Source organism: Cryptotermes secundus, unplaced genomic scaffold (genome assembly GCF_002891405.2).
Source record: "Cryptotermes secundus unplaced genomic scaffold, Csec_1.0 scaffold560, whole genome shotgun sequence".
Classification (NCBI taxonomy): domain Eukaryota; kingdom Metazoa; phylum Arthropoda; class Insecta; order Blattodea; family Kalotermitidae; genus Cryptotermes; species Cryptotermes secundus.
Window position 1 is genome coordinate 1,675,365 of NW_019729218.1, and position 72,089 is coordinate 1,747,453.

At 40.6% G+C, this 72,089-nt stretch overlaps 1 long non-coding RNA gene across 2 annotated transcripts; it reads right to left on the reverse strand.

The window, feature by feature from the left end:
* Positions 1 to 10,854: 10,854 nt before the first annotated feature.
* Positions 10,855 to 39,381, reverse strand: LOC117282407. Of its 2 annotated transcripts, XR_004513139.1 has the most exons (5): positions 39,252 to 39,381; positions 26,510 to 26,583; positions 25,155 to 25,311; positions 15,143 to 15,310; positions 10,855 to 11,050 (listed from the first exon to the last, which is right to left on the reverse strand). It is a non-coding gene; the product is annotated as an uncharacterized LOC117282407 (long non-coding RNA). The 2 variants fall into 2 exon arrangements; XR_004513138.1 differs by lacking the exons at positions 10,855 to 11,050; positions 15,143 to 15,310 and adding an exon at positions 16,830 to 16,870.
* Positions 39,382 to 72,089: the final 32,708 nt, after the last annotated feature.

Genomic DNA, 72,089 nt, shown 5'->3' on the forward strand with positions numbered 1-72,089 from the left:
CGTCTCTGTGCCTTCCCCAGAACGGTTTGTTTAAACTTGTGTAGAGGCTTTCTTTTCAACGTGAGATAATGCAACACCAGAACTGCCATGTTGGTCAAAGTTTTACTCAAGACTCTACGTTCTGTAGCTTTGTCAATGCGCAGGCCGTGCTCAAAAGGGGACCACCTGTCATTTGTCTCAGATCACAATAGTTCAAATATTTTCCCCTCTGGATGCATCAACCCCGGTTCCTGTAGATTAGAAGACTAGCACCCACATATAATGTTACGTAGGAGGAAATATATGACTGAAGAATATACTTCATAATAGTTCATGATGTGCTAGCAGAGACAACATGCGTTAGTGCAATGAAATTTACGTTGTTGGTTGGTTATTTGTTTCAGGGACGCATTCTATTGTAAACATATTGATGAACTAAATACAACGCATACTCATGCTAATTACTGATGCTGCAAAACGGCTGGTAAGACAAAAAAACAGTGTGAGAAATGAAAAATGAAAGAGCAGAGTGTCTATTTATTGACTATTATTGGAAAAAGTAGGTAAAGCTAACCCTACAACAGGCCGTGAAGATCCATAGGGTTGTGAGACGTCGAGGGTACAACATTTTTCTAGACAATCGGCTGAAAGATGGTGGTAAGGTTGTCAGCCTTACGCTCCGGCCGCCCTTTACCATCCCAGGAAGATTCCTGATATTCTTTTCTGTTAGAGGTTGAGTCGATCTCAGGACCATAGTGCTGCTGAAAGGATTAGGCCAATTTAAAAATACAGCGACCGTACCGGGACTCAAATCCAAGACGTTCTTACGGCGAGCAGACATTGAATATCGTTTTTTCGCTGAAATACGGAACAAAACATAGAAATTATCCCAAATCGAAAGCGCATTTTGAATTGTAAACAATGTTATTTTTTGTCATAAAATAATCTGATCCGATCATATCAATTATACGTGTTATTTAATAATTATATTACGGTATTTAGTTGAATAATAAGTAATATGTTGTCAAATATTGGCGCACGCGGTAGCGTAGTTGGTTGAGGCACTATGCTACAAGCCGGGACGTCGAGGGATCGAATCTCGATGAGGTCATTGGATTTTTTTCAATTTACCAAATCCTTCCAGTCGCACTATTGCCCTGGTGTCGACTCAGCCTCTAACAGAAATGAGTACCAGGGATATTCTTGGAATATTCTTGGTGGTAAAGGGCGGCCAGCGCGTAAGGCTGGCAACATTACCGCCATCTATGAGCCGATTATCTACAAAATGTGGGAACCTCAACATCCGACAACCCTATGGGCCTCCAAAGTCTGTTATAGGGATACCTTTCCTTTATTTTACTTTACTTTTATATTGTCAAATATTTTAGGGGTCTGTGACTATATACGGGGTATGGATTGGTGAATGGATTTTTTGATAAATTATATTCACAACTGGGAACTACAAGTAATTACAGCACCACTGCAAATATCCACAATTCCCAGATCACCACAGCACCAGTTAAGCCTTTTCCAGCCTGCTCTGTCTTCACCAGCCGTTCCCTAGCATTCTAACAGTGGAGCTTCCTCAGCTTCCGCCCTCAGATCCTCTTGTCACAGGCGCCCATGCAGAACTCAGCTCTCAACTGGCAACTCAGCTAACTGTGTCCCAGGCTGGCGGCCATTTCCCACCAACCCCTTAGTCCTCTCTTCACAGACCGACTTTCAACTGAACAGCAGCTACTGCATGTCATTTCACTCAAGTGAACTGCTGACAACTCCAACTCCGGTACTCGACGGATCCTGCTTACAACATTTCGGCACGAACCACACAGAAAACACTGTTTCCATTTTTATAGTCGATCGTTGCACAGAAACATGTGTTTGCCTACCTACCTATTGCATAACAACGGCTGTATTCTTTACAATACAATATTAGTTAAGATAAGTAAGAGGATAATAACTACATTTTTCAGTAGCCTAATAAAATGTTGCAGCTAAATGTTCATATTATAAAAAGGATATAAAACCTACAATTTGGAAAAAAACATGAGACGTTATTTTTGCAATTTCATTTGGACTGTATTTGCTTTCCAGAATTGTACTTTAATTCTGATGTTATGGAGTCAAGTATTGGAATTTCTATTGGTAACTGCGTTATTATGAAATTAGTATGGAGATATTAATAACTTCTCTTGCGGATATTGGGGTCCATTGCTGGTAAAGTTGGCTTGCGTACCTAGTGTTATCTTAACCGCGTAATTAGCATCAGTGGCTTCACACAACGCGGGTAGCCATATCGATGCAAAATATTTACAATAATCATCTGCACTATTCAAACTATAGCAGATCGCGTTAACTTCCAAGCGGATGTTAGTATACAATTTCTTGTTACATTATTCAATGATTATCTCTCTCTCACCCCTTCACGTGTAACCAACAGCTTCCACCGCCAATGCATTACAAACTAACGCTCGGGGCTTTCGGTTGCTTGGTCATCAGAATGGTTGCAAGAGTTGAGTTTGGCTTTAGAGTGGGACAGTACCTGAGAGCACTCAGACTAATTAAGCACGTATATTGTGCTCACCGATCCGTCTATTAACTGAAGTTTCTTTTTCAATTATTGTAATTGAATCAGTTACTTGGAAAAGAGAACACGTTTAATTAAGAAATGCAGACATGTCTCCTTTTCGCATCTAATCCAAGGATGACTAAACATTGGTCTATTACCGACACAGATAACAGCTGTCACTGGTTCAGAATCTGAGGTTCTCACAGCGGCGGTTAAGAAATGTTCTGCCCTTTTGGATATAAAGCTGTGTAATGCGTTCAAACACGCCGCCTCCATCTTCAAGGTTAAGGAATAAACCAAGCAGAGCTTGCTTGCCGAATGATTTCATACTGGTTTCTTGACTGGCTTATCTTTCGACCGTGAAGGTGGAGGCGACATGTTCCTCCGAAAAGCTGGTTGACTTTCAACGGGCTATACTACGTTATATCTCAGAATGAATAACTCTTCAATTATAACAGCTGGTTGCAAGGTTTGTTTGTATCAGCATCTGGAGCATGCGCATAATTCAATATTTGAGCCATAACACTTCGTAAGCCAGAATTTTGTCTTTAGTCTGTGTATACTCTGGGAAGTATTGTTATCCAGAGAAAGATACCTATAACATAACCCCCTTTTTCTTCTCGATTGTTCTGAATCGTCAAATACAAACTGTTAACTTTAGGATTCCGCAATGGGTGTAGTTTGTGTCTTTCTCAGAACAACATACAAACTGAGAATTGGAGAATTGTCTAGCAGATGTGCAGTAGAGGACATATCCGCAGGGACAAATAACAGTAATTCCTTTTGGTAAGTAACTTCTTGTGTATGACACAAGGCAGAAAATTAATCAGTCTAATAGGTGTATATTCGGTGCCTGGAATCGAGCATAACGACGGGCTAGGGGCTGGATGGCCGTGGTTCAAATCTCGCCAGAGGCAAGAGATTTTTCTATTCCATAGCGCCAGACCGACTGTGGGGTCCACCCAGTTTTCTATCCGGTGGATACTGGAGAATGTTTCCACTGTGGTAAAGCAGGCGGAGCGTGGAGCTGACCACAAAATAAAGTCGAGGTCAAGAAAGGCGGAGCTATGCTTCCTCTCCCCCACAAGTATTAATGGCGTGCTTCTTGACAAATTTGTCTTGTACATACATAAGTCGAAAGTTTGCGGGTTCGATTCCTAATGAGGTCACTGGATTTTTCGATGGACCTCATTCTTTCAGCTTCATTATGCTCCTGAGGTCAACTCAGCCTCTAATAGAAATGAGTACCAGGAATCCTCCTGGGTAAGAAAGGGCGGCCGGTGTGTAAGGCTGACAACTTCACCTCCGTCTGTGAGTCGAGTGTCTAGAGAATTTGGAAGCCTCGACGTCTCACAACCCTATGGGCCTCCAAGGTCTCTTAGAGGGATAGCATTACCTCGGGATATCTCAGTCGGTATAGCGACTGGTTACGGGCTGGACGACCGAGGGGTCGGACTTCCGAGTCCCAGTGGGGGCAAGAATTTTCACTTCTTCATGTCGTCGAGACCGGCTCTGGGGTCCACCTAATATCAGACATAAAGAAAATGTGGATCTATACATCCATCCACCATATGTCTTCATGGCGTAGTATTTAATTAGTTATGCACAGGAAAACTTTACCTTTTATGGAGCATATATATATATATATATACACGTATATATGAGGTTTGGATAAGGACTATTTCTGTTTGATATTGTGAATCGGAGGACTAGCGGTTGAAATTGAGTATGATCATATTTTTCTTGCTAAAATAATAATAATAATAATAATAATAATAATAATAATAATAATAATAAGAAGAAGAAGAAGAAGAAGAAGAAGAAGAAGAAGAAGAAAGTTTCTCGGAATACTGAACGAAAATAGAAGAGCGAAATCTCCTTGTGGATTTCTAAACTGTGCCAAACTGACAAATCTGTTTATGGTAAACATCTTCAGGGAAGAGGGCTCTGTAGTCTGACATCACTAACATTCTGGAGAAATCTTCTGCCTCCATCTTCAGGGTAGAACTTATATGCCACAACATGATAACGACGCATCCCAGAACGTGCTTTAGACGCAGTGTGCCGGGTTAAAACAGCAAATAAGATTTGAGAATCAGATTTCCGCTAACACAGTATTTCTGATTGAGGCCGACCTCAGAAAGAAGCTTGCGAAGTACTGAGACACGCTCAGGGTGTTTGGGAACAAGGTTCTGAAGAGATTATTTCTACCCAAGAAGAATGAAATAACAGAAAGCTGCAGAATATTGGAGAATTCTGAGCTTCGTAATTTGTACACTTCACCAAATGTATTTATAATAATCAAGCCAGGCAGGATTAAATGGGAGGGGGATGTAGCAGGCGTGGGGCCCTAGAGGAATGCGCATAGGGTTTCAGTGGGAAAGCCAGAAGGAAGAAGACAAATAGGAAGAGCTGGACGTTGGTTGGAGGATAATATTAAAATGGATCCTAGAAAGATAGGATGAGGTGGTATAAACTTGATGGATCTGACTCAAGATAGGGACTAGTGGAGGGCTCTTGTGAATACGGTAATAAATATTTAGGTTCGATAAAGTTTTGTGAAATTCTTGAGTATCTTTTCAACTGGCAGCTTCATGGAGGTAGTTAGTATTGATACGAGGGTAAAGTAATTTGCAACAAAAACCGACAGAAGAAAATTCATCTCAATAACTCGCTACTCCTAGCTCATCCAAAACTTTGATAGAATATACACTACATAAAGTACATAATTCCACTAGCAGCAAGCAATTATGTTCCATAGGCCTATCTCTCTTTAGTACTTCACTGGCATTATGGGTCCAATTGTAATTACTCTCTACAACTTTCCGCCAGAAGTTTAATCCAGGAAATTTCTAAATAAAATTTCAACACATATTGTAGTTTCTGTAGCAAAGAAATAAAAGAAAGAAAAACTTTCATTTCTCTAGGAAATTAAAGATCAAGTTTCTTTCTTTCTCGTACTGTAACCTTCCCAATAACCATCTACACAAAAATTTCTTTTTCTACCCATCCTCTTGCCATCATTTTTAGGGTGCAATGAAATTATGCAAGAAGTGACGCATGAATAATGCATAAGCTCTCCCCCCCTAGAAGGAACTGTCTTATTCTGAACCATCCAGCCTATATCAAGTCACTATCCTCTCTTTCCGTCTTTCCGTTTTTTCTTATTTTCTGTTTTATCTTCTTCCTTATTCCCCCTGTTGCTTGTCATCTGCTCCCCCACTTTACGTCAGACACTGCTTGTACGTTTTATGACGCCCCTACCGACACACCCAGTCCCTGAATGATGTTCAGAATTAGGGACTGCGAGGGCAGGGGGAACAGATACTTTCTAGTGAAGGGTTAGACAGTTTGACACTAATTTGGATTTGGGCGAGGCGGTATAAGGAAAACTGGAGAAGACCTACTGAAATTACCAAGTAGACCCCATGGAAAACGCATTCCAGGATATTGATCAGAGTCTGAAGACAAGTTCGCTTGTAACACAAGTTACGTAGAAATTGTCAGGAATATCCTCTATTGAATTTCCTACCCTACCGGCAAATTTGGATTCCATTAAAATACATGGCCGGAATCTGCCAACTTTTTAACATAATAAACCTTGTCAGGTGAACGTTGATAGGTGAGCGTGAGATGTTCGTTAGAACAGTGTTTCTGAAACGTTGTCCTGTTTCATCAAGCTAGAATCCTGTTTTATGCCTCAAGTCATACTGAAACGGACCGCATCTGTGGTCTAGTGATCAGAGTTCCTGGCTACAGATCCAGAGGTCCGGGTTCGATTCCTTGTGCTACAAGATTTTTCTGAGAAGTAGTGGGTCTGGAACGGGGTCCACTCAGCCTCGTGAGGATAATTGAGGAGCTATTTCAAGGAAATGGCGGCTCCGGTCTAGAAAACCGAAATTGACTGCCGTTGGGATTCGTTGCGCTGACCTAACAACACCCTCTATCCGCTAAAGTTGACCCTAACTTCGTCGACAATCGGCGGTCGCTCGGTCGGTACAATTCGCTTGAGAACTATAATTACGGAGTTTGTTTTGTTTGTTTGTTTGTTTGTTTGTCATACTGAAAGATGTACGTATTGTCGCAAAGTGTCATGTGAGTATTTCTGTATGTATATACGTAATATTTATGAATGATTAAATGAGTTAGAGAAAGTATTCATTACCACCACGCAAGCACTTTACATTAATAAAGATAAACCGTATTCACAACTTAGCTTAGTTCTTTAAGTAACATTATTCGCTTTTCTTCACTTATGTGTTATTTCCAAAAGTAACAGAATAATTCCAAAAGGATGGTCCACTCAAGAGCTGAAGTAAATTTTTAATTAAGATATAAAAGTTTGTGACGATTGTACATAGTCCAAATATTAGGTGCTTGAATATTATCCGTCGTTCTGACTTTATCTAAAAAACACCGTCCTATTAATTTTTCAAAACACAATGTTTCGGAGACTGGATTTTGTCTCCGTCTTCAGGTTGTTGGGCACAATTGATAGAGGTAGCCCCTACCTCCGGACTTTCGTTTTACCATAAGTTTTAATTTTGTTATACAGTATTGTCGCCTGACGGAGTGACTATAGATGGGGTTTGGATTGGTAAGTGTATTTATTGAACACTTGTAGATCGTAACTATAGTGCTATCGCTAGTTCACACACTCAGCAGTTCACTATAGCAAGCACTATGACTGCTCAGTCTGCTGCGTCTTCACAAATCGTTGTCTGGTAACGGCTTCCAATACCTTAGATCCATCAACTTTCGTGTTCACGTCCTTACTGCTCAGCTACTGTTTCACAACTAACTAAACTCTAGAATTCTCCTCCTTAAAACACCTCTACCGACACCTCTTCTATTGCTGCGTCGCGTAGCTATCGCAAGGACCGCGTAGAGAACCATTGGTACGTGTTACGAATCTGTCGCTGCCGTTTCCTAGCAATGGCTGTTGTTTACAGAGTCATTACTTAAGAACGGGTCTACATGCTACAGTATCATTCACTGGTCCTTAAGGGTATGTTTTTTCATCTTATGTAAATTGCCATCGTTCCAAAAGGAAAGAAAAAAATGCTGAACAATTAGTGAAAGATTTAAATGGACAAATTTCTGGAGAACTCTGCAATATACGAGGTCTCGAAGGAATGCAGGATAATTTTCCTTATAATATATTCAACCCTCACGGCATTAACAGCTCCAGATATTCACTATAATTTATGTTCTTCGCTCGGAGTTAGAAAAGATTTCATTTTATAACGAAACAAAAGAAATAACAATAACACTAGAGACCTGATTTTTATAAGTGTTTCTGAATTTTGTGGCTCCTGGGTTCGTGTGTATGCAAGTAATTATATATATGACTGATATTCTGACACTCATAACCAGGAATGGAGCCCATGTAATAGATGTTTTAATTGTTATCTGTAATAAGAATTATTTAGTGATGAATCAAAACTGTTTTAATAAGTTTCATTTTCAATAAGCCTTGCTTACATATAACATTTAAGTAAGTTTGTGAAATAATTTCGTTTTATGATTAACGTAATTTAATTTGGGTTTTAGGGGCTTTTAGGGACACGTGGTAACGTAGTTGGTTTAATCACTATGCTACAAGCCGGAAGAACGCGGATTCAATTCGCGATTAGGTCACTGGATATTTCAATTTACCTAATACTTCCAGCCGCACTATGGCCCTGGGTTCGATTCAGCCTCTAACAGAAATGAGTATTAGGAATCTTCATGTGAGTAAAGGGCAGCTGGCTCGTAAGACTGACATCACCGCCATCTGTTTAGAAAATATGGGAGCATCGACGTCTCACAACCCTTTGGGCCTCCACGTCCTGTTACAGATAGAGACTTATTTATTTATTTATTTATTTTGCCTGTTTTTAAAGCATCTCCACTGTTCCTCTTAAACATCAAATAAATGTCAATCAGTAGCAAAATATCCCGAAAGTCTCACGGTGGGATAACACAATCTTAATATAGAATTTAGGGGGGGGGGGGGAGAAAGATTGGAACAGCTCTCTCTATTAATACTCGAAGTTTCGTAGTCAAATAATCCGGGATCGTCGAACTTAAACTTTTCCGTGGGAAACCTTTAAAGTCCCTACAAAGTCTACTTAAAAATATAACATTTTCACGACCGTCTGTTATTCAGTGTTTGCGAATTGTAAGTCTAATTGGTCTCCTATTCTGTATTTTTCGTACCATACCATAAAACATACAGAACTATAGTTGAAGAGATATAACTATCTCTGTCTTTCCATTACTGCGAAAAGTTTAAATTAGTTTCACGTTGAACCGCAAGTTGCGCTGATTACCCGGGTGCACCATGACTTCTCTCCTACCTCTATACTCTCTCACTTTTCCTTCCTCTGCTCTTCACCACGTCACATCATTCCCATCCATTTATTGTCTAGAGGAATGTCTTGCCCTTACTTTCCATTTGCACTGGATTAAAAGTAATAACAACAATGATAAACTAAAATCTACCACAGCAGAAACTTACCGAATGTGGTGTATAGTGTCATTTGTTGAGACGTGACGCTCAGTGCAGAACAGTCTCCGAGTCTGTAAGCAGCACAATGATAAAGTTTACGTACGTTGCGGCTGAAACTTGTTAAGGAAATCCGATGCGTCTCCCTTGTAAGCTACCTGAGCCTGCTGTGGTGTCAAGTTCCTCTAGCGTTTCATTTTGGAAGCATAAAATGCATTCTAATATGATTATATTGAAATTCAAATAAAGTAATATGATACTCTTGTTGCAGTTCAATAAGGATTGCAGATCTTCAAACGAAGTTCAATTTTATCTCCAATAGCTGTAGCTTTACATACTTAATTAAGTAGTCGAGAATAATTTTGTGACGTTCTTAATAATTTCGAGAAATGTTTACTGCGTGTATCTTTCTTTAATTTTTTAATTCTCTTAGTGGGGGTTGGAGTCCAGTTGGGCCCACTCGGCACGGTGGCCACTGATTGGCCTATTGTAGCCTGCCCCGGGTGTTTATGATGATGGAGAATTTGGTGGGATGAAGATTGGCAGGGGAAATCGAAGCACTAGGAGAAAACCCGCCCCAACGCCACTTTGTCCACCACAAATCCCACTTAACCAGACCCGGGATCGAACCCGAGCCGTGTGTATCTTACTTACTTATGGAGCTTAGCCCTTCTGGAGGAGCCTCCAATTCTGAGGTTACTCAAGAATTTCCCCGCATTTTATGGAATCCGAAGGTTCATTACCGTGTTCACAAGAACCCTACACTGGTTCCTATCCTGAGCCAGATCAATCCAATCCATACCATCCCATCCTGTCTCTCTAAGATCCATTTTAATATTGTCCACCCATCTACGCCTTAGTCTACCCAGTGGTGTATCACTTACTGTATTAGTAAACAACTCAGTATCTTCCTCACACAGTGTATATATAAATATATATATATATATATATATATGTGAGTCTTGTGATTCCTACAATAAACAGCGATTTCTTCCCTCGACACGCGTTTCTCATACTCGTTTGAGAGGAACCTTCACATGATTCAGAGTCATTTTATGCGCTAAAGCGAAGAGCAAATTCTTGTCCCTACCTGGTATCGGGGGTACGCGATAGCGTAGTTGATTGCTGCACAATGCTACAAGCCGTAAACACGTGGGTTCGATTTCAGATCAGGTCATTGAATTTTTACAATTGACCTAATTCTTCCAAACCCACTTTGGTCCTGTGGTCGATTTTGAGTACCAGGAATGTTACTCGGGCCACAGGACGGCCGGCGCGTAAGGCTAACCATCTCACCGTCATCTGCAAACCGATTATCTAGAAAATGTGGTAACCTCGACGTCTAACAAATCTATCGGCCTCCACGGCCAGTTACAGGGATACCTTTACCTTGTGAATTGCATTTTCTAAAACGTTTATTGTTATTAGACTACTTCACGACGTCTGTCGTCCATTTCTGACTGAACGAAAGTGACGCATTTGAATATACAGTGGTCTTGATTGTAGGAAAACAATTGTATAAAACTATTTATGTTACTAATTTCTACAAGACAAGAATAACATAAAAACTGCTAACATTCATATTCCAGTGACTGTGATATGCAAAAGTAGGTATTGTGTTCTTAGGAGTGGTATTAATTTTTAGAAAAGTTACAAAAATATCTGCTTCGTCTGCTACGGAATTCTGGCTTCGATATGAACCCCGAGCTTCAAGCGGCCGTGAACATGAAGATTACAATCTTGTGGCATGTGACGCCGTGCATTTTGGTGACTATGTACAACGTTTTTGAAAAAAAAAATATGCTGCCTCATTTTTTTCCTGAAGACAGATCCCGCAGGGGCGCTTCGATAAAGTTAATGAAGGTATCTTCTTCTTCCTCTTCTTCTATTCCTGTTGCTTCCACTTGGAGCATAAGACATCCGTGTAACTTTTAGTTTCAATTCAGTTTCCTACTCTAAGACACTCGCTAGGTCTCCTTGGATGAGAGATGAGCCCGTCGCAAATCCGCCACCTAATACAAACACAGAATAAACAAAGACATCAATGACTTGAATGGGTTTCGAACCCACGATCTCAGTATTCCAGCGGGAGAAGACATTTCATGCCTTAGAACGCGTGGCCACTGTGATCGGTAAATGAAGTTATTAGTCCATAAAATTACACGGTGACATATCCTAGAAGACACGTCTCTCTCTATAGGTTGATTCTCTTCCAGTTCAGTTCAGAGATAGAGAGAAAGATCATTAATTTGAAAGAATTGACATCCACAGGAGTAAAAGTATTTATGATAAAAAAGATATATATATTTTATCGAGAGTGTAGTTATTAGTATACATAGTAAATGTATTCCACGCAAGCGCAGAACAAACAAAGAGATGTGGGTATTAATTTGAGAGTTCATACATGCATAACTTGAAAGGCACAAAGAACAATATCCCTGCTTTTTTATGGAGAACATCATGATGTGAATGTTGTTACTCGCAGATCAGAGCTATTGTGCCCCTGTCCCCATCTTTTGTGTCACTTACACACTTATTACGCACTGCGCCGAGTGACAGCCATATCGTGTGGCTGAAGGACCTCATGGTTCATGAAGAGTACAGGGAGTCACTGCAGTTTGAGAGGCATGAAATGAACGGTTAGATAGAAATCGGGATCCTACAGTTATCTTTGCACCAACGACGATTCGGAATCTCATTCAATACATTCAGTAAAATAAATACTTAAATAAATATTCTTGTACGTAGAAACATGGACTACACATGTAGATTTTCATGTAAGGTGTAAGTTATTTTTGTGCGATTTTAACCAAAATTGTGAGTGACAGATTTTTAGTAAAACTCCCAAATACCAAATTTTATAAAAATCCGCTGGGATATTCTCGACTTGTTATAAGCGGAGTCAAGGAAAGAAAGACAAATAGCAAAGGTAATAGGTACACAGAAACATATATATACATTTCCGTTGCGAATGTACCAAAGATTAGAGTTCTTTTAAGTGTATTTCTAAACTGACACCGAGGTTAGTAAGGTTCCCCGTTGGCAGTGTTTAAGAAGAATATTATGACTCTATGTTCAGGGTGGAAGAATATTCTACCCTAAAACTGGATGTTGCACCCTCCTCCGAAAAGCGAGTAACCAATCACCAAACTGTGCAGTCACATTACAAAATACTCATTATAACTCTCCCATATTAAGAAATAAATTCAACAATAGAAGTTTCTAACAATACAAATTCCACCATCAACGAAACTATAATTTATTAACTTATGTTCCACCACATGTTTCGGTCCTTATAGGGTCATCTTCAGGTATTCTGATTTAAACATTTTCATTATTAAATTCTAAAGCGTGTATTCTTGTTTACATACATAAGCTTAAAACAACCACTTTCTATTTAAGATAACGCTATCCCTGTAACGGGCTTTGGAGGCCCATAGGTTTGTGAGACGTCGAGGATCCCACATCTTCTAGATAATCGGCTCACAGATGGCGGTGAATTCAGCCTTACTCGCCGGCCGCCCTTTACCCTCCAAGAAGATTCCTGGTACTCATTTCTGTTAGAGGCCGAGTCGATCCCAGGGCCATAGTGCGACTGGAAGGATTAGGTAAATTGGAAAAATCCATTGGCTTCATCGGGAATGAAACCTGTGACCTTTCGGCTTGTAGGATAGTGCCTCAACCAACTACGCAACAGCGTGCCCCCCATAATGCAGCGATACCTGTAATTAAATATCCATAATTGAGATGGCAGTAAACTCATTTTCAGAATTACAAGCCCCAAAAAAAAGGTCTCCCTTCTCTTCTGAATGTGGCTGCAGCCAGTCCAATTCATCACTGTCAAGTACATCTTGGCTGTTCGGATTCTGTTTGAGCTGTCACTCCATTTGTCAAATGGGACGCCAAATCTGCGAGTTGCTGCCGAAATTGCTGTAGCGGCTTCCGCTCTCGACATATCGCTATAACATTCGCCACTTAACGTCTGTGTGTGTTTTTTTAATAACAATAAAACTTTCAGTTCTGGCACTACAGCCCACCGCAGCACTTGACTTCTTACGGAGGTGCATCTCAAACCTTCGGCACGAGATGGAGGTTAATGACGAACGTCACGCCTCGGGCCCTCTGTCTCTGTAGATGGAGCCACTTTTGTGCCACGTCGACCTGGATGCTGTGACGGAAAGAAGTCTTCACCTCTGCCGCAAATTGAACCCCATTTCCAGGTTTCCATCCCGCAGCCTAATAGGAGAATGTTTAGACAGAAGAGAAATGAAGTGACAGGAGGTTGGAGAAAACTGCATAATGAGGAGCTTCATAACTTGTACTCTTCTCCAAGTATAATTAGAATGATCAAGTCAAGGAGGATAAGGAGGGCAGGGCATGTAGTACGAATAGAGGAGACGAGGAATACATATAGGATATTGGTGGGAAAACCAGAAGGAAGAAGACAACTATGAAGACAAATACGTAGGTGGGTGGATAATATTAAAACGGATCTTAGAGAAATGGGTTGCAGTGATATGGACTAGACAGATCTGGCTCAGGATAGAGAAATTAGAGGGCTCTTGTGGACACAGCAATGAACCTTCGGATTGCATAAAATTTTGAGAAGTTCTTGCGCAGTTACATAATTTGCGGCTTCTCAAGAAGTGCTCAGCTCCATGAAGTCAGCTAGTCACTGTATTGACTGAGTTACCCGGTTCTTATTCATAAGTATACCCGGTCCATGGTAGAGCCAAGAAGGTGGTGAGTTGTCTCACTGATATATCAGGAGCTATCGTTTTGCATTCCGTACTTTGCTTCCTCTATACTTCTTAATTTTAATGTGAGATTTGAAATTTTAATATCTGTGACCATAAATATGACTGTATTCTCGAAAGTGACGGCGCCCAATTCAGTAGAAAGGTGCCAATCTTTGAGAGATACTGCCCCCTCCACTTTCAAGTTGGAAAAATTCTTCCCTGAAGGCCGAGGCAGAAGATCACTCAGATACTTTGGTACATATCTACCAAACTACACCAAGTCACGTCCCTAAAGACTGTAACTTCATTGAGCAGTATGCACACCGCATTATACAACATGAAAACACCATATCAAATTGTAATCCTGAAATAATACAAATATAAATAAGTTTATAAGAGAGTTCTTCCTTGAAGATGGAGGCATCAAGTTTCTCTGAAAATTTGGTATATATCTATAAATTGCACGGCGATAAATTTCATAAATCGTTAGTAACATTCATAGTAACTGTATGAAAAATACAAATCTCAGATCGAAGCCAGGAAATTAGTACAGACGCACACATGGAATAGAAAAATATGAATATATGTAGTGGACATAGTATAATATGAAAACATCATAATCTAGGTTTATTGCGCAGCCGTATAGAAATAAACACGTTAAGAGAAGACTCCTGATCTGAAGATAGAGGCATCAGACCGTTAAACTGGTTATAATTTAATAAGTTTACAGTTTAATTATCCATTTCTGTGCATAATCATTAGAATCATGAACACACGGATCTTCTTACATACTTAACGCTGGTTTAACTAACAACATTCCTTCAAACATGCACATATTTTCTGTTGTGTTCAATCTACGAGCGTAAGATTAAAAACCTCACAGTAATCTATGAGCCGATTGTGTAGAAAACGTGGAAGCCTCGACGTCTCACAACACTACGGACCTCCACGGTTTCTTACAGGAATAAGAAATAAAAGTTGTCCCTCTACTTTAATCAAGCACTACGCCATTCAGACATATGAAGGTGTGGATGCTTAGATCCAAGTTTTCTTGACCTCACGCCCGGAACGCTTTACCCCCGGGAAAATATTCACCAGTACCCATTGGATACGAGGTTGGGTGGACACCAGAGACAATCTGGACGACGTGGCGAAGAGAAAATTCTTGAACTTACCGGGACTCGAACTCCGAACACTCCGTCGTCCAGCCCGTAGCCAGTCGCTATACCGACAATTCTATCTGATCCTCTGCTATAGGGACAACTTTACATTTCTATTGCCTTCAATCTGTACATGTCTTGACACTGTTTATGCTGGTTTATTTGAGTGCGTTTTCTTGTTATGATGAAATTCCAATATTCGTACCGTGATGAGAACCGAATCTTGGAATTCGGAGCGAAGTAACCGCCGTGGATTCGCAGAGCACAATTATTCGGTAGTGCCGTTTGCTTCGTCGTGGTTCTGAGAGTGTTGTAAGCGGGAGGGAGCCCTCACGATGACTGCAGCCGCACTCCACAGCTTCCCGACGGTTACCTGAGTACAATGAAATGAATGCATTGCACAGTTCGATACCAGACTTTCCTGCATACCTACACCACACAGTTGTGTAGAGCATGCCGTTAGCTGGAATACTAGGAAACACATGCACTTCATACTTACACTGAGTTTATTCACGTTTATCTGCGGTTGGAGTTCGAAGAGCTATATTTCGTCTTAAGGGACTGAGGAAAATGGCGGAGAATCTCAGGAAGTGTTGTCAGTGTACAGGTCAGAGTTTAAACACTAACCTTCTTCACCCCCAAGTCAACTTGCTGGGACATATTCACATGAAATATATTGTAAACATGGAGATAACATTTCATTTATGGTCTGATTTCTAAAAACAAAAATGCTTCCATTACAATGGTAATTTAAATTTATCCCCTTAACACATTTACACATTGGTTTTTAAAGTCATGCAGCTATATAATCAAAAGAAAAAAATTAAAATCGTGGTGGAAATAATTTTACAGTTGCTCAATTCGTCAAGATATTTTCCGCTTTTATGAAATCCTGAAGTACCATTGGATCTTTACCTGAAGCAAATGACTCCAGTCCAAATTTCGTTTTTCTAAGATCCATTCGAATTAGCGTTTCTTTCGTTGATTCTTTTGTTGAGTCTTTGTTTTATCGTTAGTTAGTTTGTCCGCTGGCTGTTTTGTTGGCTTGTTGGTTGTTTCAGTGGTGTTCGTTTGTTGGTCGGTTAGTCAGCATTGCTTATTTGGGTGAAAAAGTCATAAGTGCTCACAGAGATGCATGTCCAGCAGAAGAATTTTATTATTTTTAATGTTTTGAATTATCAAACGTATTCAAATTTCGATCCAGAGGCCACTTATCCTAACGGAGGTATGCCTGTCCCCCTCCGCTTAGATAATTTTTGTGAAATAACATTCATGTACTCACAAGTCTGACACACGTTTTTCAATTCATTACTCACTAATTATCTTCGTTGTTATATAATTGTGAGTTATTGACAGTATTGTTAAGAACGATGAATAAATAAAATAAAATAAAATTATAAACAGAGTTTTCTTTGGATGCTGTACAAATGTTTGAAACTAGAAATTATTTCATATTCTTACATTCACAGAGAGAACTTCAGGTTTGAATGGAATGTGTTGAATGAATAGAAAGTAATTTCCTAAAGTGAGTTTCGATTTATAGTCTACAGGGAAAGGAGGAGTTCAAAGATCTTTAAAAGGACAAATTTACGAAGGGGGGGGGGTAATGAGAAATAGAAAGATGATAAGGCGTAATCCGTAAATTTGTGACATTTTGGCTGTCAAAGCAACAATAAAAATAAACCAATTGAATTGTTTATATTGATTTTATTCAATAACTGCTACATGTTTCAGTTCACATTCGGAACTTTTTCAGAAAATTTTTATAAAATACGTCTCATGTTATCGAAATATCCTAATATGGATCCATACAGCGTAATTGGTTGAGGCACTATGCTACAAGCCGGAAGGTGGCTGGTTCGAGTCCCGATGAGGTGAATTTTTCAATTGACCTAATCCTTCCAGCCGCACTATGGCCCAGAGTCGACTCAGCCTATAACAGAAATAAGTATGAGGAATCTTCCTAGAGATAAAGGGCGGCCGACGCATAAGGTTGATTACCTCACCGCCATCTTTGAGCCGATTATCTAGAATCTGTGGGAGCATCGGCGTCTCGCAAACCTATGGACCTTCACGGCCTGTTATAGGGATATCTTTACGTTTTCTTTTAGTTCACAATAAATACAAGCCTATAAGTCGTTCATATTTCTAATTTGAACCAGCAGATAAATTAGATTAAGTGATTCTGTAAAGGTTTGTGACAATGGTTAATTAGTTAAATAAACTAATTACATGTTTAGCATTCTTTGCCTCGTAAGATGTGTTTGCTACACAGGATGTTTCGGAACTTGGGCCTAAGCCTGTCTTCAGGCGACCGGTTTTCATGTTATGAATACTAGAATATATAAAAGGAGAACATGTACAGGCCGCCCAATAGACTGCTAGTGTACTGCTGTAACTTCTCAGAGGTTTCGGGATCCTGCCGAAACTTAAATTAAAAACAGACGGTGATGAGAAAATACGCATATATCAGCATAAAGAGACCGTAACAGGTGAATATTAACTCGTGACCTGAGGTTTATGTAATATCAACATTGACAAAATAGTTAAATATTTCAATCGAAATTTCCGAAACGTGCTATGTATGAAATATAATCCATACTCTAGCCGGTCACGGTAGCCGAGCGGTCTAAGACATGTACTGTTTTCGCTCGCTCGGAAGCCGGGGTCGCGGGTTCGAATCTCACACAAGGCATGGATGTTTGGTGCGTGTATGCGTGTATTCTGTGTTTGTGTTGTCCTGTGTTTAGGTAGAGGATTTGCGACGAACTGATCCCCTGTCCAAGGAGTCCTACCATCTGTAAAATGATCATGAAACTGAGGAATCAGCCCTGTGCTCCAAAGTGAGAGCGAGAGGAGAGAAAGAAAACAAATCCATACCCTGGATGGAGTCCAACATAATATTGGTTAAGGATAAGCATGTAATTTTGTAGAGTAACCAAAGATTCAGTAAAAATACTGGCACAGAGGATATTAAAAATAAGTTCTGGGAAGAAATAATCTCCTAGTTTCATTTGATACGACACCAACTGCATAGTAAACGGAAAATTTAAGGGCGGAGGACCCAGACAGCAAGGCGATTTTATAAGCCTCCTTAATACGATGCTGAGTCATATAAAACAAAAAAAAAAAAAATAGGAGAGATACACAGAAATATATATATATACACACACACTCAGAAAAGTGATCTCATGAGCCTGTTTTTATTTTTTAAAAATAAATAAAATAGGCTAAAAAAATATTTGTCCCTCATATGGCCTATATTTGCAATAGGCTTACGCTCATCAATCATTTCCTCTAGATAGCATACTATATATCATGCATGTATGCTCATCAAAGGAAATGTGCTGTGTCTTAGCCCTTCCCACATAATTATCTCTCTTGTTGAACTTAATTTATGTGCCACCATATCAACTGTATACATAAGAGGACAATTTGTGTGTTATAAGCAATCCAAACTTTACCTAACCCGCTTTTATTTGTGTTCATATGCAGTTAATTAATGGTTAGGTAAATACCTATTACCGTAGGCAGAAAACTGGCGTATTTCTGGATTTTAGTCACCTGATGTTTCGCTTCTGTTTGCCGTACATCCACGATATGTCTCTACTGTTTGTTCCTGCAGATGTACCACTAACGGAGCAACAAGGGAGCGAATGTGTTTACATGCATCAGATATACGTGGGCATTTCAGTGTACATAACAGAAGGGATCTCTTCGACATTACAAATAAAGCATAAACCGGTGAAAAGCGTCCATTTGTGTAGCTATCGGAACTGTGGCCAATGAAGTACAGTTCTAAGTAATTATGGAACTAGGGAGTGATAATAGTAGATATTAAACTAACAAAATACGAAACCCCATTTACGACTAATGGACGCGTTACACAGTACTCTCCCAAATAAATGTATGGATACATTAATGTAGAAATATGTGTGAATGGTAACAACTGCATCCAGTCACGTGCTCTTAGATTCCGTGCAAAACAATAACTACACATACACAATTACATACATATATTGTTTACATTACAATTACAATTGAAGTCAGTAATAGAAGAACGGTCTATGATAAACATAAACATGAACTTAATGCATTAAAGAGGTCATGAATGTTCGACATGTAATTCAGGAGAGATGAAATATTATCACGTGTTTTGGTTGTGACTATTAGACGGAATATGGGTCGTATGATTTGATTTATTGTCTCCTCGTACACACTACTCGAAACTACAGGTAACTACAAATAATACAGCGCTATCGCTGACTTACAGGCTTTACAGTCCACCGTCACACACATACTAGTGTTCTCGGTCTTCACTAGTCGTATCCTGTCAACGGATTTATAATAGTCTCACTATTACTGCAGCACACGTAAAGTCTTCTCTTCACAGCCAGGCTTTCAACACCATTGAACTATACTCAATAATTCTGTTGCAAATATCCTGTCAGGCTGGTGTCTCGAAACTCAACTGACTCAAACGACTTTCAGACTGTGTTGAGGGCAGCTGGAGAGACTGAAACCACGCAAGGAAATATTCAAGATTGGCTTGAGCTGGATGGAGGAGACCCTGTATTTCAAATTCTGACAGAGGTAGAAATTGCTGCGGTGATATTTTTTTATATTTATTTTCATCAGGACTATCTATATTATTAAAATTTCTATTTATTTGTTTTATAAGTTTTTTGTCTTTTAGGGCTATCTGTTGCTTCGTTAATCCAGATTATACGTTAATACGGACGACCTCTGTCCCCAATTAATCCGGATTAGCGATGGTTTACTGTATATATATATATATATATATATATACAGGAAGAAACTAGGTTAAGGGGACAGCAGGAGGAAGGGGTTCATGCTCGTGCTTAGGAATTAACAGCGCTGAACCTGCTGATGCTACCAGGAAGTCAATCATCTACTTTGTGTAAAAAAAAGAAGACAGCTATATATATATCTCACTATGCAAATCCTTGTTCGCCGTCGGGATAGAGTTCGCATTTCGTGGAAAGCTCCTGTGACTTAGTTTCCATGAAAATCTGATTTCACATTTCCTTTATTGACTCAAGCGTGCTTACATCAGGGCTCGATATGAATACTAGTACTATGAACCGGGCTAGCTGATTCGTCAAGCTAACATCTTTACATATTATATTTTCTGTTCATATTTTATGGAGCTTTGGAACCAAATTGGTGTCCTAGAGGTTCATATATGGTATATTTTATGTTTCAGTGGTTTAACATGTTGAGGAAAAACAAGAGATTGAGGGAGCTTGGGAACAAGTTTTAAGAAGAATGATATTAGCCCTTTAAAACCTGAACGTCTTCGAAATAATATATAAAAACCCAGTTCGTACCTCACAGGAAACACGTTACTTCTCCACTACAGAGAATAACAGGTTAATGTGTTTGAGAGAAATAAATCTTGCTTATTGTGATAAACATGCGGACACACACACATACACTGTATGGAGAACATGCAGAGTTTTGGTAAGTTAAATATTTACCACAGGGCTTTAAGGAGTTAAAATGATTAAATTAACAAGAAAGACATGGATGTAACATAAAACTCCCATTGTAAGAGGGGTTATATTTGTTCACTATTTTACTTCCGAAACGTCAAATGAAGAGACAATCTGGGAGACAAAGGCGTACGTCAAATGATATTATTAAAATGGATGAGAATAATTTGTCAAGTTTTGGATCAGATTAAACTGATTCAAAATAGGATAAAATGGCCGGACTTTGTGAAGACCATAAGGAAATTTTCTAAAAGTTTGTGATGATGGATAATGTCCAAAAACATAATATCTGAAGGAATACTTCTCTTTAAACTATTTCTCAAAAATTTATTTATTATTTAAATAATACTGATTATTCAAGTACGTCTTGTTTCACAGAATTCAGTAGATGGAAGTTCACTTTTCAAAAAATCCCTCCCCCCACCCCCACAGAGCGCCATTTCTGCTTTAGAAACAAAAATAACCAATGCAATACAGATCAATTCCATTCAGTTCATTTCTCATTTTGAGCTGTGGATGGGGATCATTACGGTCCCATTAATTTAATGACCAAATCAATGCCTTCTCCTGCAGACAAATATTAATTTACATCAGGCCTACACACAGAGCTACGTGTTTCATATAGAGCAGAGTAGGGCGGATAAAATTGCTGTAAATACAGAACTCCATTTTATAATTTACACAGGGTGAAATGAAATGTTTGTTGATAATAAACTGAACCCACTGCATTCGTGTTTATAACGTCATCATTGCCTTCATGTCAAGTAACTCCAGTTCATTTTTTTTATCCTATATATTCAGAGCTTGTTTTCCTCTTCGATACAGTAAAATGTTTCAGGGAAGAATTTAAATGATAATTATATAGCAGTAGTAGTGCCGACCACAGTGGCACGGCGGTCTAAGACGTGAACTGTCTTCGCCCGCTCAAGCACTGGGATCGTGGGTTCGAATCAAACTCGAGGCATGAATGTCTGTATGAGTTTATTATGTGTCTGTGTTGTTCCATGTATAAGTAACGGCCTTGCGTCGGGCTGAGCACTCGTCCAAGGTGTCCTACCGACTGCATATAGGATTTAGAACCTGAAAAAGACGCCTAGTCCACAAGGACTGTAGAGGATTACTCAAATATATGACTAAAGATAAGCAATATAATATATATATAAAACAAATACAAATACATAATTAATAATACTGTCACGTGTTGGAAGGCTATTGTCTGGCAACGGCTATCTCTGTTCATCAATATATTCCGGCTTTTAGCAGCTCTACCACAATATCAAATTAATTTATATATCATTGAATGATGTATAAAATAAAAATGAAGGAGTAAAAGCAACTTAAATTCCACAAGTTACGCAGCTCCATGTGTGTGCAAATGTGACGTCATGTATCAAAGATTATATCTGTGCAAGAAGGATTTGGTTCCCATCATAATGTTGAATATAGAATCAGGTAAATGTCGAATGATGACGTAACGAATCTACGTCACTAGATGATGGTGGATCAGCCTTAAGGATGGTTTGGACACAATATAAATGCGAGGCTGATCTGCAAGAGGCTGACGTACCGAAGGTAGGCTTAAAAATGGTGGCTTAACAACAGCTTGTAAAAAGGATCGTGGAGACGAGGCTGACAGTTGCAGAGATAAAACCTTTCAATTAACTCTCAATAAACAAGGGTCGAAAAGCGATACATCTGCTGACACCAAATACCTTGGATATTGACGAGTAACACGTTTATTCTATAAGGACACAGGATGGTTACGAAAGACTACATCTATGAACTGTTAGTTCGAATTTGCACTTGGTTAACTTATTCCTGTCTACTTGAATATATAGTTACATACTTCTGAAACGAGAAATTTCCTTTATCGGAAAATGTTTCTACTTCAGGAAATATAGAGTGAAAGGTAATTAAAAGTTTTNAACTAAATATCCATGCCCTTTGTGGGATTCGAACCCACGATCCAGGTTTCCAAGTGAGCGAAGACAGTACGTGCCTTAGACCGCTCGGCTACAGTGACCGGCAAAAGTTATATATAACGAACATAAATTATTACAAAAGCAAAAAGGTAGGAGGTGAAGTTGTCCCTGTGTTTAATTATGCATTATGCCATCAAGACTTCTGACGAGAGGGACCATAATTCGGACTTTCTTGACTTCGGCATTGGCAATGAAAAACATGAAATAAATGACAAAGCACCGCCTCCGTCTTCAGGTTAGGCAAAGTACGGCCATAATTCTTGTCTTTTTTACATCATCATCATCATCAGTAATCTGTCAAGACGACAGGTCCACAGTCTCTTCCAAAACAGTTCCTCCACTTGATGCGATCTAGAGCTTTCTCCTTCAAATGAAAATATCCTCTTCTGTCCCCAAGGTCATCCAGCATCTTCTTACGTCTTCTGGTCACTTCTATCCGCCCATCTATCTTTCCTTCAATAACTTCTTTTAGAAGGCAGTTTCTGCGTAAAACATGACCAATCCAATTAGCCTTCCGTTTTCTTATTTCGTGCAGGATATTCCTCTGCTCACTGACTCTAATTAACACTTCTTCATTTCTGACATAAACGGTCCAACTGATCTTCTCCATCCTTCTCCAACACCACATTTCGAAACTTTCCAGATGTTTCTGATCTACTGCCCTAAGTGTCCATGTTTCGGCCCCATAAAAAGTGATGCTCCAAATGTAGCATTTCACTAGTTTTTTCCTCAAATTGAACAGTTAATCTGTCGTGGTGGACATAGGAGAACTGGGACAGTTTTTCTCTGAGAACTTCTTTTTCCAGTGCCAATTCTCAATTCACTAACTGTTTCATACTCATTAATCACCCCGTCATCGACGCTGTATGACGTCGTTATTTAGAGCGTCGTTAAGTAACAAAGCTTAAATAATGTATATAGATGCATAGTACATATGTAAACTCCTGCTTTGTAACTGACGTAGGAGTGCACTGTTCCTGCCTCCAGTAAAGGAATCTGAAAGTTCATGCTGCGGATTCACTGCCACCCTGTACCGCTTGCTTTTGTTTTTTGCTTCATCATGTCGTTTTCCTTTATTCCTGACTTGGCTGTCCATAAGCAGGGTAGCACACATTAACGCAGCACGAAGTGAGAGAACAGGAGAAAAGAGCTTCCGGGACAAAAAGAATAAAATGGAGTTGATTCGGCTATTTCTTTATGTTCATATCCTCAAATTACAGATCCTCCTGTCCTTTCTACTTTTTTATACAAATTACAAAATGCCTGGGGGCACACGGCAGCGTAGTTGATTGAGGCACTATGCTACAATCAGGAAGGTCGCGGGTTCGACTCCCGATGAGGTCATTGGATTTTTAAATTGACCTAATCATTCGAGCCGCATTATGGCCCTGGAGTCGACTCAACCTCTAACAGAAATTAGCACCAGGAATCTTCCTGTGGTGTAGAGGACGGCCGGTGCGTAAGGCTGACTATCTTAACGCCATCTGTGAGCTGATTGTCTAAGTAATGTGGGAACCTCGTCGTCTCACAACCCTACGGGCCTCCATGGCCTGTTACAGGGATAGCTTTACTTTCTACTTGTATAATTTTACCTTTTTGCTTAACAAATTGCGACATACATTTACGTGTAGAAAAAGAATGGAATTTTGAATAGTTCCCCTGGTCATTACGTGCCACAATATTCTCCCTTTCAAATATTACATTGCCCAAGGCACTGATATACATTTTTATTTATATCAAACGCCCTTCAGTCCCTACTCACTGAGGACACTGAATGTTTACCTACAACCACCTTCATACCTATGTATTTTGTCTTCTTCTGAAATGAAGTTCTTGCACTTAATCGCACCACCACGAAGGCAAGGTTGGGTGAAGTTAAGGCTCCAGTCTTTCTTCGGGTTTATCCCCGCTTTACGTCCTGAGTAGTGCCCCCTTTACCGGTTAGTTATGAAGCCTGGTGGACTGCAAAATTGGTTAGGATATGGTTGTTACGAGTATGCGAGTGCATTTGAGAACAGGGTGCTGAGGAGAATATTTAGACTGAAGAGAGAAGTGACAGGAGCATGGAGAAAACTGCATAATGAGGAGCTTCATAACTTGTAATCTTCGCCAAGTATAATTAGAATGATCAAGTCAAGAAAGATGAGGGGGGTATGGTATGTAGCACGTATGGGGGAGAAGTAGAATGCATATAGAATATTGATGGGAAAGCCAGAAGGAAAGAGACCATTGGTGAGAACAAGACGTAGATAACTTGACCATATTAAAATGGGTCTTAGAGATAGAGAATGGAATTGTATGAACTGGATTGATCTGGCTTAGGATAGGGACCAGTGGATGGCTCTTGTGAACACGGTAATGAACATTCTCGTTCCATAAAATGCTGTGAAATTCTTCAGTAGCTGCACAAGGGGCAGCTTCTCATGAAGGGCTCAGCTCCATGAGTGAGTGATGTTTGACTGGCTACAGTTATAGAAAATTAAAAAAAAAATCTGCAGATGGCGTTAGTTGCACACTGAATACTGCATACATTGTAACTGAATAAATTCTACCATTCTTTAATTATCGCTGTTATATTAAAACCAGCCATGTCGACTCAATACATTGATGAACCTGTTAATATGAAATTACACCGCCATTTTGTGGTGTACCATCTTCCTCTGCTCGATTAAACCCATCATATCAACACTTCATCTACTTGTTGAAAAGTGTTACCTACCTTTATTATTCAGGAACACCGGGTACTGACCCCTCAAAGGTCAGTTTAGCTACTCTTCGAGAACAATTTCAACTTCTAAATAAAATTAATAAAAGCGCTGTGTGAGCTGATGACAGTTCCAGGAATTATTCAGGTAGATCAACCGCCACGTCTTCATCTGCTGTAACAGAGATACAATCTAACAGCATGGGCAGATCGGACAGACGTACGGGAAAGTGTTTATAAGGGATTATGAACTGGACATAAGACCCCACCCTTTTATTGTGGCCTCTCTGCTTTAATCGTACAGGAAACGTGATTGAGTACAAGAGATATATTAATCATTTGTCTGATCATTCAGTACAAAAGAGGGCGAGTTATGAAGGTTTAACTTATCCTATTAGGAAGTGTAAGATATTTATTACATTATCTGTACTGAGACAGTCATTAAGGGAGGAACGCAGACCGAGGGTGTTTGAGAACAGGGTGCTGAGGAGAATATTTGGACCGAAGAGAGATGAAGTGACGGGAGGTTGGAGAAAACTGCATAATGAGGAGCTTCATAACTTGTACTCTTCTACAAGTATAATTAAAATGATCAAGTCAAGGAGGATGAGGTGGGCAGGGCATGTAGCACGAAAGGGGGGAGAAGAAGAATGCATATAGGATATTAGTGGGAAAACCAGAAGGAAAGAGACCAATCCTAAGACCAAGGCGTAGGTGGGTGGACAATATTATAATGGATCTTAGGGAGATAGGATGGGATGGTATGGATTGGATTGATCTGGCTCAGGATAGGGACCAGTGGAAGGCTCTTGTGAACACGGTAATGAACCTTCGGGTCCCATAAAATGAAATTCTTGAGTAGCTGCAGAATTGGCTTCTCCTCAAGAATGGCTCAGCTCCATAAGTAAGTAAGTAGTAAGTCAGTAGTTCTGAACCTGTGGTACGTGTACCGCCACGGGACATGTGAAGCACCCTGAGAAGATACGTTTTATATATTCTGAAATAATGATCGAACGAACTTAAATCTTTTTTTTTCAATTGTTTCTGTGTATGTAATGAGTAAATATTATTTAAAATTGAGCTACTTTTATCTTGTAGTGTTCAAAATACGTACAAGAGAATTGAAAATTTAGATGCAAATTGAGTCGCCTTTGAAAAGGGGCGCGTGAAACGTCACCCCCAAATCAAGGGTTGCTTAAACTTTCGTCGACTGAATCGCTGTACTACGCAAATTGCAACGCACGCAAAATAAGAGAATTTATTTAGGTCACAGTAACAATGCCACACGTAACTGCATAAGTAAATATCATGGTTAATGTTTCCTATCAAATCCGTAACTACTATAAGGCCAACTAATGATTTCCACCGACCTTGGAGGCTCTGTTGTTCTGCTGATAATCGCTTCATGACAACAGTAGACAGGAAGGGCTGACAGAAAGGAAACCTGTAAAGTCAGACAATAACTTTACTGTTGCCAGTATCACTCGTCACAGAGTATTTCGATTTCCATCACGGACCATCATACGTTGGCTGGCTTGTACGCTGCCACTACCAATAGCTGAGCGATCGGTCTTCGTTTCCATCATATTTCCTCCTCTCTTGCACAGACCAGAGGTCATAGAAAGCATCAGCACTGCATAGGAACTCTACAGCTAATTTTAAGATAAGATTTTGAAGCAGAGTTCGTGATGTATAAGAAATGGACAATATAAGAAACTTGAGCCTTCTGATATACATCCATCTTAAGAAAACAGATGTCACAAGCTGCTACTGCAGGTCATATTCAGATGAACTGACGTTACTTTTTGGCTACTCTCACGATATAACTCTGTGGTTTCGGTGCACAAGTGAACTATATCGACAGAGCGACCGCCGCTTGTCGGCGAAGTTAGTGCAAACTTTAGCGGATAGAGGGTATCGCGTGCTCAGCGCAATGAATCCCCACGACCATTAATTTCATTTTTCTAGACCGGAGCCGCTATTTCCTTGAAATAGCTCCTCAGTAATCCTCACAAAGCTGAGTGGACCCAGTTCCAGACCCATTACTTCTCAGAAAATGTGGTAGTACCAGTATAGAACCAGGACCTCTGGATCTGTAGCCAGGAGCTCTAACCAGTAGTCCACAGAGGCGGTCCTTATGATATAAGTCATAGAATATAACAAGTTAAGTTAACAGATGAAAAGAAGTCAGCATGAATTAAAGGCTAATAACCACATGCAGGTTTGGCATCATAACCCCCAAACATGGCGTCTGAAACCTTCAACAGACGCGTTATCAGGAAGAGTTTTAGAACAGCCTGATCTTAATGACCTTATTCTTTGACGCTATTAGGTTCCAAGAGAAGGAATATGAGATGCGATGATCAAGGCATCCCCCGCTGGTTCCGGATAAAAACCTCCACCTTCGTCCCTTTTCATAAGGAGAGAGCTTATCTGTAATAGCCATCCCAGAAACGAAAGAAGTAAAAAGCTACAAGTGGTGTAACATATATTTTTTGTTACTCTGTAGGCAGTTACTGAAAGGGAAGGGATTCAGTGAAGGTACAGCTTTCCAGCTGCATCTGACATGAGGAGGTCTGTAATTCTGATACCCCTTGCCCTATTGTAGGGTGCGATAGTCATATATTGCAACGATAACAAAGAGGGAAGTGGATATTTTGGGGTCTTGTGAACTGAGAGGATATTTCTTAGTTTATTGTAATATAATTTATATCTTCGTTGAATAAAGATTTTAATCTCTTAAGAATGGGGCTTCTATTTTATGATTCGGAGCCAGGCTTTTCAAAGAATATCAGGGTGAAAGTTGTGTTTCATAAGGGAGTTTGCTTAGATCGTTCGTGCTTAAGGTAAATTCTTCCTCTACGTAATTAATTAAGCACGGCGCCATGAAGGCTCGTAGAGTAATGGCGACAAGTAAAATACTTTGGCCGTACCACGAATGGAAACCAATTCCTCGGCTATCGAGTCCTGAGCCCGTCAGTATATCAACTGAGTTACAACGGATAGTTTATTTAACGGTGCTGTACATGTTACTTTTTTGTTGCTAGTGGGGTGGGACTAAGTCCTTTTTCCTGCGGCTACTTCTGGACTACTGGACCAGCCCCAGGTGAGGGTGATTGTGTGGCAATTGGTGGAATGAAGATTGGCAGGGTAAACCGAAGTACACGGAGAAAACCTGCCCCAGCGCCACTTTGTCTACCACAAATCCTAATTGACCAGACCCGGGATCGAACACTGGCCGCCGAGATTGGAAGCCAGCGACTAACCGCTTGAGCTATGGCATGGCCTACCTGTTACTTACGTTGCTTAGCATCGAACGAGATCAAACTTTGATTACGTACCGTAATCCAGAATCTGAAGCAAAAGATTTATCAATCATTACACCATTTTAACTTTCTATGGAAAGGGGAAAACGAGGTTATTTAAACCACCATGACGTAATATCTATGCCCAATATTATTAATTTGATCAAATAAAAATGAGATGGTCAGTGAATGTAGATGCATATGGGAGATGTTAAATGAGTACGAAAATTTATTTGGAAAATCTTACCGGAAAACACATTCCGGAGACCTTAAGTAAAAAGAGTAAAGTTGTTCCTACGCTTAACTAATTAAACGCTACGCTATGAAGGCATATGGAGGAGTGGATGCATAGCTCCACATTTTCTTCACTTTGGCACCAATTGGAGATCAGCTACACGCCCCTGCCGCTCTACCACAGGGAAAGAGCCCCCGGTACCCATTGGAGAGGAGGCTGGGTGGGTCCCAGAGCCGGTCTGGACGACGTGAAGAAGAGAAATTGTCAGTTTCTCAATAAATACTCCACTTCTACTTAGTTATCTTCCTATTTACATTGTGCGAATTTTAGGATTTCTTAATCTCCACTCGAGGGGTCGGAGTTCGTGACACGATAGTGTCAAGAACATTCTCTTCTCCACTTCGCCCAGACCGGCTCTGGGGCCCACCCAACGTCCTATCCAATGTGTACCGGGGACTCTTTCCTCGAGAGTAAAGCGGCCGGGGCTTAAAGCTGACCATTCACCTCCAGCTAGTGCCGAGGTCAAGAAAATATGGATCTATACACCCACTCCCCCATACTCCTTCATGGCGTAGTGCTTAATTAGTTAAGCACAGGGACAAATTTACATTTTTTTATTAGAGTTCACCACAGATCTGTCTGTCTGTCTGCTTGTCTTTGTTTGGACTTTCTTCTGGTTTCATTACGAATTTGGATTATCAGGTAGGAACTGAATAACAAATTCTAAACATTTACGACCAGTACTTTGATCTCTGAGGCACTGGAGGCCACTACAATTTTCACCTAAGTTCGTTGTTTTACAATAAAATTAATTAATAATTTACTTGCAGGAAACAGAATGTTTTGTATTGCAGCGTGTAGAACTGTTAGGTAGGCCGCACACCGTCATGCATCAAGACATGTAACACCCAAGATACGATATCTGCGACATGATGCAAAGAAAGGAGCACATTTGAAATGAATGAGATTATGAAAACCGTCGAACACCGATCTGAGTCACGATGCTGACGTCAGCTTAGTGATGACGAATCACGAATGAAACAAGACTGCGTCTTTTGTCTCGTGTCTTGATGCTTGTCTTGATGCAGTTGGTGTTTGGCCGCCCTTACTATGAGACTACCGCGAGATAGGCAAATATACCAGACCCGTTTTCAGGCAACTGTTCGGCACACATGTTCCCTCAGCAACGAATCGATACGCAGCAGTAGAAGCACTTTTGGCAACGAGGTGTTTCCTATTCAGTTCGTGCCGAGGATTTATCTTGAAGATGGTTACGGCGACCGGGTGAGTTCTATACAGAGTCTGTGAAGAGAGGATTTGAGGGCGTGAAGCAGAAGAATCTCCACTGTTAGAAGCCGTTGCCAGGAAAAAGGTGGTGAAGACATAGCAGGCTGGAAAGCCTTAGCGGGTACTGTGATCATTTGGGAATATTGCAGATTAGCGGCGGCGCTGTAATTACTTGTAGTTCCGAGTCCAATACAAACCCCGTCTCTAGTCACCATTACATGTTAGTTAGTTAGTTAGTTATTGGAGAGGGCGGGTTTCCCCATGCACTTAGACCTGTATTGGTCCATTGTGCTTCCCTCCATGATTTCTACCAGTCTCTATATCCTACCGGTACTGGTGCTTACCATCAGTCCCGCCCAGCCAGCGAGACCGGCTCTACTAGCTGAGAGGTATCTATAATGCTTCCCCCATCTATCAGAGGTATTAGAGACTGCTGTTGGGCAGGAAACGTCCGTAATTTGGCTCAGTGACCTCCTTTGGAGATATGAGGTTCTTTTACGTGCCGTAAAGCTACGACACGGGACCCACGGCTTAAAGTCCCTCCCGGAGGACTTGTTCCCTGAATTTTTCGGCCCTTAAAAATTCGACGACCTCCGCCGGGTATTTGAACCCGCGTACTACGAGTCATAAGGTGGGAACATTACCTCTAGACTACGGAGGCCGCTCACCATTACATGTTATGGTATATCCAGTATATATGAGAAGCGAAGACTTCGATTAGTTTTGAAATCAAACAACGAAACAAAATTCTCTTCACCCTTCTCTACCCAGTCCTAAGTTACCACAATCTGTAAACTTTTTAATAAACTTTATCTCTGAACTGCAAACCAGGTTTCTCAATCTGCTTTAAGCTCTGTCCGTGTGTATTTGTCCTATAACTGAATGAAGGTGAGAATAAAAGACATTACCATGACTTCGTGAGCTCAGCAGGATTCCAAGAGGTCTTTCACTTTGTCCTCGTCAGTCAGATCTACTTAGTTGGTAGCATCGCCTCAGGAGGTCCATCTTTCATGTTTCTTACATATATGGACCTTCAAAACATTACCCCCCACCTATACATTCTTCTTTGCGTATATTTCAAAAGAATGAAATTGAAATATTGAAAGGAAGAAGCTTAAAAGGGAAATGTGGTGAACGTAGTAGGGTGTATATAAATAAAAACCTAAGCAGATTAATGTGCTTTTGTAAGGCGATAAGAAAGGTAATTCATAATTTTGGCTTTTCATCTCAGTTAGTTGGTAGCTTAGCTGCTAATCTTTTTGAAGTTCAGTCAGACAGAATTAGTACTGCAACTGTTGATGTTACGTTCTGTATGGAGCCTTAATGAGTAACTTCACGACTTACAGGTAGCAGGGCGCCTTTCGGAAACCCCATTTCTCAGTTACATTTCAATATTTAATTATGCATAAAATGAAACTGGAATTCTCTCATACACCAATACACATACGAGTAAATAATGTGACTTAACTTCATATTTAGAGTCTATGAATGAATCAATTTCACGTTTAGTCTTAGCTTTAGTAGTTCATACTTCTCATATCTTTCTTATCTTTTCTGTGTCTTTTTTTCCTTGGCACTACAGCCCCAGTGGGCCTAGGCCTACCTCCATGAACTTCTCCTTTCACTTCGGTTTTTCTAGATCTTACACGTTCGGTAGGACTCCTTGGGCGGGTGATCAGCTAGTCACAAGGCCTCTACCTGTACACAAACACAGAAAGACGCATACACACAAACTAAACATCCATGCCCTGAGTGGGATTCGAACCCACGATCCCGGTTTCCAAGCGAGCGAAGACAGTACATGCCTTAGTCGGCTCAGCTACCGTGACCGGCCTTTTATGTGTTTATCTTCCTATTTTGAGGTGTACTGTCCGCCAAAGATTTTCGGCGTCATCTAATCAAGATAACGAGATTTGCGGAGAATGTAGCATGCATGAGAAAGACGAGAAATATACATATTTCAGTCAGAGAACATGGAGGAAAGACCCACTTGGGAAGCTTGGGAGCAGATGAAAGAATACTGTTAAAACAGGTCATTAGTACTGTGACATCTTCGGTCAACTCAAGAACTGTGGAGTCACAATAGAAGGCCGTTACTAGACAACGGCCTGTAAACAACAACAAATGAATGGTGTTTTCTGTGAAGTCCGTGTCGATGTCTGCGGACGCAACAATGGAATACGTTATTCCACCTATAAGCATTAATGTCAAAGAGGAATAGTGTTTTCTACGCTCTCAGTGCCGAGATTTTATAAAGAGGACAGGTAGTGAGGAGATAGTCAGTGAGACAGGTTTTCTAGGAGTACTTCGGTTTCCCCTGCCAATCTTCGTTCCACCAATTGCTCCCCAGTCACCCTCATCTATCATCTGGGGTTGGTCCAAGAGGCCAGTAGTGGCCGCAGTACCAAGTGAACTCAGTCTCACCCCACTAAGTAAAAAAACCTTATGGTTACTCACCAGATCGACCCTGACGAAGTAGACGGAGTATCTCTGAAACGCTGGTTTTTTCTCAACATCTTCATGGGTGATCGCTCAAGAAGATTCTAGCTCATATTATACAGGTGTTTGTATCCACTTTAAGTATATCTCCTGTCCTAATGTATGTCAAAATGATTGCAGGCGGATTAATGCATATAAAGTAATAGTTTCATATGTCGCTTTTATGGGTATGTACCTGATATCTTGGCCTATCACAGTGGCAGCGCGGACTAAGGCATGAAATGTCTTCACTCGCTCGAACTCGATCGTGCGTTCAAATCCCACTCAAGGCATGGATGTCTGTATGCATGTATTCTGTGTTTGTGTTGTCCTGTGTGTAGGTAGCGGCCTTGCGGTGGGTAGATCACTCGTCCAAGGAGTCCTACCGTCTGTTTAAAAAAGATTACGAAACTGAAGGAGAGGCCAGGGCCCAACAAAGGCTGTAGTGTCATTGATGAATGAATGAATGATGAATGATTGAATGAATTTGATATCTTACTGTGAGAGAAGAAAATATAGGGTATCTGAGAAGAGCATCTGAACTGAAAAAGAGAATTTAAGAGAAAAAATAATGAAAATTGAATACTGGAAATTTAATAATTTTGTACTCTTTGCTTAATATTATTGAAGTAATCAAATCAAGAATTGTTATATAAAGGAGGCATGTAGAATGCAGGAAATATATGAGAAACACAAGTCAGCAAAATAAAGTCCTTGGTCTGTAAAACGGAATTTATTTCCATAAAGAATTTAGTTAGAATTCAAAACACTTCTACGAGTTCCACTACATTAAGCTGCTTTAATATGTGCACCGGTGATGGCGTTATGAAAGGGCAAAGACATTTTCTGTTATTCATTTCCTAATCCCCACGAAAGGAGAGTTGTTTGTTACTATGGCAATTCGTGAGGCAGAACAGCAAAATGTCCGAACTTGACTGGAACTAATTCGTTATTAGATTCACGAAATTGCCTGTAGCTCGTAAAGGCGGCATACGAAACGTAATCTTTGTTTCACGCTTCAGCGGGTTCAGGAAGTAACGAAGTAATGACTATTATATTACTGCAGATGTGAATTTGGATTCTTTAAAATAGGATAAATTAAATTTCAGGACGTTGGCCGTAAAATGTAGAAAACTAGATAAGAATACATGTAATAGACCAGAGGAAGAGCTTATATTTTATAATTTTATAAGCTCTATTTACATTTACAGAAGCAACGTGTCAAATACTGAATAATTTGTTAAATATTAGTAACTTAATTTTATTCTCCGAAATTGGAAACACCAATTTTGTAACTGTTCTAAGACCTTAAACTCACTTATGTCGTTAAGAAAACTGAATATTCAAATTAATGAAAATGAAGTGACATAAAGACGACTCACGAACACATTGTGGCATGTAGACCCGTTGCTAGATAAGGACAGCGAAATAAGCAGCCGTTGTTAGGTAATTACCGGAACAGATTCATAATAGGCAACAATGGAGTAACTGGGAAGCGGTGGTAGTGGGGCTTGCATGTCTCTGTGACCTAGATAGCTATGCCGGTGGTAGTTTAACTATCGGTAGGGTCACCCATGCCGGAAAGGTCAAAGGGTAGAGTCCAGACTAAGAGAGATATCCTGGTCCTGCATGTTGGGGGTTGGGCATGAGGCTAACAACCTCATCCTGTAAAAAAATTATGTTTAGAAACCTAACAACCAGCCTCGGCTCGTCATGCTTGGGTCCATTCCTATGGCAGCACGCACTGGTTGTGGAGACTGGCTGTAGAGGAGGCCAAGGCTCACCCAGGCTGTAGCGCCGAGTGGTTGGTAGGTAGGGAGGTAGGTACTAAATAACACAATATTCATAACCAGTCTTCTCGTTTACTGTACCGTAATCTTGAGAGTGTTGTACGGTAATAACTTGCTTCATATACCAACAGTTATAATCCCTTAAAGTATTAAGACTTAATTATTCTGAAATTATTTTCTTTTGAATAAATACAATTTTTAATTGAAAGAACGATTTACTTTCCCAAGAAAAATGTGATCATAAGATAGGATCTTGGTAAATTCTACCTACAGAAATATTTATGGAGGCTGTTAAATCATGCAGACAAACTTTAAAGATGGTTCAGAAATTCCTGAAATGATGGTCCGATTAAACTAACAGAGGCTGATATATATGTAGGCAAGTGAGGCCACTAAACGCCAGAGGCCGAATATATAATATTGTGGCGTATAGACCCGTTGCTAGGCAAAAATCTCGAAACAGACAAGTCAACAGCCGTTGCTACGCAATAATTGTGAAATGGGAGGTTATAGTAGACCCGTTTTTGGGCAAAGTCTCGGTAAACACGTTCCCGTGAGAATGTTAACACATTCAATGCGGGAAACGAGGTGTTGCCTACGCGGTCCACGCCGAGGAGTTATAAAAGAGAGAATTTGTTCAAGGAGTTAGTTGAGAGTTGGCAGTTTGCTTGAGCTCTGCAAGGGAGGATGGGAAGGGACGGCGCTATAGTTGAGTTGGCAGTTAACAAAAGTTCTGCTTGGGCGGCCATGACAATAGGACCTGAGCGCGGGAGGCTGAAGAATCTCCATTGCTAGAAGCCGTTACCAGGGAACGGCTGGTTAAGACACAGCTGGCTGGAAGAGCCTTAGCGGGTGCTGTGGTGATTTGTAAAGTGTGGAAATTAGCGATAGTGTTGTAACTACTTGTAGTTCCGACTGGTGTTTACAACTGGTCAATAAATTCATTCGACAATCCGTTCCCCCGTCTATAGTCACGCATTCCTAAATACGTGGCAATATAAAATCAGAAGTATTTTATTAGTAGTAATAGTATGAAAGCCGATCCCGGTAGCGTTCTGTCTAAAGCATATACTGTCTTCGCTCGCTCGAAAGCCGGGATCGTGGTTTCGAATCCCACACAAGACATGGATGTTTGGTATATGTATATATTTATTCTATGTTTCTGTTGTCCTGTGTTCAGGAAGAGGCCTTGCGACGAGCTGATCACCCGTCCAAGGAGTCCTACCGTCTGTAAAATGATCACGAAACTGAGAAATCAGTCCCATGCTCCAAAGTGGGAGCAAGAGTAGAGAGGGAAAATAGTATCAAGTATAAGTGTAAGACCAAAATAAGTCTCCGGGGTGAAGTCCTTTTTTTTTAGAACGGTACAGAGCCGTTAGTCAGGAAATCCCCGGACTAAGCAGATCAGTCCAAATCACACTCAAATTATGTAACCTAAGAATATAATACTGCCTTCCCATCTGCCTTATCTAAACAGTCTCACGACTTACATTTCTCTGATCACAACGTCATATGAATGTTTTCTTCCTCCTTGCGTGCTACATGCCGCTCTGCAAGAATCTTTATCAGGAGAATCCAGACTTAATGCGGCCGATAACAAAATGCGTCGTGCCATGCCTCCACTTTCCCATACGTCTTTATGTATCGGTGTTAAATTTAGCACTGGGACAACTGTATTTTTATTTGATGCACTTATTTCCTTTCACGTTTCGAAGTACTAAAACGGCCTTTGTATGAAGGGTCCAAGAAAACACGAAAACTTTATTTACTGCAGCCATTTATCGAAACGGGACGCATTCATTTTTACCTCCACTTCCCCATACACGTTTGTAATTAAGTAGAATGAAGGCCTTCTATCCCGGGTCTGGTCAAGTGGGATTTGTGGTGGACAAAGTGGCGTTGGGACAGGTTTTCTCCGAGTACTTCGGTTTTCCCTGCCAATCTTCATTCCACCAATTGCTCCACAATCACCCTCACCTATCATCTGGCCAGAAGTAGGCCAGAAGTGTCCGCAGTACAAGGGACTTAGTCCCACCCCACTAGCAATACAAAAAAGTAAATAGAATGATAACTTTAATTTCATGCATTCATTTCTTCTCACGTTCCCAAACACGTACAACAGCCTTTGTCTGATGGGTTTAAGGAAACCTCACGAATATTTTATTTACTGTATCCTTTTAACGAACCGAGATTCAGTCACTTTTACCTCCACTTCACCATACGTTTTCATTGACCGATGTTTAATTAAGCAGAGGGACAACTTTACATTTACTGAATGCATTCATTTTCTTTCGACGTCCTGATATGTATCACGCAGTAACAATGTCCGACAGAGCTTCAATTCATTTTTCAGTGACCGGTTAATGTGTTATCGCCCGATCTCAGCAGTACAGTAGGCTGATATCGAAAACTTCGTGTCTCGTACAAGCGCAACCCTCGGCCTGATGCACAGGGACGATAAACAGATACTGCGGTGCTGCTCATCAGATCTGCTGTCGGAGGCGTTGATGCCGCGAACTTCTCGAGATAACATCTGTGCATAGAATGAAAGACACGGCACCAATGCATTGATTGCACTTCAAACGATACCGACAGTCTGGGAAGAGTGTATAATCACTTTCATGTAAAAGTAAGCAACATTTTGAAAATATACAGGTTTCTGGCTGGGCAAGAAGATGAGTGCTTATAGTGTTCATAGGAAACCTGAAGGAAAGAGACCAATGTGAAGACTTAGACGTAGATGCGAGAATATCAAAATGTACATTGCAGAAATAGGGTGGAGTGTAAGGAACGGATCTGTCTGGCCCAGGATGGGGTCAAGTGGGGTGTTCTTGTGAACACGGTTATTAACTAAAGGGTTCCATAAAATGCTGGAAATTTATTCATTGCGTGAGCACCTCTTGAGACCGCCTCTGTGGTTCAGTGGTCAGATTTCATGGGAAGAGATCCAGAATGCCCGGTTTCGATTCCAAGCGCTATCAGATTTTCTGAGAAGTACTGGGTCTGGAACGGGATTCTCTCAGCCTTGTGAGGATAACTGAGGAGCTATTTCAAGGAAATAGCGGTTCCGGTCTAGAAAACCGAACTTAACAGCCGTGGGCATTCGTTGCACTGACCACGCGACATTCTCTATCCGCTAAAGTTGGCATTAACTTCGACGACAAGCGGCGATCGCTCGGTCGATATAGTTCTCTTGCGGACTCAAGTCACGGAGTTTAGTTTTTTTTTAGTGAGCGCCACTTGACTTCTCTAGATGGATTTAGCTCCATGGAAGCAGTCAGTCAGCTGGAACTTCTGGTTTAATGATATTTTACCGTACGAACCTCATTAAATATGAATAAAAACGGTTATAAGAGACCGGATGAGTTCATATTACACAATATTTTAAAATCATTGTACCTTAAAACGGAATTAATTTTATATCTAAAATATTTAATTTATAGTAATATTATTCATTGCGTGCTGAAGCTTTCATGATGCTGAAATAATTTTTTTCTTGTGATCAACCGTGTCAATGCGGAATTAGTGCCCGGAGTTTCAGAGACCGTCCCTGTTTCCATCATCAGGGATTTCGTCACATAAGCCGCCGATGACAGAGGAATTTTCCGAAAAATCTGCACACTAATTCGACATTGACACGGCTCAACGCCCGACAGAACTGCGCTGAATATAATTCGGTCTTACCCGCCCCTATACAACATAGCTGACAACTCACCTCTATCTGCTGCCGAGGTCAAGAATTGTGGAGCTATACCTCCACTCCTGATATGCCTTCATGGCGTGGGTGGTGCTTACAACTTTAGCTTTGTTTACCTACAACTGTACAAATTAATGTTATTCTTCCTTTTCTAATGTATTCTTAACTGTGCAAATCTTTACTTCATATTGTTGCTACCCAACAACGCAATTAAAATTAACGAATCTTTAAAACTGCGCGGTTTAACCTCCTTTAATTGGAAATTGGAAGCCTCATGTTGATTCTAACTCTTGACTTATAAAAGTGGCAGCTCTTTACCAGTAATGCACTCATGTGTAATCGATGAATATAACGGAAAAAATAACCTTATAACAGACTGTGGAAACTCACGGGGTTGTGAGACGTCGAGGTTCCAATGTTTTCTAGATAATCGGCTCACAGATGGCGGTGAAGTTGTCAGTCTTACGCACCGGTCAGCCGCTCTTTACCCCCCCCCCCCCCNTACTCATTTCTGTCAGAGGCTTAGTCGACCTTAGAGCCATAGTGCGGATGGAAGTATTAGGTCAATTAAAAATTCCAGTGACCTCATCGGGAATCAAATCCGTATCCTTCCGCCTTGTAGCATAGTGCCACAATCAACTACGCTACTACGTTCCCCCATATTACCTCTAGACTTAGACTAGTGTAAGAAAGTGGTTTTATTTTAAATGATAAACGTAGGTGAGGAATAACCTTGTAGTTGCTTATTTACGCAGTTGTAGTTATGGTTAGCCGGTCACGGTAGCCGAACGGTGTAAGGCATGTACTGTCTACGCTCGTTCTGAAGCCTACATCTTGGGTTCGAATCTCACTCAAGGCATGTTGTCTGTTTTCATTTTGTGTTTGTGTTAAGCAGCACCCTTACTACGGGCTGATCCCCGACCAAGGAGTCCTATCGTTTGACTTAGATTAAGAAACTGAAGTGGACCTACATCTCAACTCCCCCATACGTGTTCATGACGTGCTTAATTAATCAAGCACAGGGACAACTTTACATTTACCTTTACCATTCTCTTATATATCCTGCTAAAATCCTTTTTTCATTTCTATTTTGTCAATAATCGTCCCTTTTATGTGTTTTCACGCGTACCTCAACACAGCATCGAATTTGTTCACAAATCAAAGAGTATATGTTAATTACGGGGTATAACCGAGTTCCAAAAGCATGTGTGGTTGTACACCGCATTATTACGACGGTATTTTCGTACAATGCCGCTCGAAATTCCGTACTTATGTTCCGCAATCCAAAACAGAATGTTATCATGTTAATCAGTCACATACGCATTGATATCAGTGTCCGTGAAACTGCAGCATCTGCGGGCATCAGCCTTTCCACACTGTTTGCCTCTAACAAGCGAGTCTCCTGCCACCGATGTGTATATTAGCAGTTTCAATAGCACATCGCGCTAGTGTTCCATTCCTGAGCATATAAACACATGGATCTATGTATACAAGATCAGACTTAGATAGGCCGCACACTGGCATGCGTCAAGACATGTAACAGTCAAAACACGATGTCTGCGACATGACGCAAAGAAAGGAGCACAGTTGAAACGTATGAGATTATGAAAACCGCCGCATACCGGTCTGAGTCATGACGCTGACGAATCCCGAATGAAGTAAGACTGTCCCATGTCTTGATGCTTGTCTTGACGCAGATGGTGTGCGACCTTCCTTAGTCTTCGTAAAAGTTTAATCATATAACATATCATTGTAATATCCCTTACAAACCATTCGTCAGCCTATCATTGCTTACTTAATCTAATCAAATCATTCTTATTCTTAACCCTGTTTATTATGGGTTACCGTAGTGAGTGTGCCTGTGCTTCTGTATGGGTCTGGAACCTGGTCTCTGACTTTAAGGGAGGAATATAGACTGAGGGTGTTTGAGAACAGGATGTTGAGAAAATTTACATAGACGAGAGATGAAGTTACAGGAGGTTGGAGGTATAATTAGAATGGTCAAGTCAATGAGGAAGAGATGGGCAGGGCATATAGCACGAATGGAGGAGAGGAGGAATGCATATAGAATACTGGTGGGAAATCCAGAAGGAAGGACACCACTGGGAAAACAAAGATGGAGGTGCGTGGACAATATTAAAATTGATCCTAGAGAGATGAATGGGATAGTATGGATTGGATTGATCTGGCTCAGGATAGGGACATGTGAAGGGCTCTTGTGAACACAATAATGAACATTCGAGTTCCATAAAATCCTGGGAAGTATTTGAGTAGTTGCTCAACTGGCAGCTTCTCAAAGAGGGCTGAGCTCCATGAGTGAATGAGTGATCGTAGTCAGTGTAGCGTCTGGCTACAGGCTGGACGACTGAAGTTCCAGAGTTCGAGTCCCGATAGGGTGAAAATTTTTCTCTTCTGCACGTCGTCCAGACCGTGTCTGGGGCCCATCCAGCCACCTATCTAATGAGTACCGGGGGTAAAGCGGCCGGATCGTGAAGCTGACCACTCACTTGCAACTAGTACCGAGGTCAAGAAAATGTGGATCTGTACATCCACTCCCCCATACGCCTTCATGACCTAGTGCTTAATTAGTTAAGCGCAGGAACAACTTTACTTTTACCTTACCCTATTTATTATACAGATGCTTGTATCTACTGATCATTACCTTCCTTATGTGTGTTTCTCTATAAGTATTGCCCCCACATAAGCTGCTGAATGCCTGAAGCAAGCTTTATTAAACTTGGTATGTATATCATGTCAGCTTAGCCCATTTCAACGGCCTACTTCAAATATCCCTCTATCAGTCTGTGTTTCTGTGTATGTATCCCCCTCTCGCTGTTAGGCAATGGATCTGTAAACATTTCCACAGCAACAAATTATTTTTGGAGGCTTCGTTTTCTATGCGGTCCGTGTCGTATCAAAAAAGAGGGCACGAGATCAATTCGGGCCAGAAATTCTTGTTTTTAATAAAGAGAGCTTTCAGTACTTGCAAAATGAGTCTGGATGTCTTTCAGATCGTATAATTCGTAGGGGTACTTGTCTCTGTGTCCAAATCGATACAACTTTCGCCCTATGCAGAATCAAAAGAAGAATTCAAATAAAACCTGGCAGGCGGCACAAACATATAAAAGACAAACAAATATAGGAAAGAGGAGGGTCAAACGAGAAGACAAAGGAAAAGAAATGAGCTTTCCCCCTCCCTCTAGCAATACTCCCCGAACGACTTGGTATGAAAGAGCTCTATACACAGTAAAATGGGGCCTGTTTTTTTTTAGCTGGGTACGCAGTTTCCTAAGAAAACATGTCTCACACATGAATATGAAACCTTACAGCCAGGTGTCATATGTATGTATCTAGAACTGTTGTACCGAACTATGTTATGTACTTAAAGAATAAATTGTCGAGAAGAGAAACAAAAGATACAAAACAAAGACAAAATATCATATTGCATGCGACATTCTAAGAGACAGTATGAGTCGCTAGAGGAGCTTGAGTACTTTTCTCGAAAATACTTTGAAGAAAACCCCCCGAGGCCTTTCATAAATGCTACGTGAAACCAAGTGTTCTAAAAATGAGAAAGCCTGGGGAAAACAAGGAAAGAACGAGATTTTTACATTGAAGAGAAGGGGAAAAATGTTGGAGAAGGGCAGAGTTTTTTTGGAGGGGGGTATCAAATTAGCATTTTCTGTGTATGCAGAAGCCGGATTGGTGCGCAATTTTCTTCTTCCGTATCCTTCATCTTGCCCTCTAACATAAAACTTGTTTCTCAAACCCAAACTACTCATGAGCAGAAGTTTCCCTTCGTCATGTGAATCAACAAGAGAAGAAGAAATTCAAGCTGTAAAAGGAAAACTTTTCCTACATGTTTCATAGCTAATTCTCTACTTTACTTGCTGACGTAGGTGACTGTATTGTGGTATATATGATTTGCTTGCCATCTGTGCTGACGTGAAAGACTTCATGTTAGGTTCGGTAAGCAGCACTCTACCAGAATAAACATTCCTTAACTTGTCACGAAGTTACGAACGATTCTGTAAATCCTACCACATGTCCTCCACTGTTGATTCCAGTGAACTTTACACTCTATGCGCGGTGACCACACGGCTGTCCAGGACGCTTCACGCAAAGTCACAGTTATCTTGACAGAGATGAGAGAGCTGTAGGCTGAATGACAACCTACTACCTGCAAGAACACTGGTGGCAAAAGGAGGAAGCTTTTCTTCGCACGCGCAGACTGGGGCCCTTACAGTCTTCTGTTAAACTGGAGCGTGCTGTAAAACTGATAGTGTCATCTGAATCTAGTTTTTTTTTTCTTTTGGCGCTACAACCCAAATTTGGGCCTTGCCCTACCTCCATGAAACCCTCTGTTTCTCTTCGGTTTGCTAGATCTTGGACATTTGTTAGGATTCCTGGGGCGGGTGATCAGCTCGTCGCAAGGCCTCTACCTTTATACAAACACAGAAAAGGGAACATACACACATAAACACCGAACCTTCATGACATGAGTGTGATTCGAACCTACGATCCCGGCCTACTATCAAAACAATTAAATACAGAACAGTGAGAAGATGACAGGACAGAATAAGAAATCCGTTCTACATTTTACTCGGAAAATTTCAAGGGAAGATTATCACCTGGGAGTCTAAGAAGTAGGTAAAAAAGGGTAAAGTTATCCCTGTAACAAGTCTTGGAGGCCTATAGGTTTGTGAGACGTCGAGGATCCCAAATTTTCTAGACAATCGGCTCACAGATGGTGGTGAGTTTGTCAGCCGTAGATAGAAGAAAATATTAGTAAGGGCATTTCATAAATGTTATGTGACGGTGTGGATTGTCTTCAACTGGCTTAAATTAGAGTGGTTTGTTGAAATGTTGTGGTTCCTAAAGAATGTTCAATTTACTGACTAGCTGAAGTAAGGGCAGACCTGTCCCTGTGCTTAATTAATTAAGCATAACGCAATGAAGATTTGTGGGGGAGTGGAAGAAAAGTTTTCCCCTTATTGAACTCGACAAATAGATGTAGGTCAGTGGTCAGCTTCACACCCCTGATGGTTTGCCGCAGGGGGAAATTGCCTCCGGCATTCATTTGTTAGAAGGTTGATAGCGCCCCCGTGCCAGTCTGGACGTTGTGAAGGAAAGAAAAATCTCTTGTTCCAGCTGAGAATCGAGCACCGGTCGTTCAGACAGAAGCCCGTCGCTATACCGACTGAGCTATGCCGGCTCTTTACTGACTAGCTAACTACAAACATAATTTTTAAGAAAGGTAATGTAAGGTAAAATTATCCCTTTGCTTAACTAACTAAGCACTACACCATGAACGCGTATGGGGGAGTGGATGTGTAGATCCACATTTTCTTGTCCTCGACACTAGCTGGGGGTTAGTGGTCAGCCTCATTCCCCGGCCGCTTTACCCACGGGAAAGTGCCTTTGGTACCCACTGGGTAGGAAGCGGGATGGACCCAGAACCGGTCTGGACAAAATGGAGGAGTGGAAATTCTTGACCTTACCGGGACTCGAACTCCGATCTCTCTGTTGTCAAACCCGTTGCCAGTCGCTATATCTACTGCGCTATCCCGGCTCCTTCAAGAGAAACCCTAAAAAAACAAATTCATAAGTTGGTTAACTACTTAATCTGTTAGGTAATTATTTAGTGGGTTAGGTATGAGTAATCTTAATTTAATGCAATAATGGATCTGAATGGTAGAGTGAATGAGGAAAAAAGCGGAGGAGCCTAAAATCAGCTACCCAAAGTAACATTTTTCTTTATGTATCACACAAGAAATGGTCGGCTCTTGAACCAGAGGCCGCTCACGTGCCACATCGCTACAAAAAGGATTCCTCTTTTTCAGTTTACCATTCACACCCATATTCATTGAGATTGCCATAGCTCAAGCGGTTAGTCGCTGGCTTCCCACAGCGGCGGTCCGGGTTCGATCCCAGGTCTGGTCAAATGGGATTTGTGGTGAACAAAGTAGCACTGGGGCAGGTTTTCCCCGAGTACTTCGGTTTCCCCTGCCAATCTTCATTCCATCAATTGCTCCACAATCACCCTCACCTATCATCTGGGGCTGGTACAACAGGCTAGAAGTGGCCGCAGTACAAGGGACTTAGTCCCACCCCACTAGCAATAAAAAGAACTGAGCCCTCTACAGTTCATTATTCTGCCATTGTCAAATTCCACACTTTATGACACAGTTATAAAATTTAAAGTACTAAACTCACTATGTCAGTCACATTAATAATTTATTAGTCGTTGTTTTCTCTGAAATTGCGTTATTTTGTCAGTGTACATATCCTAGACACTTGTATATAATTGACAGCTGGCCGGTATCGATGAATTATTACTTAGTATTTTTCGTAATTGGATGTATGAGCTGGAGTGGGAAAAAGTAGTTCGCGTGGGAGAGAACCAACGCAACATCAAAGGACATACGAAAAGAACACATGAAAAACTGTTATGACAATACTACTAAAATAATTACAGACCTTATTTCATAACAATTCTTAAAACGAGACATAAAAAAGTAAAGCTTTCCCTGTAACAGGCTGTGGAGGCCCATAGGGTTGTGAAACGTCGAGGCTCCCACATTTTCTAGACAATTGACTCACAGATGACGCTGATTTTGTCACCCTTATGTGCCGGCCGGCCAGAAAGTTTCTTGGTACTTATTTCTGTTAGAGGCTGCGTCAATTCCAGAACCACAGTGTTAGAAGGCTAACAGCGATTAGGCAGTGAACCATAAAATATAATATAACAGCAGCACATGTAATATTACTGTGGCATGTTGACCCGTTGCTAGGCAACGACCGCAAAATAAGCAAGTACATGACAGCAGTTCCTTAGTAACTGCTCCTCAAACAAACATGTTTCCACGACAAAAGAAGACACAACAGTAAGGAACGGTGTGTTCTATGATGTCCTTGGCGGGATGCTGTGAGCAGGATAAGCCAATGAGAGGAGTCAGTCAGTCAGTCAGTTAGTTAGTTGAGAATCGACATTTGAAGCAATGAGTGAGTTGTGAGTTGTGAGACAGTGGCTAGCCACTAAGAACGTGAGCAGGGAAGCAGAGGACATTGTTGGAATCCGATACCAGACAGGTCGTGAATTCAAATCTCACTTGTCTGTGCGTTTATTCTGTGTTTGTGTTGCCCTTTGTGTAGGTGGTGGCCTTTCGACGGGCTGATCACGCGTCCAAGGAGTCCTACCGTCTGTTTAAAAAAAGGACTACGAAACTGAAGAAGAGGTTAGGGTCCAAGAAAGGGCAGTAGAGCCATTGATGAATGAAAAAGATGGAAAAGTATGTAATTTGTATGTCACGTATTTGTGGAATGTGAAACAATAATACAGCGGCACACTGAACTATATGACTGTCTGTCTGTCAACGGCTACTAACAAACCATTACAGGTATGTATCTGGAGTATTGGACGAGGGTAGCAATGAAAATACATGTAAATTCCATATAAATTCTCTTTTATGTTGACAACGTTAGCGTAGTTGAAATTTGTGAGCTTGCTAATGTAAATTATGTACCAGAATAGATCGCTAATTTGTGTCACTAATTATTCATATATCTTCATATTTATCGACTATATAAAAGTCGGATTTTGAAGAAAGCTGCTTGTTACACAACGCCCCTATGAAGAACTTGAGGTATCAATCGTTTACGGTTGCAGAGAAGCAGGTAAAGCAATGTTGTACGATATGTTGTCCTTGTGCTTAATAAGTTCAGCATTATACCAAGAAGATATATGGGGAAGTGGAAGTATAGCTCCACCATTCGTCATCTTAACATTAGATGAAAATGGTCAACTTCGCGCTTCGGCTGATTTACCGCTGAGAAACCCCACTTACCCATTGGATAAAAGGCTGAGTAGGGCCCAGAGCCGGTTAGGACACTGCTTGAAAGAGAAAGTCTCTTACACCTTACGGGAATCGAACCCTGGTCGTCCAGCCCGTTATACTAGCTGATTTAATTTTTTTTATTGCTAGTGGGGTGGGACTAAGTCCCTTGTACTGCGGCCACTTCTGGCCTATTGTACCAGCCACAGATGATGGGTGAGGGTAATTGTGGAGCAATTGGTGGAATGAAGATTGGCAGGGGAAACCGAAGTACTCTTAGAAAACCTGTCCCAACGCCACTTTGTCCACCACAAATCCCACTTGACCAGACCCGGGCTCGAACACGGGCCGCCGCGGTGGGAAGCCAGCGACTAACAGCTTGAGCTATGGAGCGGCCTACCAGCTGAGGTATCTCGTAAATTAATGTGATATGAAGCTGATTACACGAATCTTAAGAAAGATACACGTTCAACTCACAGAGAGTGTCATTATTGCTGTGGTTCCTATCAAATTAATGGAGACTGAAGAAAGCGAGTTATGTTTTGTGTGTTCTAGCTTAGCTGTCAGACGAATTGTTTTTCCACACCACCCTCTGTAATTCTGTCAGCCAGGCTGGTCTTCCTACCCTGCGTCACCAACTGACTTCTCCTGCCTTCTCAATTTGTCGCGGGTGAAATGGAATGAATTCGAACCCCCGCTCCTGTGTCGCAAGGCAACCTAAAGCCAGCCGGCATGACAATATAAGAGGGACATTTGAGAATGCAAGGGGGAGAAAAGAAATAAATAACGAAAAACTGACGGCTTTCGTTTCGTCTCCCGTCGCGCTGAGAGGGGTGGGTCAGATGGCGGAGCTCCCAGCGGGGAGTAGCAGGGAAGACTGGCTGACGTGTCTCCCCGGTCAGAGGTGTAGCAAGATGGATGTGTATTTCTACTCTACTGAACTGGACCAAGACCACAACTGCTTGTAGAACGTCTCATAATGTCTACGTGTAGTTCTACACTTCATGATGACAGGAATGAAATTTAACATTTATTACAGAGTCAACAATTATCATAGCGAATCACAATTATATAAACTAACTCCATGGAACTGAATCCTTCTCGAGAAGCCGCCAGTTGTGCAGCTACTCAAGAATTTCCCAATATTTCATGAAACCCGAACGTCCACTCCCGTGTTCACAAGAGCCCTCCACCGATTTCTATCGTGAGTCAGATCAATCCAGCCCATACCATCCCATCCTATATCACTAAGATTCATTTTAATATCATCCACCAACAATTTACTGAGTCCACTTGGTACTGCGGCCACTGGACTATTGCACCAGCCCCGGATGATAGACGATGGTGATTGTGGAGCAGTTGGTGGAATGAGAATTGGCAGTGGAAACCGAAGTACTCGGAGAAAACCTACCCCAGTGCCACTTTGTCCACCACAAATCACTCATGACAAGACCCGGCTTCGAACTCGGGAAGCCAGCGACTAAACGCCTGAGCTATGGCACAATCCTTTGTACCCACCTAAGTCTAGGTCTGCCCAGTGGTCTCTTTCTTTCCGGCTTTTCCACCAATATCCTACTTGCATTCCTTTTCTCTCTCATTCATGCTACATTCCCTGCCCACCTCATCTTCCTTGACTTGCTCATTCTAATTATACTTGGAGAAGAGTACAACTTATGAAGCTCCTCGGTGTGCAGTTTTCTCGAACCTACTGTCACTTCATCTCTCTTTGGTCCAAATATTCTCCTCAGCATCCTATTTTCTAACACCCTCAATCTATGTTCCTCCCTTAATGTCTGTGACCAAGTTTCACACCCCTTACATAACCACAGGCAAAATTATCGTTTTGTATATTCTGTTATCTTTTCAGACAGCAGACGAGAAGACAAAAGGTTCTGGACTGAATGGTAGCAAGCATTACCCGAGTTCAGTCTTCTCTTAATTTCCTCCTGAATCAAGATTTGATTGGTTACTGTCGTTCCCAAATATTTCAAATTCACCACATTTTCAAAGGATCTGTTAGCTGTCTTTATGATATGATTTTATCCTGCATTCTGGTGACGAGACTGCAATATATATCCCAAGTATCTTTGTAAGTAAAAGATTTGCGAGTGTTATTTCAAGAAACAAACAAATGTATATTCAGTATATCAACACAAACTCAGGATCTGAGGTCCTCATAGCGGTGGTTCTGAAAATGTCCACAATCTGAGACATAACGTCGTGTAGTTCGTTGAGAGCCAAGTGACGTCTCGGAGGAGAATCTTACTGCCATTTTCAAGGTTGAAGTGCAAGCCAAGTAAGAAACCAGACTCTGTTTTCTATCCGCGCCATGCTAGTTTGCTTTTTGACTTATTATTTTCCCTGAAGATTGGATCGGCATATTCCTCCGAAACATCAGTTGTTTTTCAACGGACTGCAGGCGTCATATTCCAGAAGATAATTGTAGAATTCTTAATCAAACAAAAACATCGGTCCAATTTTTTTACCCATCTATATTCTCTCAGCTGGAACATGTTCTTTCAGAACGCCATAGTTACAATAGGTCACAGTGCTTGGCGACTAGTAGGTACCGTCTACTTCAACATCAAAGCACTACACTCAAGCCGCAGATTGTGCTTATGGGTTTCACATGATTGTCAAAATAAACAGCTGTTATTTCCCTAATCAACATTAATAAGCTTGTCTTTATAATGTGCTGTTTTCTGAATGAGGTAATAATTTTATTTTAAACACTATTTATGATTACAGGTTTCTGAACGGCAAATAGTGCTTCCTTTTCGTACCTACTGTGAGAAGGTCAAATCTTTCTTTTTCCTGAAAAAGGACACGCGGTAGTGTAGTTGGTTGAGGCACTATACTACAAGTCGGAAGGTCGCGGGTTCTATTCTCGATAAAGTCGTTGGATTTTTTAATTACCCTAATCCTTCCAGCCGCACTATGGCCTTGGGGTCGACTCAGCCTCTAACAGAAATGAGTACCAGGAACCTTCCTGGGAGGTAAAGGGCAGCCGGAGAGTAAGACTGACAACTTCACCGCCGCCACATGTGAGCTCACAGAAAATGTGGGAGCCTCGACGTCTCACAACCCTATGGGCCTCCACGGCCTGTTACAGGGATAGCTTTACTTACTTTTACCTTTGAAAGTATGAAAAACACCGTAGTGAAGAAGGATAAGAAAATATATTTCGAATTTAAGCTTATGAACTTTATGCAGATATTTTTCCTTGGCCTTATTATCAGTTCTATACAGAAACAATGCAACGGCTGCAAGTACAGTAGATTCATTCCTCGCAATGCTTAGTAGGCAGTTTAAAACACCACCCGAACCAACTGGAATCATATCCTGCCTTCTCCACCGCAACAGCTGACATGCGACTAGAATTTCCTCACTTTTCTGTCACCACCAGACACCGGTAGTCAATCCAAGTTCTTCTGGTGTAAAGTCCGCGTTATACGATTTTGCTTTTTTCTCTTTCTGTAAGACACGAACATGTCTCCTTTCATATTCCGCAAAGAACGCAAAATGCTTCCTTTCCCATGTTGTCTTCAGCATTAATCCCTCAAATAGCATGATGAGCATAGTCTATGAGTGATGATCCCCATTGCTTTATTTCAATGCAGACATTCTTTCTAATTTCTCTGGAGGCATAACGCTGTTCAACCTGGCCTCTGATAACAATTCCTTTCGGAAAATTTACCTCACAATCGTTTCCAACTGAACGTATGCTTGCAGCTCTCAGTTTTTCGCTCTTTCCTTTCCATAACAGGCAGACATTTTGTGTTTAGCATATTCGAAATCATACACTTAAACATGACGTTATGTAAGGAAATTTTAGCCCCTATCACACTGAATATGTTTTTAACTGAAATAATTTATCCAGGAAAGGGGCCACTAAGAAAAACAAGACATAGTGGGGTGTATAATATTAAAATGGATCTTAGAGAGAGAGAGAGAGAGAGAGAGAGGATAGGATGTTATGAACTGGACTGATTTGACTCATGGTAGGGAAAAGTGGAGGGGTCTTCTAGACGAAGTATGAAAATGTCAGTTTCTCAATGGAGCTAGTTTGTTTTGCAAAATTAATATGTCATACTGTTTCAGAAGCCATCAGCCAAGAAGTCCTTTTGTTTTATCACATCATTAGTCACTTGAGTAACTGACTTCATAATGATAATCTGTCAAAAAGACACTGTGCTCCAACTCACTCATATATCACTCTAGAAAGCTTCTGCGTGGGAAGTGACTTTTACCGTTTCTATGGCGATGGAAACTGGAAGGTATGCAGAGAAGTAGCGTGTGCACATCCATGTACAAATATTTCTTCAAACGCCCGGTACTTAGGGCTCTATCCTCTGCAATACAGCAACATGTACACAGTCGGAAGCTCCGGCCACTTCTTGTTTGCCTTATTCTTCGATCATGAAGTTAGTGCCAAAATATTCCATCGAAATGTCTGTTGACTTTCAGCGGTCTACACGGCGTTATACCCAGGAGACAGAATTCTTCATGAAAACCTCTATCATAGCATCAAATCCTACAAATCCAATACATGTTTAACACTTGGCCTGCTTTTGAACTTAACGATTGTAGCATTTGACAGTCACGTATTTCGGAAGGGTGAAATTTACCAGAATCTCTGTAAACACTAAAATTCTAATGATACTGCGTGAAATTATAGTAACACAGTACAAAGGTAGTTACTTTCTCACTTATTTTATTAGCCTACTTTCCTTACTTAAAAAAAATAAAAATAGACTTATGCGATCACCATGCTGCCTGTGTGTCTGTGCTTCTGTGTGTCTGTGTATCTCGCTATCTACATCAACTTCTGAATGCTTGAACCAATCTTTACAAAACTTGGTATGTATATCATGGCATTCGGGACCATCTCAAAGGCGTACTTAAAAAAAATCCCACCCATCTCTCTGTCCCCTTATTGTTCCTAGGCAACGGCTAGGTCAAAACGTTACCGTGGCAATGAATACACATGCTATAGTAGAAATATTGTCAGAAGCGTCGTCATCTATGTGGTCCGTTTCGTATCAAAGGAAAGTAGGCTATTATTTCTGTCCAGCACTTTTGATTATTAATTTTGCCGGTAGGAGGATCTGACAGAAATAGTCTCTCTTTCATCATGTGTCGTCAGATTTTATGAAAGAATATTTATTTAGAATAGCTTCCTGAAGCCTGTGTTCTCATCTTTCTGAATATTGAACGTTACGACCGGAACAATAGCAATAAAAATACTTAAAACTACACAATAAGTAGCATACAGCCTTCATAGACCCGAATGTGATTATCATCAGATTAATTTATGGCGTTCAAAATACATTATTTCTATAATAAACTTTAACACAGAAGATCCTCCTGTTGCCAAGCTACCACTTTGATACTTCTGTGTATACAAATCTAATTTAAATCCTTCATTGAGTAATACTGCTTCTATTAACGTGTCGCTGAGAGCATAATTCCTGGTATACAAGCCAGAGCACCGTTCACCACATGGTGTGTGTCATTAGATGAAAGCCATTCGTCAGTACAGCACACCAGCGACTACTCAATATAACAATATAATGGGGAGCAAATTGACCCATTAGTGAGGCCAACGAACTGCGCATGATTGGGTATGTACAGTGTACATTCATGCTGAATCATTTATTATTAAGCTGAACAGTAGTCTAGTGATAAAGAAGAGGTGTTACTGTTGCAGTACAATGTTGCTGGAAAACCTACAATATTATATATTCCTTATAATATTATTTCCTTGTGCTTTTGTTCCTAATAATTATTGTTATAGAGGCAAATGTCAGTTTCTAAGACAGCAGTCACAATATGACAAGTGTCACATTTTGACAAAGAGCTTTAATCAGGATGTGGCAAGAAAGACACACAGAAAAATTGAGCTCGAAAAAAATTAGTGTACAGTAATTGTATTTTGCTATATATTGTGTACATCAATCTTCTACTGTGGCAAGTACAGATCGAAGTTAGCTGACTCTTCAGTAGAAAATTGTACATTCGTTTCTTTATGTCAGCTGTAAGACAAGCAATTTCAAATTAGGCTACAGGATTGATAATAAAATAAGCTTTTAGAATAAGAATTGTATGATGATTACAAGAATCACCATCTTCATCAAAGGCAAGAACAACAATACCGAGCAGATTAATGCCCCAGTAAAACTTCTATACCTGTAGGACTACTGGGTTTTTGGACTTTGTCAATCGTCTTGTATTCTAAAAACTAGAAAACACTAAATTTCGGAGACTGGGCTCCATTTCTGTCCTCAAGTGAGGGTGGGGGGATACACCTACTCTGTTGGGCCCCTTAGAAAGAGCCAAACTCAATCACTGGACAACTCCTGTCACATTCACTACAGCGAATTAATTACCTGAGACCAGTTTAATTCGGCGGGAGATAACAAGAAAATATGCAATAAACTGTGATAAGGCACGCACATTGCATGGAACTAGGACCGACAGAGAGAGATAGATATTTATGCTACAAACCTAGCCAACAAAACCGGGTTCATGAGCACCAATGTATATAAAAAATGGAAAATTTTGTAAAGACGTGTACTTTCTAGAATACCGGATGATGGACAAAGCAAAACAAAAACAGTGATTCTGAGTGTTATACACCATCCTCAGAACTCTTTAGAATCTAGAAAATACACGTGTTTCGGAAACTGGATCGGTTTCCGTCCTCAGGTAAGGGAGGATACACTGTTCTGTCCCTTAGAAAGTACTAACCCAGTAGTTCTGAGTGTCATACGTGATTGTCAGAACCCTTTAGAATGTAGTTCTAGAGGTGTTCGATTCGAGTCTCGGACAGGGCACTGTTGTGTTAGGGTTCCTTGTGGTTTTCCTTACTTTTCCTAGGGAAAATGAGGGATAGTATCCCGAGTAGGCCAAGACTGAATAATTCTAAATGCTTTCTAATTTATTACCCATCAGTAATACTACAATCGGGCGTTGCATAAGATAGATACTGACAGGGCTCTTAAACATCGCCTCACACAAAAATAAAAAACAGCAACAAAACCAAATCAGTGGCTTGAGTCCGCAAGCGAACTAAACAACAACAAGCAGCACAAATTAAGAACTTGGCCTATGAATTTCTTTCTTTTATTTAACCTATTACAATATCGTTTTCCTTGTAAGGTTTGCCTGTACCTGGATAATCACGGCCTTTATGATGTGTGTTGCACCTATCAATCTGGCTACTGTGGTCTCGTGATCATCGGAACTCATAATTTTCGCCATCCGTACATTGATTCCCATGACCCTGCAGAAATTGTAGGATTGTTTTGATACAGAAAAACGTAATTTGTTTCATGTGCTTCAGTAATTAAGCGTCACGCCATGAAGATGTATGGGGGAATGAAGGTACAGCTCCATTATCGTTTACAGAATTTGTTACGTTCATCGTTAAACAAATCATTATTTTATACAAGGTTACATTAACGAGTATGCAGAATTATGAATATTTATTACTTATTTTGTTGTTTCATATCTTGTACTCTTCTCCAAGTATATTTAGAATGATTCAGTCAAGGAGAAGGGGAATACATATGGCATATTGGTGGGAGAGCCAGAAGGAAAGACACTACAAGGAAGAGCGAGAAGTAGATGGGTGGTGAATATTAAAATGGATCTTAGAGAGATAGGATGGAGTGGAATAGACTGAATCGAGTTGACTCAGGATAGGGACCAGTAGAGGGCTTTTATGAACACAGTAATTAATCTTCTGCTTCCATAAAATGCTGTGAAATACTTGAGTAGCTGCAGAATTAGCTTCTCCTTAAGAAGGGCTCAGCTCCATACGTAAGTAAAGTAAGATGCATGTAAAAGTTTGTGATAGATCTTGACATAGTCATATGCAACTGTTCATTCAACTTCTGTTAACATATCTTACCAATAGAGAGCATTTTTGCTTGAGATAAATGATAAATGATACAAGTTCCGTCCCAAGTGCAAACAATCTATATTATATGTCTTTGATCTTGTTCTTTCTACACTATGTTTCGGCCTCTATTGGCCATCATCAGGTGTATACTCTTCACGTCGCTGCCACACTGAACCCAGTCTAAAATTTAACATTTAAAAACACAATGTCACTTTCTTCGTATTATCAACATCTACCTCGTTGATATGTGTCTTGTATGTAGATTATATTGCACACGTCAAATTTGATATTCCTGTAGTAGCACTATAAAATCTTTAGTTATGATGTTTTTAAATCTTTTAAAATTTTTCTCTAAATTTTAAATTTAAAATTTAAAATTCTTAGGGTTACTCGCCCTATGTCTAAAGTGCTGGAGAGCCTAGTTCTTGTTTCCGCACTGTACAGGTGTTATCTGTAATATACAAATATTCAATACAAAAATACAAATACGAATATTTGTATATTACAGATAACACCTGTACAGTACGGAAACAAGAACTAGCCGCTCCAGCACTTTAGACATAGGGCGAGTAACCCTAAGAATTTTAAATTTTAAATTTAAAATTTAGAGAAAAATTTTAAAAGATTTAAAAACATCATAACTAAAGATTTTATAGTGCTACTACAGGAATATCAAATTTGACGTGTGCAATATAATCTACATACAAGACACATATCAACGAGGTNAAATATAATATTATTTGCTTGAGATTTTACTGCGTCACACGTTCAAGCTCTTCCAATGTCCCTTAGGACGTTGTAGTTGTCGTCTTGAGTGTGAGTGCATTTACAGTGGGCTATTTCCTTCCTTTTTCTCAAGACATCAGACTTTTTGTGGATCCATAATCTTATTTTTTACTTAACCCAAGGCTTTGACGACATACATAAATAATTTTATCGCTCCACTTCTGAGAGTGCTTTTCGCTATTTACAATTTACGCATTTACTAATAAAATATGAGTCCATATAATATGCAATATAATGCAGACGGCACAGGTGTTCGTTCGCAAATTACGGAAGTTACACTACTGTTATATTACGGATAAAATTTACCGTCAGTAACCTATCACTAGATATATTTACTGATCCACAAAAAGTTTTCGCCTGTCGTGTTCTCTACGTGGCGCTTGAAATAACTCAATTGGAGGCAGGAGATTTCTATTGTCACATGATAGGGTGACTATAGACGGAGTTTGGTTTGGTAATTATTATGTATTAAACACTTACAGATCGTAAATACAAGTAACTTTAACGCTGTCGCTAATTTCCACATTCTACAATTTACTACACACGTACTAAGTCTTCCCAGTCTGCTGAATCTTCACCAGTCGTTGTCTAGCACCGGTTTATAACGGCGGACGTTCCCCTTCCTCTGAGTTCTCCAACCATCCCCTTGCTTCAGCTACGATCTTTATCACAGAAGTACTGTAACTCACTCGGAGCGGATCCATAGAAAAAACCGCTTCCAACAGTGTTTCTATTGTTGAGCGGGCTGTTGCCTAGCAGCGTCTCCAGTATTTTTGAATTTACGAAGCTGTTGTCTATTGATGACTGTTATCTCGTTTTTGTTTCGAATTCGTTGTCTAGCAACGGTCGATACGCCACAATATCGTAATTAAATATCTTTTCTTCCTGTTTTGCATTTATGTCATGTACTACTTTGTCCAGGGTCGAAATCTTGATGGCGAAGTGGACATTTTGAAGTCTACTTGAAAGCTTAACATGTATTATTGTTCCTGAAAAATTGTCATGTGATATTTGTCGCTTCTGGAAGAAGTTAAGTGGACAAGTATAGGCTATGACTGCCCAGGCGCAGTCTGCTACTGATCTGCTCGCTGGATCCATGGCTTCAGAAAGTCACATGACTATGTTTAACAAGGCAATCAGATCAAATCTTTCGTGCTGCAGCTCAAAATGTGTTTTCTGTAAGTCTCTTGTCTGTAAGCCAAAGTTATGTGGGCCGTAAATAATCTGTTGGCCTTGTTGCACTCACCTGAATTTAAATTTTGGTTTCTGGTGGATAATAAAAGAGAAACAGATAATTGAAACTGTCACAAATTTCTAAATTTCTCAACACATACATAATGTCCTTGGGACTTAATTGGTCAGACATTGTCTAAAATATCGGCAGGTGATCTGAACCAAATGTGTCCCTAATCATTTCACTACCTCATCCTACATATCTAGGAATGTTTTTAGATTTTTTAGTATCACATTTGCCGATTAGAGTGGCCGTGCGGTCTAAGGCATAAAATTTCTTCGCTCGCTCGAACGCTGGGGTCATGGTTTCGAATCTCATTCAAGGCATGAAAATCTGTCTGAATTTCTTCTGTGTTTGTGTTATGTGTAGGTAGTGGCCTTGCGACGGGCTGATCCCCCGTCCAAGGTGTCCTACCGAGTGTGTAAGGTGAAGAAACTGAAGCGAAACAAAGCGTTTCAGGGAGCAACAGACAGACAGACAGACAGATAGGCAGATAGATAGATAGACAGATAGATAGATAGATAGATAGATAGATAGATAGATAGATAGATAGATAGATAGATATAGATAGCAGTCACATTTTCATAGATCTTTATTTTATTCCTCGAAGAACTTCGTCCATCCATTGACTTCTAGAAATGCAACTGAATATTGATTATTTTGGCTGTTTGTGGTTCATGTCATTAACCTAACCCAAGCAAGAACAAAACCACTTTTATAGACCAATAAGCAATATAATTTCCATAACCCGAAATTGGTCTACGGTCATATACTCTCTGTGTGGATAGGTAATTTCCAATAGAGTCCATGTACTTTCCTGGGATAGGATAGGAATAAATAGGATTTGTAAAATACGATTGCAAGTCGCATAAAACGTGGTTATTTGGCAGCCATCTTATTACCACTATCTACCCGTCAAAAGGAAATGCTATAAAACATGCAAAAGAGTTTGAAAGCCGTTAAACTGAACCTGATGTTCAAATGTTGAATACGTGTGAAGATTTTAAAAGCCAGAATTTAATTTTATGAGGCGTTAAAATAAACTTGTAATAAATGACGTACTTCTAAATCACTCAAAAAGTAATTTCTAGCCATGTTCGTTTTACACCAATGACTTCTGACATCACTGAACGTAACAAATGGGAAGTTAAATTTGTCCGTACGTATAAGAGTGGGCTTATTTTATGGCCCCTGTGGGTGTCTCTCACTCAAGAGGGCTATAGTCAGTATACAAGACCGCAGATCATGGTTTCCCAAACTTAGAACCCTACTCAGCTATTTTTATACTGAAACTCATGGACTGAATCATTTTGCCTTCAGAACATCTCGCCAGGATATAAATCAGATGACAAGGCACTCTATTGTTCATTAGTGGAAATCTTGTTCTACAGATTATATTGAAGAAGGTGGTAGTCCAAACTATATTTCTTAATTAATTTGACAAATAATGTAATTAAATTCTCTTTAATTTGCATGCCAAATTAAGAGTCCAAAGGTCATTACAAGTGAATACGAATAAAAAAACACAAAATAGATAGCATGGAGATCGCATAAGCATTTTTTCCCCCTTTGGCACTACAGCCCCAGTGGGCCTAGTCCTACCTCCATGAACTTCTCCGTTCACTTCAGTTTTTCTAGATCTTACACATTCGATAGGACTCCTTGGGCGGGTGATCAGTTCGTCGCAAGGCCTCTACCTGTATACACAAACACAGAAAAACGCACACACACAAACTAAACATCCATGCCCTGAGTGGGATTCGAACCCACGATCCCGGTTTCCAAGCGAGCGAAGACAGTACATACCTTAGACATGCTACCGTGACCGGGCGATCGCATAAGCGTACTTTAGGAAAATAGAGTTTATGGAAAGAACTGGTCATCTACTATTGTTTGATACCACACAGACCGCATAGGAAACGACGCCTCCAACAAATTTTCATTTACACGGGAACGTGTTTACCAAGCCGTTGCCTAGAAACGGTAGAAGGATACACAGACAGCCCACTGACTATCCTTTGATACGACACGGACTGCATAGAAGACGACGCCTTTAACAGTGTTTCTATTGTTGCTTTATTCTTTGCCATAGGAACTTGTGCACCAAGCCACTGCCTAGCAATGGTATGCGGATACTGACACACAGACTGATGGGAGGGATTTATGAAACAGGCAGTTGAGATGGGCTCTGATGTCATGATACGTATATATATTCAAAAGTTACTAGAGGAAGAGTCACAGACACACAGACAGAAACACATTCAGGAGTCTGCATAAACCTACTTCAGGAAAGTGCGTTACAAATGAAACAAAACGCAAAAGCAAAATGCAAAAACAAGGCAATTTTTAAAATTTGAATAATAATAATAATCCACATAATACCTCACTTTTACTAAAGCACTTGTTCCCATGTCTTTCACAAAAATGTAAACGGATTACACTACATAACGAAGTTGCTGTCACGCGGATGTTTCTAGCTCATATGCGTATGCTCTTTCTACGCTTATCGGAAAATTAAAACATTGTTTTTCTATCACCCATAACTTTTTTGGGTGACACGTGGAAGACATTATTTAGGTCTTACAAGGAGCGAAATTTTAGTTTCGTTAGGATAAAGGGTAGAAGAACCGATCCAATAACAACGAGGTTTCTTGAATCAACTTATATTGAAATATTATCTTCAAGAAACTGTGAATACTTGCTAATGAAACTAAAGAAATCCAAATATACAATATTTAAATTATGATAAAATCACTATGTTATAAGTGAAACCATATTCTTGGAACATCTAGTTTTCATCTAATAACAGAAAACGATACGGATTAGTTACAAAAAGGTAAAGTTGTCGCTGAGCTTAACCAATTAAGTACTAAGCCATGAAGGCGTATGGGGGAGTGGATTTATAGATCCACATTTTCCTGATCTAGGCATTATTTGGAGGTGAGTGGACAGCTGCCGCTTTACCCCCGGGGAAAGAGCCCCCGGTACCCATTGGATAGGAGCCTGGGTGGGCCCCAGAGCCCATCTGGATGATTTGGAGAGGAGAAAACTCTTTGACCCTACCGAAACTCGAACTCCGACCCCTCGTTCGTTTATCACGTAGCCAGTCGCTGTACCGAATGTGCTTTCCCGGCTTATACGGATTAGTTATTTGGCTCAATAAATATCCAGAGAGTCTTCTTGCTGTTCTCTGTGTGTTTGGGCGAGGGGGTTCAGACACGACTGCCTGATGGCCTTTTCTTGTTGCGGTGTAGAGATGCTCTCCCCTTATTTCGACTGCAGACATGTAATGATATTGCTTTGGTTTATAACATGGACTGAGCGGAAGCTTGCTCTTTTTGTTTATGAACTCTGTCCCATGATTTAGCATACCGAGACATACACACTCTACGTCGCATACTCTGTCTACTATAGACTCCAATAGCATTGCTTTATTGACTGATACCCGTATTCAGTGCGCATGTCTCTCAATGGTCAGACACCAACGAGGCAACAAGTTCAGTATCTTATTCAACCATCTGAAAACTAAAGGGAGAGGAACATTCGGAGGACATTCCCTGTCAACGGCCTTGTACGTCAGTTTATAGAGTATGACAGATTTACCAATGACTTAAGCAGTGGTTACTTAACTGGTTATTCAGGAAAGGATTGGTTGATTCGTGTTATATATATAAAGTTTTGTGAGTCACTGTGGACAAAGACAGCGGAATTTTGATTTTGTGACTTAAGTGGCAATTTGGGGGCCCCCCCCCCCCAGATAGAANNTTTGTTTTTTGATCTTAAGGGCAAATTTGGGGCCCCCCCCCCCCCAGATAGAATAGTTTAATTTTGATGGTTTTAAGTCTGCAGGACTACATGAGAAACATGCAGTAGCAACTTGGAACCTGAGAATCATCTCAGCGTTTGCTTAAAGAACGACAAAAGCGAAGAAAACTCTTCTGTGTTATAACTAGAAATTTCAACTTTTCAGAGGAATATACCGCTTCCATTTCCCGGGTCAAAATGTAAACCAAACAGGAATCTGAGCCTCTTACCTGAGTCTGTTAATTCTTGCTTGGACCATGATGACGGAGGCACGTTTTCCTCCGAAACGGCGAGCTTTCTCTAGATTACACAGCGTTACAAATCAGAGGACCATTCTCTCCAGTCACCCTCGTGAGGACCTCAAAATCATCAAGAAAGTCCATGTGTACATGACCGGCTCCAGGACCTTCCAGATGCATACTTAAGCAAGCAGTCAAGACAACCAAAGACTGCACACGAGGGGCCCATTTATTATTATCGCCATTGCTGTTTGTCTCCCTTGTGTATTCACTGCTGTCAGATGTTAGTCGTTTAAACATCTGTTTGTGGGAAATTTTAAAACTATCCCTGTAACAGGCTGTGGAGGCCCGTAGACTTGTGAGATGTCGAGATTCCCACATTTTCTAGACAATCGGCTAACAGATTACCTCACAGGAAGATTCCCCATACTCATTTCTGTTAGAGGCTGAGTCGATCTCAAGGCCATAGTGCGGCTGGAAGGATTAGGTAAATTAAAAAATTCAATGACCTCATGAGAATCGAACCCGCAGCCTTTCGGCTTGTAACAGAGTGCCTCAACCAACTACGCTACAGCGTGCAGCTCGTTTGTAAGAGCAAGACAAATGTTATTGGAAATACTGTTTCATCATGAGTCACTCGCACATGCTATGGATCCATAGACTTACAGAGATCTGCGAAGTTGGTCGTGCAGTTTCTTCAAAACTAAAGCCTACTGTACGTTGAAATGTGGTACTGAACTTAACGTGGGCAATTAATAATTCTCGTCAAAAATTATTTTCGTTCTATAAGCATTACAGGTATAAATTTTACTCACTTGAATATCCATGAAATAAAATTTGTACGTGATCTTACCAGTTTCTCTTCTCATCCCCCGGTTGCTCGGATACAACAGCAGTCCATATTGCATGAAGTGATCTAACTGCTGTTTTATCGCTACGAAATGGTTCACGGTTCAAAAAGTGTTCACCACGTGGCGCCACGTCCTACTTCACTTCCAATAACTTGCTCTTCGTTTCTTGTAGTGTACTAATTTTCATGCGTTAAATAAGAGATTAAAAGCACAAAGAAATGTCATAAAACAATACTTCATTTTCGTTAATCAACGGGAATATTCCAAGAACAGTTTATTTTTAGAAAATCCCATACAATGAGCCCACGTTTTTGCTTGTAGTCTTGTAAAAGTTGAAGCTAATCCGAGGAGGAATATATATTGCCTCACGAAGCATCACGAGTAAAACTTTCACTGAAACTTTAGCAAGTGGACAATATTCTGTGTTTTTGATCGTAAATAAAACTAAAAAATAAAAATGTGCTCCTCCTTACATCTCAGCTGTTTGTTTTGAAGCTTAAAAATTTTAATATTCTGGTAAATGAAAGCTGTAAAAAAAAAGGGGCAGAAAAATATTGAGCATTCCTTTTGAAAGCGCAGTCTAAGTTTGGTCACGTACCACGAAGCTTATAGCTAGCTTATTATCATGTTTACGGGAAACACGCAGCTTCTGCGAGTTTTGTAAATTATTATGCTGTTTCTATCTCCCAGATTTCTCCCCCCCCCCCNTCCACTCTTGAAAATCTTACTCTCATGTTTTATGCATGAAATTTTATACACGAATGAAACTATATTCTGCATCGAGGGAATTGGAAGATGGCTGACGTCATAGGACATATTTCTGTACACAAGCAAAGACAGAGAAATCCTTTCCATGCAATGGAGACATGTGTATAGAATGGAAATTATTACTGTCATGCTTTTAAATCAATGGGCCATATTCACTGTATTTATATATACGAGCTGTAATTTATCTGCAAGAGAGGAACTCACAGTTCAGTGACTTATTCACTGGCTTAAAAACACAGCTAGGTAGCCAGAGAGCCGTGTACTCAGTACGCATGACCAGTTGAAACAAGTCATGTGTGATTTAACAGCGACAGTATCACAAAATTTAACTAACGAACGCCATGTTGTTGAGTATTCTTTAAGAAGCTGACAGTTAATAATCTAGTCAAGAAGTTTCGTATAGACTTATTTCTCTAAATATATCTTAAAATAATTTATTTTTTATAAGTTACTAATATTAGGTTCGTTATAGTCCATTATCTGAAGTATATTTGATATTGTAGCATTTAGACCTATTTCTATGCTGTGACTCTCTAAATAGCGGCCGTTGTTAGATAGTGCCCTCAACATACACGTACGCAACAATAAAAGAGCTGCGTTTTCTGTGTGGTCCTTGCTGATATATCATAAACAGGACAAGTGGGAGCAAGGATCATACAAAATCATGAGAATGAATATGTTTGCGGTATAGGAAAAGGCGAAGCCGGACATAGAAAATATAAGAGATTTTAATTTGGCGATGATCAAGCTTACGATCGTTTAAGTGACTAGGCTGGGGCCACACGAGCGCACAAAATTCGTCCGTTGTAACGAACGTCGTGACGTCCGTTGTAGAAATAAACAAGAGAGACGAATGCTAGGCTTTCTTCTGGCTCCAATGCAGACAAAAAACTACGCACCGCATTCTGCAACTGTGTGGTGCCCTCAGCAACGTCCGTAATAAAGTACGTTCGTTGCAACGGACGTACTTCGTGCGCTCGTGTGCCCCCAGCCTAAGCTGCCGTTATAGCAAAAGATACGTAAGAGAGGCGTGATATGCTTTGCAAAGACTCTACTGACAGAAGACTTGTCTATGTGCAAAAGGAAGAATTTTCAATAACATGCTATATGTATGATGCATACACTTGGAAAAGGCACGCCTACAAGAGGAAAACTCATCCTCTCGTCAGAGAGGATGTAACATAGGGACTATGACAGGAAGGATTCAGTTAGAAAGAAAAGTCTGGTCTTGAGTCTCAAGGAGCTTGGCTCCAAGGCGAACTGATTGGTGGTAAACGGCCAATCGTAAAGTAACTTTGACTGCAGGCTGAAGAGTTTGGTGTGAGGTGGTCGCCAGCCTGGTAATTAGTCAGTTGCAGCACTGAGTCAATTATGGGATATTTTCCAACCGGCAAGGACATGAGCACGGAAAATGAAACATATTCATCGGTAGAATCCGTCATCAGGCAAAGACTAGTATAAGCATAAGAAGAGTTTATGTGTGTTGCAATGACCTTCAGAGCGTGTAAACCAGTGAGGCTGTTAGCCACCTGCTCACGCTGGTTTTCTTCTACCCTAAAGACTGAGGAGATACGTTCCTCCGAAACGTCGGTTTATCCAATGTCTATACTGCGCCACATCCCAGAAGACGGAATTCTTCATAGTCACCGCCGAGAAAACTTCAAATCTCACAAAATTAGATTTTCTTAATATTTTTTATATCACACTTTGTCAAATTCGCATAAAATACTACCGCACTGTACATGTCGGGATACTGTGGCAGACCTATCGCCCTCCCCTACCAGCCTCCGGCACGCTTATCACCTCACTGGCAAAAACTGACAATCCAGGCGTTGCTACGGGACAAGTTACTTCACGTGGCAAATCGAGCGCTGTTTATAAAGGCGTGGAGGTCCGACACACGAATACAGTCCCTATAGGACTAGTGCCGGAGGAGAAAGGGACAAGGCTTCAGCATTAAATCCATCATCAAAGGACGCAATCAACCCTCTCTGCTTGCTAATTAGGTAATTACAATGACGAGATATAATGGTCTCGACCTGGGCCCTGGGACAAGAGATGGGCTCTTTTGATGACAGGTGGGGTCATAGCGGGGGAAACACAAGTCCCCTTCTCAAACAACCGTTTCATATAAGTTTGTTTGTGAGCGTAAGTCTTTGGGAAATACCGCACCATATCCGTCACCAAATTCTTTGAATTTACGAAATTCCAATCTCTCTCTCTCTCTCTCTCTCTGTAGTTCTGTACCTATGGCAAGGCATGTGCCTCCGCTCTTCGGTTGAGAGAAATCATTAATTAATAGCTAACTCGCTTTGGAGGTCGCTCTTGTGTAGTTTGAAGCAACTATGAACTTCTGTGTTGCGTATTTGTCACCTCTGGAATGATGACTCATCAGAAGCAATGATACGTAATGGTCGAAGTGCCAGTAAACTTCCTGAACCGTGTATATAGCAGTCCTCGTGATGAGCTATTGGCCAGTCAGTGCTATTAATGTTCCAGCTTTATCACTTGTACACTTCGCCAAATATACTTAGGAAGATCAGGCAAAGGAGGACGAGCTGTACACTCATTCAGCAAGCATGGGGGGAAATAGGAAGGTGTACAGGGTATTTGTGGGAAAACCTGAAGGAAAGAGTCTACTAGGAAGGCCTAGACGCAGGAAGGTGATAATATTAAAATGGATCTTAGAGATACAAGATGGAATGATGTGGACTGGATTGATCTGTTTTAGGATATGGATCAGTGCCGCATTTTTATGAACATGGTAATGAACTTTGTTTTGGGGGTTCCACAAGATGTTTGGTAATTGTTACTAGCTGGGGAACTGGTGACTTATCAAGAAGGACTCGGCTACATTGAGATAGTTAATTCTTTAGTTAGTTAGTTAGTTAGTTAGACCGTACGAGTCACTACAACCCGCCTCTCTTACCTTAACTTATATTCCTCTTCGGAGCCCGGCTAGCGTAGTTGCTGTGCGCTTCCTCCTCAGCTTGTGGTGTTGTCTTTACTAGCGTCCAGGAGCATATGGCAGTCAAAAACTGAAAGTAGACCATGAACGTGAGGGGCAAGCTTGTTTATTAATTATAACAAGAAATATTGGGAAGAAACAACCGCTTGCTTCCCTTTGACACGCACTGACCGCATATAAAACGAAGCATCCAAAATTTCTTTTATTGTTTCCTCTGTATTTGTTATTGCGTTAAAGTTTTTACGGAGCCGTTGTCTAACAACGATATGCAGACAAACAGGTAGCATGTTGCCCCTCATAAGACTACTTTCATTTTTTTCAAAATAAGGAAAATAGGCTAAAATCTACAGCAAAATAAAATTAGTTGGGTTTGCTTCAAATTCAGATGAACTATGAAACGAAAAATTGCTTCTACTCTATTAACCGCGCCCTTCATCATGTCATAGGAACATTGTTTGTGTAGATACGGTTAAAATTCCGTCAATCTGGGATCAAAATATTCATCTCGTAACTTAAGGAACTAACGTGGTTCAAACCCGTACACATTTCTTGTCCCAGAGAGCTGTGTGTTTTATTAAATCGTTAAGTGATCTGCCCTGGAGGTCAGTATCATAATGCTCAATTCTCGCTTCAACGCTAAGAAACAGCTGAGGCAGCAGAGCTTGTGTATGAAAGGTCCTAAGCTCGAGTGTAGATCCACAGACCAGCTAGCCTGATCGCGACTTTTCGTGGTTTTTCTCAGTCCCTCCAGTCGACCACAACACGTTCCTTCCTCGTTCTCCCAATTTATTATCAAACGCCAATTAACCAGGAAGTTTTGAGAAATTGTTAGTTCGTTTAACGATTCTTTATCATATAGCATTTGTGGTTATGAATTCTGGGATGTAACGTCGTGTAGTCAACTGAAAATCAACCAATGTTTCGGAGGAATATGTCGCATTCATCTTCAGTATCGAAGAATAAACCAAGCAAGAGATCAATATGATGCAGACAAATATCATAGTCCTCTTCCTACTCTTTTCTTGCTTTTATTACACTTAGAACCTGAAGATAGAGGCGATATGTTCCTCGAAAACTTCAATTGACTTTCGCAGTACTACATGGCGTTATGTCGCAGGAAAGAGAACTCCTGAAAGTAGATAGACTCGCCACAAAACCTGGATATCAACAGGATACGTCAACAGAGAAGACAGCAGACATAATCCACACAAGGAGTAGGATAATAACCGTTAACTTGCATAGCTACACGAAACTAACACACACAAAACCTGATCCTTCGTTAACCTAAAACACACCTCACCAGTGTAGAGTACCTTTAGCACATGTTCACTTACATAACAAATTAATTTAACAACTTCGTGTTGATGTCCGAGATTTCTAGACACACATCTCTACAAAGCGAGAACAAGCAGCTCTTATTTGTTGGCAGCAACTTTGTATGTTAAACTCCAGAGTCTGTGAGACAGAGTCCTCTATTTCTGAAATCTGAAACGGAACTATTTATAGTGTCCACTGGTGAGATGTGATTACGAATAAAAACTGACAGGGAAAAATTGAACCTACCCCAGTACTATTGTGACCTATGGACCGTTTCTAGAAAACGGTTATGTAAACACTGCTTAAATGTCGGAATAGCAATGAACAAGCGGAAGTCCATTGTTAGGCAACGGGTCTATAAACACATCCCCGCAACACACTTGCACGCAACAGTAGGATTGTTAGGCAACCGAGCGGTAAATAAACATCATCAACAATAGAGGCCATGTTTTCTGTGTGGTCCTTGCGGGGTCTGTATAACGACCTCCTGTATTTAGGATTTAATCAGACCGGCCAGAGGCGTGGAGTCGTAGGAGGCGACGAAAAGGAAGTCTCAAATCGGAGACAGTAAAATATGGTCGCGAGTCCCAAGGGACTAAGACCCGAGAAAGACTGCACTGGCAAGGGCCAGCAGCATATACAAAAGACATACTCGTCCTCTCGTCAGAGAGGACGCCCCACAAAAACAAGACCGTAGATGCAAAATAGTAATAAATATCTGATCATGAGCCCCAGATTGGGCTCGGCACCAAGACTTACTGACTGACTGACCGTCAGTCGCAATATGACTTGGACTTGGAGGATTTAATCACAAGACCGTAAATGCCAAACACTAATAAATATATGGACATGAGCCCCAGATGGAGATCGACACCAAGACTTACTAACTGACGGTCAGTCGCAATGTGACTTGGACTTGGACTTGGATTGAATCAGAGACTTCAATTAAGTTCCAAGGTTTCAGGGTGATCGAACAAGAAATGGAAAGAAGACTTCCCAGTGATCTGAAGTGTTAGTTTCTGTGTTCAGATCCGTTGCAAGATGCTGACTAGCGGAAACTGAGAATCCTAGTGCGCGTGGAACGGTGAACTGTAAATTGTGCAAATGAGCGATAGTGCTGTATTAATTGTAATTAAGAGAGACTGTAACCGAAGTGCCAGTAAATCCAATCATCCGATCAAGAACCCGTTATTTTTGTCACGCATACCCCCCCCCCCCCCATAGTAGCATAAAAAATCCCACAGAGACAGGCCTGGTATTGAACTCGGACATCCAGAGTAAAAATCAGACGACTAAAAACTGAGCTACGACAAGACCATTAAGTAATTTCTATTTATGCTCAAATATGTAGTGCATAATGAAAACCGTTTGAAACGGAAAAGCTTTCATTTGCAGTAACAGAATGTTCCGTCGCAATACGGAGTCCTTCAAAGCCTAGGTTTCTTGTACCTTAAACTACACCATTGGTACATTCAGTGATTGCAATACGTACATGTCGAATTATGCGTATTCATCTCTGAGCCAGCACTTCGCAGGTTCAGGGTAAGGGGAGGGGTAATTTTAAACTACATTACTTATTCCGAAAAAAAGAAAAGAAAACTTAATAGATAACCTTTGTCCGTATGTCTATGCAAGCCCCTTCCTGCCGTTGCTAAGCAACGGTTCGGTAAATACGTACCCGCTGCAGCGAATACACACGCAAAAATAGAAGAATCGCGTGGGATTTGAGGTTCTCACAGTATTGTTCATGAACGTTTCTATCTTCTGGGATATAACGCCGTATAGACGGTTGCAAATCAACTGATGTTTCGGAGGAAATTGTAGCTACCTGCCTTCACCCTGGATTCTTGTTTCGCTTATTCTTGGACCATGAAAATGGAGGCAACATATTCCCGATAAACGTTAGTTGATTTTTATCGCACTACACGGCGTTATATCCGAGAATTCTTCGCTAGAAGAACTGATAGATGCAGTGTTTTCTGTGAGGTCCGTGTACAATTAAATAGTGAATATAGAATGTAGGAGATTAGTCCTTCCCAGAACTTCTTGTATTCAATTAACTTCGCCGAGGCTTTGAATCTTTGAAGATCCTAACGAGAATCCTACTTGTTGCGTTGTGACATTCTTCCGCGTAACTTGCGGCTCGAGACAACAGGTTGCTGTAAGGAGTGAGGCAGGTGGCCATGCTCTCTTATACGAGCTCAGTTAAGGAATGAGGTTCGAGAAATAAGAAGGTAAAAATAAAAGACAAGGAATGGAATTTTTTACGAGCTTAAAATTATGAACTGAAAGTTGCTTTAACGCCTGAGGCTCCACTCACACTGTGTGAGGGGTATTAAGAGGGGAGGAGGGAGGGAACGTAACAAGGTAGGGGAGGCAGGTGTGAGGCTGACTGCATAACGATGGGGCCGTAGTTGCTTTCGCCTCAAGTTATGTACAGAGTCTTCAAACATTCTGAATCAAAGGTAAAGGTAAATGGTAAAGTTATCCTTGTGTAATTAAGCACCACGCCATGAAGACGTATGGGGAAATGGATGTATAAATCCACAGTTTCTTGAACTCGACACTACTTGGAGGTGAGTGGTCAGCTTAACGCTCCCGTTGCTTTACCCGGTGAACAATAACGGTGAACGAATGGGGGAGAAGAGGAATGTATAAAGGATGTTGGCAGGAAAGCCAGAAGGAAAGAGACCATTGGGAAGACCAAGACGTGGGTGGGTGAATAATATTAAAATCGATCTTAGAGAGAGAGGATGATGTGGGACGAACGGGATTAATCTGGCTCATGATAGGGACCAGTGGAAGGCTCTTGTGAACACGATAATGATCTTTCAGGTTACATAAAATGCTGGGAAATTCTTGAGTAGCTGCACAATTGGCGGCTCCTCCAGAAGGGCTCAGCTCCATGAAGTTAGTTAGTACGCTAGTTAGTCAGTTAGTTTGTTAGTGAGTGTGTGTTTGTAGGCCTTATTATTTTAATGCATTATTCTTTTCTCTACTTATAATATATATTCACAGTGCGCCGTCGAGGCATATTTTCGGTATTATCTCCTAGTGTATATCTTTACTAGACTACATACAGATAGCAGAGAACATTATTGAGATCCGTCACCAGGCAACGACAGGTGAAAACACGGCAGATTGAGAAGGTCTAGTGAGTGCTGTAGTGATCTGCTGAGTGTGTGAATTAACGACAGCTATATATAGTTACTGGTAGTTACGATCTCTAAGTGTTCAATAAATTCATTTATCAATCCAAACCCTTCTTATATTGACTCATACGTGTCAATACTGTCAACATACTACGGCCTAGAACCAATAATATAAAATACGAACTAAATTAAAACAGAGTCTATTAATTTAGATCACTATTGTGATCTATCAGATCATCTCATATCCGGTGATCCTGAAACCAAAGTTTTCAAGCCCTGTCTATATGTGACTTTTTGTCTTGCTTTAGGTACACATTAAATTTTACGTTCAAAGAATTTTTAATTGATTTCCTCTACCTGCCAAACTACTTTGAGGATGATACTTACGGTCTATTGTCTATAATCTCTGCGTGAGGAGAGGCTTATTTAAGCAGTCACGTATATGTTCGTGACCGTAGCAATCATCAACCAATCTTAAGGATTAGTAACCTATCTCCAGAAACAGTAATCACATTCTCTGAGGAAATCTCTAAACAAATATCTTTCGCTATAAAATTCTAGGGCGGTTCTCGAGCTGAACTGAACCAAATAAAATTCCACCTTCGAGCACTATAAAGAGATTAAAAAGGATTAGAGTCAAAGGCAAGTAAGCTTATAAAGATGATTCGCTTGTTTCATACTTGTGTCGAGCAATGGAGGGTAATGGCGTGTTAATCATAGATTGTGGACCGATCTTGAAGGATTAACATTTCAGAAACTTCTTGGCAACTCTTTCACTTCGTAAATTAAACAAAACCTGTACAACAGAGAAACCGCAATAGTGACATAGACTCAAGAAAATACGACACACAAGAACTATAAAACCGTAAAAGGGTGCAACATCCTAGTCATGAGACTGAACTAAACCTTGACGTGCACGGGAGCCCTGTGGACAAGTGAACAGTGCAATGGTCTCCCCAAAAAGCAAAATCACCTGATGATGGTCCATGTGAGGCCGAAACATATCGTAAAACTACAGAAATTTCAGAAATTTTTATATTCCCTTTTAATATATAAAATATACTTTTAGTGTCCTATTGATAATTTAATGATTTTAATATCATAAAGTATTAAAATACATTTTTAGTGAGTAACATATTCTTGATGACTTTTATATTGTTGCATTATTGAGGTGTACTTTAATAATAAGGATAATCTCTCAACACAACTGGATGCTGAAATATAATATATTAACTATCTTTATGTCATAATTTTGCCCTGCATTCTGGTGACAAGATAGCAACATATCTTCTTCCTCCTTAGCTCGAAATATTCGCTTCAACATCCTGTTCTTTATCAGATTCTGTCTGTGTTCGTTCCGCAATGAGAGACGCGATGTTTCACACCCATAGAGTTTTACTTAGTGTACATGTACTTAAGAACTTAAGGTCCTTACACCTGTGGTTATGAACAGAACGCCATGTAGTTCGTTGAAAATCAATGGAAATTTTAGAGGCACATATCACCTCCATCTTCAGGGTAGAAGAATAAGCCAAGCAAGGAACCAGAATTAAGCAGACAAGAAGCTGTACATGGCGTTTTATCTTAAGGCGCGTCCACATTACTCGTGCTCGCGCTCTTGCTCCTGTGACTCGCTATGCTCGCAAGTAATGTGGACTATATGACAAGTCACGAGAGAAGCAAATTTAAAATTTTTAATTTAAAAACTATAGCCAATAAATTAAAATACGACTATAGCCTATACACACCACTACGAGTAAATATACTGATCCTCACGCGCCGAAGCCTGGCGAGCAGCTTAAGCAGTGTGGACGAAGATTTACGAGCACAAATAAAAGCCAGACGAGTCTCCCGACGAGCACAAGCCTAGTGAGCACGAGCACGAGGACGAGTAATGTTGACGCGCCTTTAGAATACAGAGCATCTTGTTCAAAGACTTGATGTTACAATAATCCCACAATTACTAGAGAGTATATTACGCTTAAATATCACCAGTAACACAATTCAGCTTACAATCTCATTTTGACGAAAAAGTAAATTAATGAAAGTTTATATTAAGACATTTTTGACGTAAGAACTATGGATATATTAAAACATTTGGGGCTTACAGAATAATTCAGCGCAATCTGTTATTTGTTTACGTTCTAAGTCAACAGCAAAAAGGAGAGTTGAAATAATGATGGCATTATCGGTAATTAAGCATAAAGTCTTTCGATGTTCAGCTGTTGAAACGAGTTTCCCTTAGCTAAACTGGAAGCATATGATTAGCGGAGAGTGCAGCTCTGAAGACTGAAACAGAAGCAATCGCTAGATGCAAACACAGAAGGGTAAACCCTCGTATCTATCGTTTTCATTTCCTTACTTTATTCGTGTATCATTACTTCAACTTCAGTCGTTTCTTATAGAAGTTCAGTACTTTCCTTCATTATAGTCTATTCTTGTCAAGCTCAAACACAAGAAAATGCTCAGATACCTTGCGACTAGTCAGAGATTGTACAGAGGGTGTACAAAGTGATTATAAATTATTGTCAGGATTTCTGTGGACTATAATTTTCAAACAAGAAACAAAAGAAAAAGGCGCGCATGTTGAAGTTGTTTAGCACTTGGCAGCATTCATTCATTCTATAATTAATAAAAAATTTTCAATTACAATTTCATATGAATTAAAACATATTTATGTTATTGTGAGCGGTTTAAAAATTATAGGCCATGGACACTCCGACAATAATTTAGAATTCATTTTACACCTACTTCACGGTCTCTTGACTAGTCGCAAGGTAACTGAGCATTTTCTTGTGCCAGTTGAAGTGCAGTCCCTGGCCGCGCCATAGCTCAAGCGGTTAGTCGCTGGCTTCCCATCGCGGCGGCGCGGGTTCGATCCCGGGTCTGGTCAATTGGGATTTTTAATGGACAAAGTGGCGCTCGGGTGGGGTTTACTCCGAGTACTACAGTTTCCCCTTCAAACTTCATTCCACCAAATTCTCCATAATCATAATCAACCGGGGCAGCTACAATAGGCGAATCAGTGGCCGCCGTGCCGAGTGGACCCAGTTGGACTCCACCCCCCACTAAGCGAATTAAAAAAAAAGTGCAATCCCTGGTCTTACAAGTTGGAGGCTGGACGTAGGACTAACAGCCCAAACCCTGAAAATAATCACTGTTACGTGACCTCCAGAAAACCATGCCGTAAATGTGGAGTGGGCCAAGACCCACACAGGGTTATAACGCCAGCAAAGAAGATGACGCACTTGTATATCGGCCACATGAAGTTTCTCACTCTCCAGTAAATTACAGAAAG